General features: G+C 39.9%; 2 protein-coding genes across 3 annotated transcripts; one reads left to right on the forward strand and one right to left on the reverse strand.

Annotated features, from left to right (window-relative positions):
• Nucleotides 1-19,745: 19,745 nt before the first annotated feature.
• LOC140773472 (probable BOI-related E3 ubiquitin-protein ligase 3) lies at nucleotides 19,746-53,975 on the reverse strand. Of its 2 annotated transcripts, none has more exons than XM_073116056.1 (4): nucleotides 53,819-53,975; nucleotides 53,641-53,726; nucleotides 53,231-53,535; nucleotides 19,746-20,513 (listed from the first exon to the last, which is right to left on the reverse strand). In XM_073116056.1, the coding sequence occupies exons 1-4, from the start codon at nucleotides 53,881-53,883 to the stop codon at nucleotides 19,986-19,988; spliced, it is 984 nt and encodes a 327-aa protein (XP_072972157.1). In that variant the 5' UTR covers nucleotides 53,884-53,975; the 3' UTR covers nucleotides 19,746-19,985. The 2 variants fall into 2 exon arrangements, with proteins under 2 accessions (XP_072972157.1, XP_072972156.1); XM_073116055.1 differs by having other exon boundaries at nucleotides 53,641-53,732.
• LOC140773471 (uncharacterized) lies at nucleotides 20,520-51,482 on the forward strand. Its single transcript, XM_073116054.1, has 3 exons — nucleotides 20,520-42,951; nucleotides 43,042-43,172; nucleotides 43,276-51,482. Exons 1-3 carry the CDS (start codon nucleotides 41,391-41,393, stop codon nucleotides 44,218-44,220), a joined length of 2,637 nt encoding a protein of 878 aa, XP_072972155.1. The 5' UTR covers nucleotides 20,520-41,390; the 3' UTR covers nucleotides 44,221-51,482.
• Nucleotides 53,976-72,089: the final 18,114 nt, after the last annotated feature.

Here is a 72,089-nt window from a genome sequence, read left to right on the forward strand (position 1 = left end):
ACTATCGATAAGCATCACAATCCCGGTCGCTTATATCTCCTCTCGTAGCCCTGAAATAAATGTACTCATCAATTTACGTTTGGGCCACAATGGCTCACAACGACTACTAACTATTTCAAACTCAGCTTAGTACTCTAATACAGTATTCCTCTGAACCATCTTACTTAATGTGGCAGCAAAATCTTCATATGCCGCTGTCCCAAATCTACGTATAATCCTCCTACAAAAATCAGCCCATCCGATAAATCCACCACCACGAATAATCGATCTATACTAATGCAATGCCGTTCCTTGGAGGTGAAAGCTTGCCATATGGACTTTTGCATCTTCCGCTGTACCTTGACAATCAAAATATTATTCAACTTGAAATACCCAATCCATTGGATCACCGCATTGGAATTTTAGATAATACCAATCCTCCTCATCGACGAAGTGCACCGGTGTCGCACGCCTCTCGGGTTCCACCACCGCTAGTCTTGGGTTTTGTAACGGAGGTGGAGGATGATGTGTAGGCATAGGTAGGAGGGGATCATTGATACTCATATGATGCACCTAGACCTGTGGGGTATCGGTTCGATGAGGTCCCACCGTTGGTCCTTCTTAAAACTCTGTTCGTCGTCGAGGAGATGACGAACCTAATTGATTCACAACATATTCCTTGAATTCATTGTGATCCTTTTAAATTGTGTCAACTCTATGGCAATATTTGGAACGTGCCCCTATGTTCATCCGCCAAGCCCATTCACACCCATGGACGTTGGTTGACTCGGTCCTGTCGTAGTCGCTCCAAAGGAATCGGCCTCACGGTTAAGGTCGTCGTGGATTGAGTCTTCCCTTATCAATGTGCTCTCGAGAGGGGTGGCTTGATAGTCGAGGGAGATTAGAAGTTAGGAGAAATCTTGCCAACGGTAGAGGTGGAAGGATGGTGAAGAGGGAAGAGGGAGAGAATCTAGAGAGAAGATAGAAGGCAAAAAATCAATAATCCAATAGCATAATGAATTTGGCTGCCATTCACATATTTATAGAGGCTAGCCAATAAGTCCTAAAACAATAAGTAACTCTAATTCTAGAGGATTCCCGTCGATCGCGTTCGAACGTGCCGGATCGTGTTCGAACGCACAAAAGACGTGCTCTATATGTGCGAATGCAATGTAGGCATTCGAACGTGGGCATTTGAACACGCTCGACCGTGTTCGAACACGCATTACGCGTTCTCTAAATTTGCGAATCTGATGTAGGCGTTCGCAAGGGCGTTCTAACGCGACCCCTTCTGCGTTCGAACGTGACCTACTAGAATTTTATTTTAATAAAAGTAAACAACTAATGCAATAAGAAAAGATTCTTCCTAAGTGTATCATACGCATGACTTGTTATAGTACTAGATAAATGCATATGATCTGTCATGTATTAGGAAATCATGAAAATATATGTATATGTGATGTCATAGCTAGAATAATATCTTGTCCAAACTAGTACTAGACATACTTTTAGCATATGACAGAGTATGGTGATGACTGATGGTTGAACTCTTAGCGTATGATAGGGTACAACTATTATTGATATACCCTTAACGTTTGGTAGGGTTTGGTTATTTACTAAGATACCTTTAGCATATGGTAGGGTATGATTATCTTTAGAGAAACCTTTAGCATATGGCAGGGTATAATTATCTTCAGAGATACCATTAGCGTATGACAAAGTATGCTTTGGGCTTGTGGCATGACTTGTATTGAGTTTGAGGCTAGGTACCATAGTCCAGCATAGTGGATGATATTCATAGTTGAGACGGATGATTATGATAGTGAGAGATATATAGATTATATATGACTATGAATATATGATTATCTAGTGACTGACATGCATTATGCATCATTACAGATGTGACTAGTATCACATATGTTGTTATATTCGGTGATGTTATATTATAATTTCATCATGAGATATATTTTTAGTTGAGGATATAATATGTCGATTATGAGATAATATTGATTTTATTTATATATATGTTATCGAGGATACATATATACATGCTCATATATGAAATCATGCTTCTTTCTGATTCATATTATCTAGTACATGATTTATATTTTATAATAAAGATAAGGTGAGCTATAAACGTGAGATTGTATAGAAGATAGTTTATATAGATACTAAGTTGTACCATTATTAGATATTTGTTATACTCCATTATATCAGACGGTGAATTGTATAATGCATGTTGGATTATAGTGCACTTACGTATCAATTATTTTAGTTTATATTTTGATGGTTTGTCATAGCCTGTGTGGACCCTGCCAAATTATGACCTAACAGATTATGTAGTTGTCTAGTATGGTGGTTGTTGTAGATATAGATATGGATATGTTAACATGTTTAATTTGATGATGTCATAATTTATTTTATGATGGATTATGTGAGCACATGAGTGAATCTATAAATGGCGGCCCCGCCCATACTATCGTGTGCGCCGCACATGCCATGTGGTCACGTGGGCGTCTAACCTAGCAGTTATGTACACAAAATATGACGTGTGCCACTCTCTTGCAATTTGCCTCATGGCAACCTTCCATTGTTCACTCTAGCAGCAAGGCCATCTCTTTGGATCAAAGAAGACTACAAGTGGGTGATTAGCTCTTCCTAAAGTCAAAAAGGTTATTGGTCAGTTGCAAGTGGTTCTTTCGTGAACTATCTAGCAGTCCAACAGCCAATCAACTTACAAACTTGAGTATCCCATTGGTCAAGAAAGGTTGCAAGCCTCTCAAGCTGCAAGCCTAAAAGTTCCACACATGGTGTTGAAGGGTTGGTGTAACTCCAATTTTCAGTCACTCTCATACTTTACTCTAGAGCACCTCAGCCCTCAATCGACGCAAAGAACTTGGTGTCACTCCATTTACCTAAGTATCCCTCAATGCTAGGGTAGGACATGGCTTAACAAAAGTTTTAGTACTTAACCGATAGAGTTACATAAGTGATACATTTAGTTAGGATCTTTTCTAATTGCATTAGTTGTTTATTTTCATTAAATAAAATTCCTATAGATCGCGTTCGAACATAGGAGGGGTTGTGTTCGAATGCCCTTGAGAACACCTGCATTAGGTTTGCAAATATAGATAACACGAAAAGTACGTTCGAACTCCTGCATTGCGTTTGCACATACAAAGAACGTCTTTTGTGCGTTCGAACGTGATCGGGCGCATTTGAATGTGATCGACGGGAATCCTCTAGAATTAGCTTTACTTATTGTTTTATTACTTGTTGGCTAGCTTCTATAAATATGTGGATAGCAGCCAAATTCATTATGCTATTGGATTATTGATTTCTTGTCTCCTATCTTCTCTCTAGACTCTCTCCCTCCTCTCTCTTCACCATCCTTCCATCTCTACCGTTGACAAGGTTTCTTCTAACTTCTAATCTCCCTTATCTGTCGAGTCACCTCTCTTCTTTGGGATCTCGACCACTTTGTTCCCTTTGTCTATATCCCTTAATCACATCCACCATCCACCTTCATCTCCATACCCATCCATAATCCTAACATCCACTCCACCCGTCACCACCACCATAACCCACGTTATTTCATATTTTAGTCCTAGTTGCAGTTCAAATCTGTGAAGGGCGTAATACAAAAGTTGTAGATCAGGAAGTTAAGAATCTAATCCAGTTAGTTTCAAAATTTTCTGACTATAGAAAAATATTTGACGAATATTTTCCCACGATTGCATGGACTGCTTCCTACAATAAATTCAGATCTTAAGAAAATCGTTCTATAGCCGACCTTTTGGCACAAGAACCTATCAATTTGTTATCAAACCTTCATTAGTGGTTGAAATAAGGAAGATGACATCAACAAGGAGACCAATAGAGAGCACACCGATAAGGGAAGACTCAATCCACAATAATCCACAATAACGTCCATAGGTGTGAATATGGGCTTGACGGATGAACTTAGGGGCATGTTCCAAACATTACTACATAGAGTTGATGCAATATAAAAGGATCACAATGACCTAAACGAATATGTCATGAACCGATCGGCATCGTCTTCTCCTCGACGACGATCGTACCTCAAGAAGGACCAGCGATGGAACCTCATCGATCCGATACCCTACATATCTAGGTGCGACATGTGAGTGTAAATGATCCCCTCTTACACATGCCTACATATCATCCACCACTTACGTTACAAAATCTAAGACCGGCGGTGGTAGAACCCGAGAGGCGTGCGACACCGGTGCGCTTCGTCGATGAGGAGGATTGGCACTTTGAGGATAAGATTGATCCCTTTGGAGATGGTGATGGACGTGCTCGAGGATTTAGGAAAGGTGATCAACATACACAAAGGTTTAGACTTGAACTAAGAATATTCGCGAACCCGACAATGCTATTCGGGGGAGAATTGTGAGGAGGCCTTTGAGAAGGCCGTGAGGATAGAGCAAAAACATAAGGCTCTCAAGATGGCAACAAAAATAAGTTGGGGCAACCAAGATGGACGATTTGGACCTAGAACACTGGCTGAAAATTCTACGGGTTCAAAAATAGTGGTTGCAAGCACTAGATCACGACCACCTTTTAGACCTTCTTCTGATGTAAGAGGAAGCACAAGACCCCCCGTTCGAACTCTCACACCTACCTAGGTGGAGGAGCAAAGAGCGAATGGCCTTTGCTTTCGATGCGATGAACATTTCACCCCCAGTCATCGGTGTTCCAAACCGATTGGAAGTGTGATGCTCATCGACGGTATCGAGGAGGATGATGAGGTTGTTGATGATGGACAGTATCCAGATGAGGTCCATGAGGAGAGTACGGAGGAAGATATCGAAGCTGAAATTTCGATGCATGCATATTCAGGTACTTCTGCACTGAGGACGTTATGGGTAGACAGACTTGTTAGGAAGCATTGTATGCACATCCTCATTGATTTGGAGAGTACACACAACTTCTTAGATGAGAAGTTAGTGACGAGCTTGGGTTTGGATGCCGAATCGACCATGGGATTTGACGTTGCCATTGGAGACGGCACGAATCTTAAGGCAAAGAGCTTGTGTCACCGGATTGGATACGACATCATTGTGGACTTGTATCCGTTGGCACTGCGAGGAGCGGACATTGTCCTTGGCATTTAGTGGTTACAGAGTTTGGGACTCGTCACATTTGATTTCCAGAGCATGTGGATGAAATTTAAACAAGGAAACAAATATGTGCGATTTGATGGCGTTCGATCTTCGCTGATTTCTGCGATGTAGCCTATGGTGGGGCTGCCTTGTGCGTATGATTTGGCCTATCTTCAGTTAAGACCAGTAGGAGATGAGCCTCAAATAAGTTCAAGTACTACCATTAAATTATCTAATTTATTAGATAACTTTTTTGGACTATTTGAGGAGCCACAAGAGTTGCCACCGAGACGAACGGCGGACCATCGCATAGAGATTGTACCCAAGGCTGCACTGGCGAACGTGAGGCCATATCAGTATCTACATGTGCAAAAAGGAGTTATCTCAAAAATGGTAGCCAAGATGTTAGAGTAAGGCCTCATACAACTAAGTCATAGCTTATACTCATCCCCCATGCTATTGGTGCAAAAAAAAATGATGGTACATGACATTTTTGTGTCGACTATTGGGCACTAAATGCTATTACCATCAAGGACTCGTATCCTATTTTAGTTATAGAGGAGCTGCTAGACGAGCTTGCAAGGGTGACCATATTCAACAAGCTTGACTTGAAGGTCAGGTATCATCAAATTAGAGTTCACCCGGCGGATGTGCACAAAACTACATTTCGGACTCCGGATGGGCATTACGAGTTCCGGTGATGCCTTTTGGTCTCACAAATGCTCTAGCTACTTTTCAAGGCCTCATGAATGATATATTTCAGCCTCTCTTGCGAAGGTATGTCTTGGTATTTTTTGACGACATTTTGGTGTATTATAGGACTGAATTGGAGCATTGGCGGTATTTGAAGATGTGCTGAATTTGTTGAAGCAAAATCAATTAAAGATTAAGAAGTCCAAGTGTCTTTGGAGAGTACCACAAGTGGAGTATTTAGGCCACATCATTTCAGCGGATGGTGTAGCGACGGATGCTCAAAAGGTTAAATGCATGACCGCTTGGCCTATTCCTACTACTACCACCAGATTGCGAGGATTTTTAGGGCTAACCGAATATTATCACCACTTCATCGCCGGATATGGCAAGATCGCTGCTCCTCTCACTTATTTGTTAAAGAATGACTCTTTTAGATGGACGGATGAAGCCACTATAGCCTTTGAAAAACTAAAATCAGCAATAACAACGACACCCGTTTTAGCACTACCGGATTTCACCAAAAAGTTCATTATGGAATGTGATGCATCGGGTGTTGGCATAGGAGCTGTACTAATACAAGGAGGATGTCCCATAGCCTTTCTTAGTAAGGCTTTGTCACAAAAATCTCAGCAATTATCAACTTATGAGAGAGAGATGTTGGCAATTCTGCATGCGGTGATAAAGTGGATGCCTTATTTGATTGATAGACGATTCAATATACGAACCAATTAAAGGAGCCTTCCATACTTTATGGGATAGCGTATACACACTCCGACACAACGAAGATGGGTCACAAAATTGCTGGGGTATGATTATGAAATACAATACAAGAAAGGAATAGAAAATATAGCAGTGGATGCACTATTGCGCCAACCCAATACTCCCGAGCTTGCAGCCTATTCTTCTTCTACCTTTTCCTTCCTTGACGAGCTGAGGTATGCACGTACATCTGATCCAGATGTTTTGAGATTGTCATAGGAGGTGATGGATGATCCAGAGCGTCATCTAGAGTTGGAGAATCGAGACGGTTTGCTGCTGGACCGCGGATGCATTTGAGTGCCCGCAAATGATGGATTGCGGCAAAAATTGTTGAACCACATCCACCAAACTTCAGAGGCTGGTCATGAGAGTGTCTTGAGGACTTATAGGAGGATATCTCAGAGTTGCACGTGGCTAGGATTGAGGCGAGATGTGAGGAGTTTTGCCTGTGCTTACAAAGTCTCTAAAAAGCCTAAGGCAACCACATTGAAACCAGTCAGATTACTTAAGCCTTTACCTATACTGGATCATGTTTGGGAAGACATTTTTATGGATTTCATAAAGAGTCTTTTGCTGGTACGTGGTTATTTCGTTATCTTTGTGGTGGTTGACATATTGAGCAAGTATATGCACTTTTCGGCATTGTCACATTCGTTTTCAGCCAAGTCGGTGGTTGAAATTTTTGTGAGAGATGTTGCTCGGTTACATGGACATGCCACGCACGATTGTCTCGTATCGTGATCGTGCATTTATAAGCGAGTTTTGGATGGAGTTTTTCAGATTGCAGGGAACTCAATTGAAGTTCAGTTCAAGCTACCATCCACAGACGGACAGCCAAACCAAGTTCGTTAATCGAGGCATTGAGCAGTAATTGAGATGCTTTGTTGGAGAGATGCCGAGATGATGGTTGGAGTTCCTACCGTAGACGGAGTGGTCTTAGAACAACGCCTACCATAGCAGCATTTGTATGACTCCATTTGAGGTAGTGTATGGACGCACGGCTCTGACATTATGTGCTTATAATCTAGTGGCATCGGTAAATCGAACAAAGGTGGACTTAGCTTTGATGGATAGAGACGCCACATTGAGTCCTGGTTGCGTGCTCATCTTAAACTTGCTCAGAACCACATGAAGCAAGTTTATGATCACAGCCAAGGGAGCAGGAGTTCGACATTGATAGTTGGGTGTTTGTGAGGGTGCAACCGTATCGATAGGTGACTTTGCGTCCGATGTGAAACCAAAAGTTAGCACATCGCTATTTTGGTCCATTTCGTGTGTTGGAGCGTATTGGTCCGGTTGCATATCGTTTGGAGCTGCTAGAGGGATCGAGAGTGCATCCTGTCTTTCCATGTTTCATTGCTAAGGGAATATATTGGAGATCATGAGGTCGTTGGATCAGTTCTACTGGAGCTATTGGAAGAGATAGAGATCATAGAGCCAGTTAGTGTACTTGCTAGGCGCTAACGATGATAGGGTACTAGATTGGAGATGAAGATTCTAGTTGAGTGGCTTGGCAAGCCATCCCATGGGGCGACATGGGAGTTGGAGACTGACATTTTGGAGCGTTTTCCCGACTTTTCACCTTGAGGGCAAAGTGGAGGAAGTGTGGCGGGCTAATAAACTTAGTTAGGATTTTTTTCTTGTTGCATTAGTTGTTTATTTTTATTAAAATAAAATTTCTGTAGGCCGCGTTCGAATATAGGAGGGGTCGCGTTCGAATGCTCTTGCGAACGCCTACATCAGGTTTGCAAATACAAAGAACGCAATAATTGCGTTCAAACGCCTGCATCGCATTCGCACATACAGAGAACGTCTTTTGTGCGTTCGAAATCAATCAGACGCGTTCGAACGCGATCGGCGGGAATCCTCTAGAATTATGGTTACTTATTATTTTAGGACTTGTTCGCTAGCCTCTATAAATATGTGGATGGCAGCAAAATTCATTATGCTATTGGAATATTGATTTCTTGCCTCCTATCTTCTCTACACTCTTTCCCTCCTCCCTCTTCACCATCCTTCCACCTTTACCATTAGCAAGGTTTCTCCTAACTTCTAATCTCTCTCATCTGTCAAGTCACCCCTCTTCTTTGGGATTTCGATCACTTCATTCCTTTCGTCTATATCCCTTAATCACATCCAGCATCCACCTTCATCTCCATAACTATCTATAACCCTAACATCCACTCCACCCGTCACCACCATCATCACCCATGTTATTTCGTATTTTCGTCTCAGTTAAAGTTTGAATCTGCTAAGGGCGTAAATACAAAAATTGCAGATCAGGTAGTTACGAATCTAATCCACTTAGTTTCGTAATTTTTTGACTACAGGAGAATATTTGACGAATATTTTTCCACAATTACGTGGACTGCTTCCTCCAATAAATTCAGACCGACCTTTTGGTACAAGAACCCATCAATAAGCCATTAACTAGAGTTAATGTTAGTTATTCAAAGTACCAGTAGAGTATCATATACAAATTATAAGAAAAAGTAATATTGAAATGATAGTGTTATTTGAAAATTCCCATTATATGTAAAGCTCTCGGTACAGTGCTTACTTATACAACATATAATATCATTCTAATAGCATAAATTCTGCTATATTTTTTTGTTAATGTGATTTTAAAGTGGAATTATGTAAAATCGTTCTAATGCCAACTTATTGCAGCATTATATGGAAACACATGGATTCAACAAATAGAGGAACTCAGGATGTAGAGGAAAGGATTGCAGCATAGAATAGTTTATGTTTACAACTATCATATACCGTCTAACTATAAGAAAGAAAAAAAAAGGAAGCTTCACCTATTTGCAGCTTATACCCTGTAATTTTAAGCGAGCCCTCATTGTACTAAATATATGCAGAAAATACCCTGAATTTGATTAACATTAGCATCGTTTAAATAGATCGGAATGTTCTATCTATCGCAGATATTAAAAATATCTCTATCTTCTTTTTGTTTCTTCTATCTCCGCACAATAAGTTTCACCTCTCCTCCTAAGCACAAATCTCAAAACAAAAAATAACAACTTAGAGTTATCAGAAAAATAAAAGTGAGTTATTTTCCTCTAACATCCTTCTTCCTCTAGTATTTTAGATTGTATAAAATTTCCTAGGTAAGATACTTTGGCAAAGGTGTTCTGGGTTAGATTTAGTTTAGTATTTTAGACTACATATAGTATTTTAGGTTAAATATGGTATTTTGGGTTGGATTTTCGGTAATCTTTTTAGTATCGTTAAGTGATACGACTAGGGCAACCCAATCGTCTCGAGCAAACATGATTAGGGCCAAAAACCATTTAGTTTAATTAGATTTATTTCTTTTTGAAATTTAGTCATTGTATTTAGGTTAATTTGCTTTTAGCTTTACTTTTAGTTAATTTGAGTTGATGAGGTCAGGCTAGCTAGACATAGTGTATGGTGGCCACCTATAAATTTTTAGGTGCTACCACATTTGGATTATCAAATGAATATTAAAAAATTAGCTTCGCCGCAAAACTCTTCTCCCTCGCTCTCTCTCTCTCGTGTGACCTCCCTCTCTCTTACCGAGCTTCATCTTCGTCAGTGATTAGCGCTGCTGCCGCCCTCCCCTTACGTCAGATCATGCCCTCTCATCCCTAAGAGTACAATCCCCTTCTCCCCTCTTGTCTAGATTTATGCTTTATCTCCACTATCGCTGCCATATCTATCTTCTATTACCCTAACCCTAAACATTTACAATATCTTCCACCTTCCATGTCCATCCCGCCACCTTTTGACCTTAGGTCCATCCCACCACCTTTCTTAGATATTTCGAATCTATACCACTAATCATGGTGATTCTTGTTGCGTTGGACTCCTGACTTCCAGGGGAACAACCAATCAGAGTTTCAGGCCTTTTGGACGATTAGATCAGTCAGCATTGGCCTCCAAAGTTCTGGTCCTAGATTTGACCAGAGCTAGGTCTTGTTGCAATCACAACCACCCCGAGGGTGATCGTAACAACTTGGTATCAGAGCAGGTAATTTCTCGGACTGTTAGCAATGATGACTACAAAATCCATGGCGTCGAGTCGCGTGATAGAGTAGGACGTAATAGAGTCATCAATGTGCATGGAAGAGCGGATGGGTACCACCCCCGAAACACCTCATGCTGGAGATGATAAGGATGACGAATCGCAACTACGAGCAACTAGTTTAGCTCCTTACGCCTAGGGCTGTGAATGAAGTAGGGACGACGAACATGCGAAATCAAACCCCAGCATGGCAACCATGGCTAGGGTTTGCTAGGGTTGCATAAGGAGAACAAGTACCATTAGGTGAACTAGGAGGCTAACCCGTGCTGGACTTGAGTTCGAGTCTGAGCACGAGTCAGTCGAGCCACGAAGGCCTGCACCAATTCGAAGACCACTTAACCAGCCACATGTGGTTTGACCCAAACTGAGAGAACGCACTCAAGGCTTGACTTTCCTAAGTACAATGAAGGTGATCCACTTGAGTGGATCTTCAAGGCGGAGCAATTCTTCCAATACCAAGGCACGTCTGAGGAATACAAGGTAACCATGGCCTCATTCCATATAGAGGGCACCGCGCTACGATTGTCTCGCCTGATGAGTTCATATCGCCCACTATGATTGTCCCGCTCGATGAGTTCATATCGCCAATTGTAGACCAAGTACATCGATGTCTTGTGCAAGCGATTTAGTCCAACTAGGTATGACAATTTCCATGCAATGCTCAGCAAAGTATGCCAAAAGATGATGGTGAAGGTGTACGTGGAAGAGTTGGAGTGCATCAACAATCGATGGTCCGATCTCCACCAACAAAGCGCCTTCCTCTCAGGACTTCACAGCAACATCCAAACCGATGTCAAGGCCCTAAGGCCGAGTACCATGGAGGAGATGGTGGAGGATGTGCTAACTTATGGAGGAGAAGCACCACGAGTTAAGGTTACACTAGCGAGCACCATGAACCGGGCGAGACACTATCCGTGCCAAGCTAGTCAGCCAAGCGCAACTACTAGCAATGTCGCAACTGATTGGAGAACACCGACGACTACTACTATGTTACGATCCTTCCTCGGCTATAGGCTCTGATACCAGATTGATACGAACCCTCTTTTGGTGCTATGGCTCTGATACCAGATTGTTACGATCTTGCACGGAACTTTGAGATAAGATCCCTAAATATCCCGCCGTTGGATCGCTGTGAAATTTTGATATGTTGTAGGCCCGGAAAAGAGCTTTCCAACGGATCTAGTTTGAGGCGAATCGGAGTTGGGGATCTCGAGATATCGTTCGTTTAGTGGACGAACGTCAGGATACTCTGTTTTTGGATTCCGTGGATGAAGGCACAGGGAGATTAGAAGCGGCGTCGCCGGGGAGATTGAGGGAACGAGAGCGAAGAAGATGAAGGAGGCAAGGCAAACTCAATTCTCAATAATCAATAATAATTTTGGTTGCCCTACACATACTTTTATAGGCTAACCAACAACTCAATCTTATCCTAAAACACAATCTTATCCTAAAACTCAATCTTATCCTAAAACTCAATCTTATCCTAAAACTCAATCTTATCCTAAGGTAAATCCAAACTTGAGACGATGTCGGTGAAGTCCGAATCGTATCATACTAGACCAAGGGCTTCATTGAAGTTCTCTAATGACGTGAAGCATCCACTTGGATCACCTAGATGGACTCTTACACCTATTCAAGTGGAAGATCGACACTCCAAGGGGCTATGCTTCCATTTTGATGAGAAGTATGTGCCCAGACACCGCTGTTCACAACTGAGGGGCATCGTCTTGCTATTCAACGGCCCAAAAGTTGAAAATGATGACAATGCTGTGGTGTAGAGTCTAGTGGAGCTATTGGGGGAAGAGAAGGAGGGGGATCAAGAAGAGATGGTGGTGAAAATCTCGCTATACACGTACATGGGCGCGATGGCGCTACAAACACTAGAAATGGATGGTGCGATCAAAAGGACCACTATCTAGATCTTGGTGGATACAGGCACTGATAGTGTCCTAAACAAGAGGTTGATGAGGAAGATAGAGTTGAAGGTAGAGCCGACAATGGAGTTCAATGTGACAATCGAAGATGGCACGGCTCTCTTAGCCAATAGTGTTTGCCAACGGATGCCATTGTAGGCACAAGGGTTCACCTTCATCCTTGACCTATACCCTTGGCACTGAAGGGAGCTAACTTGGTACTGGGCATTCACTAGTTGCAGAGTTTTGGGTTCGTCACCTTTAATTTTTTAGACTTAAATCTTACATTTCAACGAGGCGAAGAGATTGTGTGGCTTGAAGGCCAGGAGCGGTGCCAGGGGCCAGCTCTTCAACCGCTGGTGGGACGCCCTTATTCGAGTGATTATGGCCTACTGCTGTAGCTAGCACCCATCGCACCTAAACTCATGACCCACACAAGTATACCAGCTGATCTAGGTCGATTGTTGTAGGAGTTTTAGGAGGTGTTCGAGGAGCAGACAGGATTACCCACCCTCGCTCAAGGGCATGATAACCGCATCTAGATTGTGCCGGGGGCCGAACTAGCAAATGTATGACCTTACTGCTATCCCCACATAGAGTAAGGAGTCATCTAATTAAGTAGAAGTGCCTATTCATCACCCGTGTTGCTCGTGAGAGAGAAAGTTTGGAGTTGGCACTTCAATGTAGATTACCAAGCCTTGAATGCCATCATGGTAAAGGACCGCTACCTGATTCTAGTAATAGAGGAGCTTTTGGATGAACTCATGGGGTTTGCCTACTTCAGTGAAACTTGAGGTCAAGATACCACCAATTCCATGTTGATCTAGCAGACGTGAAAAAAATAGCATTCCGAACTCATGATGGCCACTATGAGTTTCAGGTGATGTTCGGACTAAGTAATGCATCGACAACATTCCAAGGGCTCATGAATGATATATTCCGTCATCTTCTTTGCAGGTATGTATTTGTTTTCTTTGACGATATATTAGTGTACGGTCGGACATGGGAAGAACACTTATTGCATGTCGAAGAAGTTCTGTAATCCTAAAGGACCACCAACTGAAGATGAAGATGAATAACTACCTGTGGGAGAAGCAAGGGTTGAGTACTTGGGGCACATTATCTCAGCCTCAGGCATGGAAGCTGATCCCTCAAAAATATGATGCATGGTAGGCTGGCACAACCAACTACACCGCGTGAGCTGAGAGGGTTCTTAGGGCTAACAGGTTATTACGGATGTTTCATCATCGGCTACAGTAAGATCGTTACTCCACTATTTGCCTTACTCAAGAAAGGAGGATTCCAACAGATAGAGAAGGCAACAAATGCATTTGAAGCCTTGAAGAACGCAATGGTGTTGGCGCTAGTGTTGGCTTTAGCAAACTTCATTAAGCCATATGTTGTAGATTATGATGCCTTGATAGGGATTAGAGCCGTTCTGATGCATGAGGGGAAGCTGGTGGCATACCTCAACAAGGCACTATCTAGGAGGTCACAACAACTCTCCACATATGAGCGTGAAATGCTCGCTATACTGCATGCACTCTTGAAAAGGTGACTATATCTTATTAGGTGGAAATTCACCATCTAGACCAATCAGCAGAGTTTGCCTTTCTTCCTAAAGCAGCGTGTACACACTTCAGCTCACAAAAATGGGTCACTAAGTTACTAGGTTATGGCTATAAGCTAATCTACAAAAGGGTCACTAAGAATCGAACAGTCGACACACTATCACGCCTACCAACTTTGACCAAGCCGGTTTCCACGTCAAACCACACAGATTTCCAATTTTATATCAAGGAAAAGTTGGAGGAGCTAAGACAGAGGTGGATCATTTAGGTGGAGAGCTATAGCTGTCTTTTTAACCGGCTCCCTAGAGTGATTTGTGAAGACCAACGAATCAGTTGTCTTTTTAACCGGCTCTTCTTCTTTGTCAAAAACCGGGTCGACGTTAAGAGGCTGAACCATGTTCTAGACGGACACTTTGAGGTCAAGGTGATGGAAGCGTGGTGGAATGATATGAGTTGGGCCAAACCAGATGTCTCGGGCTAACCTAATAAGGGCCGAAACTCTTTAGTTTAATTAAATTTATTTGTTTTTGCAATTTAGTCCTTATATTAGGTTAATTTGCTTTTAGCTTTAGTTGATTTCAGTTAACGAGGTTGGGCTAGTTAGACCTAGTGTACAATAGCCACCTATAAATATTTAGGTGCTGATCACATTTGAATTATTGAATGAATATAAAAAATTTGGCTTTACTGTAACAACCCAACAAAAAAAAAAAAAAATTAATTTTCCATGGGCACGACGTGTGACCGGCCTCGTGCCCATGCAGTGGGGCTGCGTGGGGGAGGTGCCACGCACCCCCCCCCCCCTCGCGTCGCCGCAGCCAACCGGCTGCGGCCATCTGGCAGCGGCGGGCCCCAGCGCCGCCGCAGCCACCGCCAACCTCCCACCGCCTTCCCTCTCTCTCTTTAAATCTCTCTCTCTCTCTCTCTCTCTCTCTCTCTCTCTCTCTCTCTCTCTCTGGATGCTCTCTCTCTATCTCTCTCTCTCTCTCGCCGAGGCCGGTCGTCGCCGTCGCTACCTCCTCGAGCGCCGGTGAGCTCCTCTCTCTCTCTCTCCCTCTCTCTCTCTCTCTCTCTTTCTTGCCCGAGGGTGGGCTCGTCGGAGCCGAGCCACCGGCGAGAGGCCTGCCGCTGGCTGGCCAGCAGCGGCCGGTGCCCTCCCCGCCGGCCCGGGTCCGCAACCTCCTCCCTCACCTCCTCTCTTTCTTCTCTTCCTCTTCTCTTCTTCTTCTTCTTCTTCTTCTTTCTTCTTTCTTTCTTTCTTTCTTTCTTTCTTTTTCTCCTTCTTCCTCAGCTCCTCTTTTCTCTTTCTGCACAGTGTTGGGCTCGGCCCAGCACTGTAGCAGACAGTGCTGGACCGAGCCCAGCACTGTAGCAGACAGTGCTGGGCCGAGCCCAGCACTGATGGCAGTTGTAATTAAATTATTAATTAATTAGTTTATTCATGTTATTTATTTAAGTATTTTGCTTCTTAATTAATGCAAATAGATTATTTAGACATTAACTATTTTAATAATATTATATATCCTTCAATGTAATTTTATTAATGATAATTTTTATAATTAATGATTAATTAGGCATAAATATAGGTAATACTTATATTTATTTATTTACTTACTTATATGTATATTAGATTAATAGATAAATTTGTAAATTATAATTATTAGATTTATATTCTAATATTCTTATGATATACATTTTTTAAGTAATTCTATTAATTTATTATACATTATTATTTTGTAACAAAGAAGATAATGGCTACATAGTCCCTAATTAATCAAGATATAATTTAATTATAATTAGGTTTTTATCTATATTTATATTTTATTTATAATAAAAATCTAGCCAATTATAAAAATAAGTAGAAATTCTAAAATCTAATAAATCATCATATTTTACTCGAACGGATTATAATGGGATAAACAACTAACTTTATGTTACTTAAACATTTTCAGACGATCCCGAACCCCTTATTTGAGACCTCTTGGACCTTGCTAGCGATGAGTGTCACTCGGTTACCTGACGGACGTGAGAGATGCGTGGTTTGTATCTTCTGATCAGACGGTGAGTAGTCTTATCCCCTAGATCCCTTTCTCAAATTAGGATTCATTATATATTATGTACATGCATGTTTTGGCCTCCAGCATGATTATATGACTTTATATAGAGATGATTTCAGTCAAGCATATATTTTATCATGCATTTGATTAGACTGATCTGGGATATGAGTACATTGGTGATATATAGAGATGATTGGAGATGATTATGCTATTATGGTTTTATGTCGGGATGATCTCTATCATGAGTATGCATGTGATAGATTAGCATGAGTATGCATGTGTTAGATACATGGTTGGAGTTTGCATTACATCATTTTTCTCTCGGCTTCTTTACCACCTAAATTCCTGAGTTGTATGATCTGTTGTCGTACTGGATATATGCATATGATTTATCATGTATAGGAAATCATAAAAGTATATGTGTATGTGATGTGATGACCAGTATGATAAATTATGTTTGCAAGATACTTGTGTAGTAGGTATGACATTGTGATTGTATCAATAAGGTGGGTGATTTAGTAGGAATATATGTTTAATAATATTGTTAGAGGATTAATGTCTCGTTTAAACCTTTGAGTTGATTACCAAATAGGGTAATGGGTATAAGAAATATGACACAGATACAGTTATTGGTTTGTGAGTGATGTCAGTAATTGAGATGTAATATATATCTTTCTGGATGACATGATAGTAGGTTTAGTTTAGAAGTTGCTGACTGTGTGAATTTGATTAGATAGAAAGAATGATAATGAAAGGAATTATATAGAGTGATGATAGTTGCTAAAGTTGATAGTCTCAGGATATATCTTGTATGACAGTAAAAATATATTATGGTTATTAGTTTAGTTTTGAAAATTGATTTAGAGAATAAGAATGTTATAGCCTGAAGATCGTGTATGTTGGGTGATGAATTTTAATTACAAGTATACAGACTTATTTTTTTATGATTATTAGGTGATATTAATGATGTTGTAGAAGGATGTTGATGATACTATACGATTAAATTATGCAGTATATATAGTGGACTTTGTATAGAGGATGTGATAGAATATTAAATTGAGACTCTTGAAGAAATATGAGGTTTAATTGATCTAATTAGGAATGAGATATGTTGGTATAGATGTTAAATTGAGATATTATGTGTTTTGACTTGTTAGTTGTTTCGATGATACTAATTGGTGAGATAATTTGATAGCGTTATTCGTAGAGCCTATAGACTTGATTATTTGTTATGACTGAGAGATGGTTTGGAAGTTAAACTAATTGCTTCATAGGACGATAATGAAAGGAATATAGAGGACTATGATATTTCATGTACAATGTATCGATGGATGTTTATTATACTGCTAGATGATAAATAGATAATGATGTATAGGAAAGTGATTATATTAGCAATTGTTTAACCATTGACTTGCATGCTCGATTATTACTAGAGGTTATTGAGCAAGCCTTTTTGAATGATTAGATTGATTTAATGATTGTAAAGACTTACAGGTTTACATTTAAGTCTTAAGGTAAAGATATTTGATTGTGAGATAATGATTTCATGATTGGTTCTATTATGGTTTGTAGAAATTTGATCGTTTAATGAATTGCAAAGTTAAGGATGTGAGAAAGTTGTTATCTATAGGAAATCATAAAAGTACATGTGTATGTGATGTGATGTGATGTGATGTGATGTGATGTGATGGCTGGAACGGTATCTGGTCCGGACTGGTACTGGACATACTCTTAGCGTATGGCAGAGTATGGTGATGGCTGATAGTTGTACTCTTAGCGTATGACAGGGTACAACTATCATTGATATACCCTTAGCGTATGGCAGGGTATGATTACTTTCTTCAGAGATACCCTTAGCGTATGGCAGGGTATGATTTATCTACAGAGATACTCTTAGCGTATGACAGGGTATGCTCTGAGCTTGTGACATGATGTGTATCGAGTTTGGGGCCGGGTACCGTAGTCCAGCATAGTGGATGATATTCAGAGTTGAGACGGATGATTGTGATAGTGAGAGATATGTGAATTATATCTGGCTCTGACATATATGATTATCTAGTAGTTGGCATGCATCATGCATCATCATTGTTGTGACTAGTATCATTGGATCATAATTGTTATACATGATATGGTGTTATATTCGGTGATGTTATATGGTAATTTCATCATGTTATATAATTTCGGTTGAGGATATAATATGGTCATTCATGAGAACTGATTTCATTCATATATATGTCATTGAGGATACATATATATATATGTTCATACATGACATCATACTGCTTTCTGATTCATATTATCCAGTACATGATTTACTCTCTGTTTGGCATCACTGATTCGGGGTAAGGTCTATTCACTGAGCCTTTTGCTCATGACTCTCTTTATTTCTTTTCTAACCCCCTCAGATATGTGGTACGTGATAGCGACTTGAGAAGATATTTTAGAGCGATGATGAGGTGAGCTATAGATACGAGATGGTATAGATGATAGTTTATATAGAAATCGAGTTGTACCAATATTTGATATTTGTACTCTTTTGTATTAGACAATGATTTGTATAATACAGGTCGAATCATAGTGTACCCTTGTATTAGTTATTTTAGTTATATCTTGATGGTTTGTTGTGGCCTGTGTGGATCCTGCCAGATTATGTAGCGGTCTAGTGTATATTATTGTGGACTTTGATATTCATATGTTAACAGGTTTATTTGGTTAAGAGTATGATTTATTTGGTGATGGATTATGTGATCATGGATATGTTAGCAGGTGTTATTTGATGATGTCATGAACGTATGTGCACAGGAGTGTATATGTGCGTGACGGGCCCCGCCCGACCTGTCGCGTGCGCCGCGCGTGCCGTGTGGGCGCGTGTGCGTGCACGTGCCCGTGCCGGGCGGGGGCGTTACATTTACTGCAAGACTCTTCTCCCCCACTCTCCCTCTCTCTCGCTGAGCTTCATCCTCGGCCATGGTTAACGCCACAGCTGCCCTTCCCTTATGTCAAATAGTCCCTTTCGTCTACCTTTATATTTTATCTCCCCACTACTATTGTCATATTCCATTTTCCACCTTCCACCTTCCATGTCCATCCGGCTACCTTTTTAACCTTCGATCAATATTTCTTAGATATCTTCAGATATATATCTCTAATCGTTGTGATTCGAATTGCATTGGTGGACCCCTAACTTCCAAGGGAATAAATCAGGCTTTCAAGCCTTTTGACTGTTAGATCAATCGGCATTGGCCTCTAAAGTTCCGATCTTGGACTAATCAGAGCTAAGTCTTATTGTGATCACAACCACCCCGAGGGTAATTGTAACATTAAGCTAACCTAGAGATTTTAGTTAAGTTTAATTAACAATAACAAACATTTAGATATTTTTCTGCACATATTTGAGAAAAGGAGGGTTCAAATTGCAAATATTAAAATTACAGGGTGACACTGATAGGTCAAAATGCAAGGTGTTAAATGCAAATTTCTCTAGAAACATCCAGAATGGCATCCATAAAAGCATACAAAGCTCAAAACATAAATACACATCAGAAATACGTCAGGTCATGTTGTTTGGCAAGATTATCTGGTAATAGTAAAGTTTAACTCAGGTCAGCTCATTCGAACAGATATAATGAACTGTACCAATTTGAAATAAGTTCCAAATCAGTAGCAGTCTCGACTCAATACATACTGCGCAAGTCAACCTACAAATAGCCATTAATGTCAAGTTCAATGACATCGCCAACAAATTCTCCAGTATATTCACAACATTAAGTACTAATGTTTCAAAATAGACAGATGGATTAACCAGTTCCCATCAGACAAGTGTCGCATTACATATAGATCTCCATGCCAATGAACTTTGAGGACTGACAAAGAGGGCAGAAACTCAGCTTATTCTCGCAATCCTTGCACAAGCAAAGATGTCGACAGGGCAACAAAAGCATACATGCTTCATTTACTTTGCAAACTTTACAGGCCATTGAGCCCTTCAAATCCTTGTTCTCCTTGGAGAGAAGCTGTAACTTGATGGCCCCACCATTGCAGCAAGAAGCTGTATCATCTACCTCACTGTCACCGCATCCTTCTTTGTTGTCCCTGCTCTGAGCATACACTTGCTCAAGATTATACTTGAGGGCATTTATCATGCTTTCGTTGTACTTGGCACGTTGTTGCCATGTACCAACTTCCATAGCCATCTGTTTCATCTGCTCCTCAAGCTGCAAGTTCTTTTTGTTGATACTATCTACTTCTGTTTCTTTCTCCCGTATCTTTCTGAGAATCCTGTCCTCCACTGAAGCCAATGTCTGGAGTTGCTTTTCCTGAACCTTCTCCAGTATAGATCGCCTTAATTGTTCACCCTGGTAACAGTGAAATTTTTGTGATAGATTATTCACAATAAAACTGTGGATGTAGGGAATAATATTGAAAGCAATGCGTTTAAACCTCAGCAGATATTGCAGTGCTGGAAATGAAGTAGAAATAAATCAAAGATAACATCTCCATACGTAGAAGTCAAATATACTTGTGTTGTCAAGTGTGTAAAAAACATAAGTTAGCAGGTTTATTAGAAAGATGAGCAAATCATGCTTAACACAGAATACTTCTGGACATTTGACTGCACACGGAATCTCAACAATTACTTGCCCGAGATTGCAAAAGTAACTGAACCATTACAAAGTCCCAATGATTGGAACTTTATTTGCATTTACCAAAAAAGACTGTCAAATGATTGTCTTTATAATGGCAAATTCATGGACATAAAACACTAGTAAATCTGAAGTGCAATCTAGATTTTATGTATAATGAAATCACACTATTTATGGAAGACTTATATGTGCAAAAAAATGGATGAACGGAATCAAAGCAAGCCCAAATTCAGCATTACTGCAGAAACATTTCAAACTATTCCTGGTCAGTTTGAACCACGACATTAGTTCTGTGAAAGAAGAAATAAGGAACGCAAGTTCGGTGCAAAACGATCATGCAGGATAGCAAAGGAAATTTCAGAAAAACAATAAATCTTTATTTTGGTGAGTCTCCTAGTACAAACCAAATATGTTCCTCCACCATTATAAAAGGATACCATAGGTTAGAACAACTAATCGAGAGATTAAAGTTCATTAAATTGAAAGTTCTACTTTCCTTAAGGAGCTTTATTTTCTACAAGTGTGAGGAGAGTTCATTAGTCTATGTGCTTAGAATTCATCTACCATATATTGAAATAGAAACACCAAGGAGGAGCTTAAACGTCAATGAAATTGTCTACTCGTCGAATTCCTTTAAAGAGCGAGAAAGTGTGATTCATGTCAAGTTAAGGACAATCAACGAGGATGCAATCTATGTTCACGGAGTAGTCCATTGAAAAAAAGTTTAAACAAGAGAAAGACTTCAATCAATGGCTATTTAGGGAACATTGAATGTTGCTTCAATCAATATGCGGTGAATGATAGGAAAGATTGTAACTGAATCTTGTTACGATTGTTAGAAACATTAATGGCCATGTAGGTCCGTACGCCCAGTGCCGATAATGGCACGGCACTTGGCACAGAATGTGCCAGTGGCACACCCCCATACTGAGCCGTGTTGGTCCGGCACGGCTGTGTGCCGTCCGGCATGACCTCATACCAATCATTATGCAATGTGAAGCCCTTTTTTAAAAAATTCTTTATTTTTATTGATTATTATCAAATCAACTGACCAGTTGATAATTTAGAAGACAGAGATAAAATTGATGATAATAAGACTAGAGATGATGATGGTGATGGTGATAATAACAAGATTTAGTCTAGTGACAGTGATGATGGAGATGAGACATACATTTCTATTACACAACCTTCTCAGAAATGTATTATTTTTACAAAGGACTTGAGTCTGTTGATAGCAGAACATCAAGAGAAGTGCACTCACAGAATAATATGAGTTCATCATAATTACCATCATATCAATCACATTCATCATAGCTAGAATACCCTTATTATACTTTATATCCACAATCTGCATATGCTTATGATGTGTCTGTGTCTATCCAGTAACGTTTATTCCTGTGCATGTTCAGTATCCATATTATATCATAAGAAAAATTATAAATTTTTTATTTGTATGAAAACTATATGAGACATTATAACGAGCAATACTATCAGTGAATGGGTTTTGAAAAATATTGATAGTATTTAATGCAATATTCTCGTATTATTCTTGTGTTGGCAAATGAAGTCTTTAATCCTAGGGGTGGCAAAATTTGACCCGACCAGATAACCCGACTTTTAATCAAGTTTGGGTTTAGTCTAATCGGGTCAACCCGTTTAATAATCGGGTCATGTTCAGGTTTATACTACTGGCCCATTTGATCTGTTTAAGTAAACGAGTCGAGTTGGATCGGGTCGGGTCAACCCGCCAACCTATTATGTATGTATATATACATATAAAGTGTCTAAAAGCCCTAAGTTCCCAAACCTAACCCACTCTCTCAAATCTCAATCTCTCCAGCTACCTCATCCTTTTGGGGAAAAAAAAATTTCGCTCCCATCTCTCCAATCTCTCCAATCGCAACTGGCTATCTATAGCCTACCCCAGTTCTTCCATCCTCGTCTCGCTTGTTGCAATACCTCCGTCACTATCTCCACCTGCGGCACCCACGGTGCCTCCATTAAATCCCTCACCGCCATCAGATCTCCTCACTATCTGCCCTCACCCTCACCGTCATTGCCTGTTGAGCCCTCATCGTCGCTGTCGTCGCTGCCTGCCAATCCCTCATCGTCGTAGCCATCGTCGCCAAGCCCGTGGTCTTCAAATGTCTATGTTTGCAATAGAATGGTCTTCTAGCTTTTGTGCAAAAAGAGGCAAATTTTGTGAATTTCCTCATGCTACGAAAGGGGGCTCTCAGATATGTCAGTTGGTAATATTCTTTCTTTGTAAATTGTTGTTCTTGAAGTTAACTAGGAGGAAGTTATCTTTGCTATGATACTTGTGACAAAAATATTGCTCGAATACGAAGATTGGGTTATATTTTTAATCCTGTCATGAAAGAGGCTTTGATTAACTCATGTGCAATGATTTAGCAGGCTTTCCTCAGTGGTTATTATATTGTTTTCACAACCTTGAAGCATTGACTAAAACTTCAAGTTCCATGTGCCTGTTAACTGTCTTCTCTTTAGTGATAGTACTAACTGACTTTAGTAATCTTCTCCTACTCCTTGTGCTAACTCATCATGTGAAAGACATTGATAATCGCCAAAGAGTAGACGCAAGCAAAGAGGTTGATATCATGCTTGTTAGCCTACTGATAAATTTCTCTATAATCAGATAGTGTACACTAGAAAATACAAACTGCATCATCTACTCCTAGAACTGTTTCTGTATTTAAAGTACAAAAGCTATCGCTAATTGTTCAAGGACTTTAATAGTTCAATATTAGCTGAAGTATCTTTCTTCTCATTCTGTTAAGCTTTGCTGTTAACAGGAACTGTCTTTAAGATGCCCATATCACTCTAATAAGCTCTGGTTTTGTCCATGCTAGCAGCAATGCTAACAGAGAAGATGTTTCTTTTTTTTTTTTGCAGTATACTACATCTGATTTAAGTATGGCATTTGTTTGTAGAATATCGACATCTCTGTGGTACAAGGGATTGAATCCCATGTCAAGTTGGACTTCCACTCATCAGAAATATTTGCTGGAAGATTGAAGGGCAAGCTGGCCATTCTCTCAGTTCCAACCCATTGTTTGTGTTTACACTGAAAGAATATACATGCTTCCTAAGGGATGTCACGACCTGAAAATAAGAATCATAACCAGCCATGCACATCAATATGCTTGAGATACACAAAGCCTTATAAATACTTCCTAAGTGTACGATGACAAAAATAAATAAACGAAGAAGATCTGCTTTATTAAATTTAAAACTAATTACAATTATTATAAAACAATGTCATTGTTTTTGAGTCTCTAAACAAAATAAATTTAATTTTTAATCTAAAGCATAAAAGTCAAAAAAGCGGAAAAATAAACAGATGGATCCACGGAGATGGAGTCCGGGTACATCTCGCTCAGTCGCCACATTGACTATTACCTGAGATAGATAAATAAATAAAAAAACAAACAATTCCATGATCCAACAACTATAGCTCAGTGAGTGGAATCCACTCGAAAACCAAATAAATTCTAAATTATATTAATGTTGAATAAAATTAAACTAAAATCAACAATATCTATAACAAATTTGTAATAGGCATGCTCTTTAAATAATGACAATGATAACAATAAAGAGTTATAACTTGTAACCTTGCACAGTTTCAACATATTAACATCTTTCCAATATTCATACTGTCATGTCTCAATGGGTCTATACCCTGTGGATCCACATCAACTAGAAGTCACCTCAAAATAACGCTCGGGACTTTTCTTCATAGCTGATCTGGTTAGGGTCATCAGATAGTATCACTATGTGATCAAGACACTCTGTCTTTCCACTAACCATTAGAGAAGTTAGAGTCACCTAGGAAATTTCTCATTCATCCTAGAACTGTTCCCTAACCCCGCCAGAGTCACCTAAGAAAATCACCGCAGTAATCTGATTTAGGACTTTCCCCTAGACTTCCAAATAGACTTGAGTCACAATGAAAAACCGGAAGTGATTTATACCGGGACTGTTCTCTAAGTTGTACCAATACTAGTCTTATTTTTCTTTTCACTAAAATTTAATATTTGCACAAGGTATGGTGATGCACTGAGTATAATGATTAAATGCACATAGAAAATGTAACAATTAAATTTTGCACATAAAGATGAAATAAATAAATTTGCACATAGAAAATTTACATGGTCTGACAAGGTACGAAATGTAATAAAAATAAATATGTGAGTGAACCCACTCACCTGAGTCTAGGCAAAACAATCAAAATCTCAAATCTTTAGCTCACGTGCTAAAAATCACCACCTTTAATAATAAATAACATTAACATTTTTTAAAAAAATATTAAAAATCTTTCAACAATTTAACTCAAAATTTAATAAATTAGGCCAAAATAAGCCCAAAACAGCTGGGCTGGGCTGCAGTTGTCCCGCAACCTACCCAACCAATTCTTAAATGGATTGGGCCCAAAGCCCAATCCAATTAAACTAATGGAACCGGGTCGGGTCCCTTGGATTCGGATCCAACCCGACCCGAATCCAAAAACTTAAAAGGGAGAAGGCTAGACTCGGGCTGCCCGAGTCTGCCTCCTCCAAATCGAAAAAGAACAGAGAGGCGAGAAAGAGAGAAAGAGAGAAAAAGAGAAAAAGAGAAAGAGAGAAACACCGGCGGCCACCGCGGACGACGGTTCGTCGATCGCGCCCTAAGCAACTCGACACCCACACGATGCCGTCGTCCTCGCGAGGTGGAGGAGAACCCGCGTACGGTGATCGACTTCATGGCCGACGGCGACCGAAGCCACGAGGGCTCCAAAGGTGAACGCCCACGGCACAAGGCTAACGGCAAGACGCTTCCAGTGATAGAGCGATAGCAACCTGAAGCCACCGGCCAGTGTGACTCGCCGACGAAGTCAAAATCTCACGAATTAGGTATTTTCATTTTACCTTATTAAACTAAAATTAAATTTGAGGGGTGGGAGACGGCTTACCAAGGAGTCACGTGGTGATCTCCGATGGCTACGACGGCACTCTGGTAGGCCGATTCCACGACATAACTCCGATGGTGAGAAAGAAAAAAGCAAAGAAGAGGAAAAAGAGAGGAGGCTGAGGGGGATTAAGAAGAGAAAAAAAAATTAGGGTTTAATTTATAGAGCAAAAATTCAAATCTAAATTAGATTTGGATTCGACGAGATTTCAGCGATTGGCTCGTCGCGTGCCGGAGAGGGAGAGGGGAGGGGGCTGCACGTGCAAAGCACGTGTACCCTCCTCTCTCAACCCCTTTTTTTTAATTATTATTATTTTCGGTTCTTACAAGGGTCATCTCTTCCTCTCCATTTCCCAGGCTTCCATTAGCTTGAACTGGTAAATAAACTACCAAACCATTATACTAATGGGGCTGTCCGAAGTCGATGCGCGCTGAGGCTTTCTCAACATTGCCAAGGCCGGTGATATGTTAATAAGCATCAAAGCGGCATCCATCATGCACTTTGATTGTGGCTGCAATTCAAAAGGCGTAAACATCAAATTGGTAGGTGTTTCTAAACTTGGTACATGAAGAATTAATGGCCTGCTATTAATCAGGTTGATGGATTCGTAGGACAAAGCATCAAATGAAGGATGAGTGGTATTATTGAGCTGCTGCTGATGCTGCATGTTGTTATTGTAGAACTACATACCAGACCTGACTTCTCTTGTGCATGAGACATTCTCTGAGCTGAACTGGCTCCTTGGTGCAGTCTTTGAGACAGAGAAGATGCCTTGTTCACTGGTCTCGAGTAAGGGAGATACCTATGAACGAGACAGTGCTCTTTGTGGCTTTTCCTCACCCTTGGCTTTCCTAAAAAGTCTTAATGCTATTAGTGTTTACTCATTTCAAAGTATTTGTTATTGATTGTTACATATGAGAGTTGAAACTAAAACTTGTTGTAAAGATTTGTTCTAAATTTTAATCCATATAATTCATTGTATGGATTTGGGCTTAAGAGTTAAAATTTTGTTCTAAATTCTAAATTTTATTATATGAACTTTTGTTATGTTGAATTATTAGAATTGTAATTTTGATATTGTATGAGTTTTGAGTTGAAAATAGGTTATCTTGTTTGTACGATAAATCAATAAACATTGAATTTTATATAGGATTTATTAAACGGGTTAGACGGGTTGTCTTAAACATGTCGTGTTAACCCGACCCATTTAATTTAAACGGGTTAGATGGGTCGTATTAATGTGTCGTATTAACACGATCCGTTTATTAAATGGGTTAGGCGGATCGTGTCGTGTTACCCGTTTAATAATCGGGTTGTGTTCGTATTTACCAAATACAACCCGTTTATTAATCGGGTCGTGTTCATGTCAGGGTAAAGTTAACCCGACCCGAACGCGCTTAACCTGACCCGATTGCCACGCCTATTTAATCCTCCTCGTCATTTTACGTTCAACTAGATATTAATTTTAATTATTAAACTATTATCAATTAATATTATGTATTCAATTATATTATGGAGTATTCAATTATATTATGGAGTGTCCAATTATTAATATTAGTTTTAATGTCTTCAATCATAGTATATGTTAAATAATATTTATATTTAATTGTTGCTTTATTTTAAGGATAAGGGTAACCCTACCATTAACTAGTTCATTTTTATTTATTAATTTTATAGCAATAGAAATACATGTCCTACTAAGATAGAATTTGTAATTTACTATCCTTTTGCCTAGCAGGCAAAGATCTACCTCTGATCTACTCACATTGGACCTGGTGTTCAGGTAGTTTAGCTAATAGTAAGTCAAGAAATATTGAACGGTGATGTTGGCGGAGATTTCCGAGGAATACAAATAACCTCCAAATTTTTTCTTTTAAATAGATCATTTACAAAAGTAATCTAAAGATAAAGCATTATAATGTAGATTTTGAACTTTTAATACATATATTTAAACTAAAAACTAAAGATTGACATATCGAAGACCGAAATTTTTTTTTAAATATCCTAAAAAATTTATTAAAAAACAAAGATACGCAGAGGTGTGCTATTGACACGGTGGGGCATGCTGCTCAACACGTTCCGTGTCGATAATGGCACGACCATCATTGGTTAGAAAAATAGATTGATCCAAGAGATTAATCAAATCCGTAAATTTTCCTTTTGTTGAGGAAGGCTTTTCCACATTAAAAATATTGTCTCAAATTTGACATGGTACCTATTCTTTTTTGGATTTGGTTTTATGTTCCCTACTTGGTTTCGATTTTCTAAATTCGACTCAGATCGGTCTTCTAAACCAAGTTTCGACCTTTTCAGTTTAACAAAAATTTGACTTTCTATATCTTCTGCACCTACTCGATCTAGGATTCCTATATCATTCTCAAAATTTCAATTAGTATTTGAATAGATTTCTCCTATCTTAAAGAGATCCTTGTGATATAGATTTACCAAGAGAAGGTCAATTATCCATATTAGAAAATTAGTAAGAGTTAAGTCTATTATTGATAAGCATGGATGGCCATGCCGACTAGCACAGCGCATGCCAACCGGCACTTGCTGTGCCGGCGGCGTACCGGCACATGGCACGAGGGATGCCACATGGCGCCCCTCCTAATAGCTTCGCCCCTTGCCATCGACCTCGTCGTCAAGCTACCCGTCGCCGATCACTGCTCGCTGTCGCTTTGTCAGATGCCTTAGCCTAAGAGAAAAGAGAGATCTAGATCCGCAACTTAAATTTTTAACCTCTCTCTCGCTAGAGCACCCGACAAAGCGACGGCGACGGCAAAGGCAAGCAATGGCGATGGCCACTGTGAAGACAAAAATGAGTATCTCTTACTTTTTTCTCTCCTTCTCTTACGGCACAATAGGCAAGTGCCGCAGCACGTGCCATGCTGGCCGGTGGTCAGCACCGTCCGTGCCTGCGGCACGACCATCATTATTGATAAGCATGTTTAGATTTCAATTGTTGATAGTTATTCTCCTCTTCTTGAAAAAACAGGAGAATTTGTTATACCAAAACCTATAAAAAAATGAGATAAAAATGAACTCAAGAACTTAGGATAAAATAGAACAACCATTAAAATTATTTTTAGAGGCGTCTCCCAAGATGAATTCCAAAAGATATGTGCATATGAAATTGCAAAAGTATGGGATGTACACGAAGGTACATATTCTGTTAAATTATCTTAACTTCAAAGTTTGACTACATTTTAGACTTTCAAGATGCATCTAAAACGTTTGACAAGTTCTATCAGAAATTAAGCGACAATGCAACACGAGCTTCAAACCGGAGAGCCGAATTGTTAGGAAAATCCTCCGATCCCACTCTAAAATTTCACCGAAGGTAACAACTATAGAAGAAAGCAAGGACGTCAACATCGAATAGGTAGAATAACTGGTAGGTAATTCGCAAACTTATAAGTTTATCCTACGATTTCCTAAAAAAGTAAAAGGAATCTCTTTTTTCTCCCAAAAAGAAAAGAAAAAAATTATGATGATGAAATTGATCCTGATTTAAATCTGAAAAAGCATCTCTTTTGGATAAAATTCAATTTCTAAAAGTGAATATTCATGAAAAATCAATTTCTAGAGATAGCTTGCTTGAGAAAATAAAAAGTTTAGAATCTGAGTAATATGAGTCTACTTGCATTTTAAAAAGTTTCATATAACTTAACTTGAACAATCTTCTTGGAGCTCAAAAAGGAAACTGTAAGAAAAAACTTGGATAAACCAGAAGCACCTCCACGCATGTACCATCTACATCGAAAGATAAAGATGACGTGTATCCTACCACTTTATTTGTTAGACCTTCGCACATGACAATGTAATATATATGACAAATAGGAAGTATGTAAATCATATATTTTATGTTCATATATCCCATAGATGCAGGATAAAAGGTCATATCATGGTTAGCTGTTTTGTTCACCCACTACTTGTGACATATATAGGATTTGATAGATTAATGCATGGGGATCGTTCAAATTGAATCATCAATCATATGGTTGGAAAAAAAAACATAGGAAGGGTAGAAAAAGCATAAAGCATGCAAAATTGGTCACCTGTCAGAATGTCAGCTATAGAAAACAACGGTTAAAGCTACAAGGTCAGAACAATTTGGGTCAGAAAAGGAAGTTACGTTGCACCTCAGTGGGGTAATTGTTCAGAGTAATTCATATGGGATAAGCTGGTTAGGGAGAGCTTTCTGAAAATATTTAAATCCCTAGCCATGTGTTTTGGCCAAAGTTTATCGTCGTATTCTTTTTGGCCTTATCTGATTTTGCTGATATATTGTATTCTTTGGATGAACTGTTGTTGCCTTCCATTTAGACGGATTTCATGTTTTCATGTGAGATTGACAATTTTGATCGAGTTTTACTCATCAGATTTTCATTGATTTATCTTGGGTCTTTGGGTATATGTCATTATTTACATGTTTGCTCTATTGTTGGTCTTCCTTGATCTTATAAGCATGAATTCATTGAATATGATGACTTGACATGGAGCTTTAATATGCTCAGATAGGATTGTTTTGTGATTTAAAGTTTTGGACCTTGTTGCAAAACTCGACAAGACTCAAACATAAACTGAAACTTCTTGGATTTTATGAAAATCTCAATAAGATTGTTGCCGGATATTACTGAAAAACTTTGTTTGGGAAATACTAAAGTTGGAAAATTGGTTTTAGAGCTTATTGAAAATTGAAAATTATAAGCATGAAGTCAATAAAATCCATGGTATTGTTGGTCTTCCTTGATCTTATAAGCATTAGATACAGGCGGATGTTCGTGCTCTTTGTCCTTTTACTCTTGAGGAGGCCTTTGAGAAGACCGTGAGGATAGAGCAAAAATATAAAGCTCTAAAAATGGCAACGAAAATCAATTGTAGCAATCAAGATGGGCAGTTTGCACCTGGAACGCCGGCTGAAAATTTTACGGGTTCAAAAACAGCGGCTGCGAGTACTAGACTACGACCACCTTTGAGACTTTCTTTCAATGTTAGAGGAGGCACAAGACCCCTTGTTCGAACTCTCACATCTGCCCAGGTGGAGGAGAGAAAAGCGAAGGACTTTTGCTTTCGATATGATTAGCGTTTCACCCTCGGTCATCGGTGTTCTAAACCGATCGGGAGTGTGATGCCTATCGACGGTTTTGAGGAGGATGATGAGGTTGTTGATGATGGAGAGTGTCCAGAGGGGTCCATGAGAAAGTGTTGTGGAGAGTGCGGAGGAAGATATCCAAGCTGAAATATCGATGCATGCATATTCGGATACTTCCGCGCCGAGGATATTACGAGTAGACGGACTCGTTAGAAAGCATTGTGTGGACATCCTCATTGATTCGGGGAGTACATACAACTTTCTAGACGAGAGGTTAGTGAGGAGATTGGGTTTGGATGCCGAACCGACCACGGAATTTGATGTTGCTATTGGAGATGGCATAAAGCTTAAGGTGGAGAGCTTGTGTCGCCGGATCGATATACAGGTATAAGGACACGACATCATTGTGGTTACAAAGTTTGAGATCCGTCACATTTAATTTTCAGAGCATGTGGATGAAATTTAAATAGGAAAACAAAGATGTGCAGCTTGATGGTGTTCGGTCTTTGCCAATTCCTGTGATGCAACCTATGATGGGGCTACCTTGTGCATATGATTTGGCCTATCTTCTTCAGTTAGGTCCAGCAGGAGATGAGCCTCAAACGAGTTTAGGTACTACCATTGAATTGTCTAATTTATTAGATAACTTTTCTGGACTGTTTGAGGAGCTACAGGAGTTGCTACCGAAGAGAGTAGCAGACCATCGTATAGAGATTATACATGGGGCTGCACCAACGAACGTGAGGCCATATCGGTATTCATGTGCAAAAAGAAGTTATCTCAAAGATGGTAGTCGAGATGTTAGAGCAAGGCCTTATACAACCAAGTTATAGCTCATACTCATCTCCCGTGCTATTGGTGCGAAAAAAGGACGGGACATGACATTTTTGTATCGACTATTGGACACTAAACGCTATTACTGTTAAAGATTAGTATCCCATTTCGGTTATAGAGGAGCTGTTGGACGAGCTAGCAGGGGCGATCATATTCAGCAAGCTTGACTTGAGGGCCAGGTATCATCAAATCAGAGTTCACCTGGCGGATGTGCACAAAACTGTATTTCGGACTCTGGACGGATATTACGAGTTTCGGGTGATGCCTTTTGGTCTCACCAATGCTCTAGCTACCTTTTAAGGCCTTATGAATGATATATTTTGGTCTCTCTTGCGAAGGTATGTCTTAATATTTTTTGACGACATTTTGGTGTATAGCAGGATTGAATTGGAGTATTGGCGGCATTTGAAAGATGTACTGAATTTGTTGAAGCAAAACCAATTGAAGATCAAGAAGTCCAAGTGCCTATGGAGAGTACCACAAGTGGAGTATTTAGGTCACATCATTTCAACAAATGGTGTAGCGGCGAATCCTCAAAAGATTGCATGTATAACCGCTTGGCCTATTCCTACTACTACTACCGGATTGAGAGCATTTTTGGGGCTGATAGGATATTATCGTTGATTCGTCACCGGATATTATCGTTGATTCATCACCGGATATTATCGTTGATTAATCGCCGGATATGGCAAGATCGCTGCTCTCACTGTTTTATTGAAGAAAGACTCTTTTAGATGGACGGATGAAGCCACTTCAGCAATTGAAAAACTAAAAACAGCAATAACGACGACACCTATTTTAGCACTACCGGACTTTACCAAAGAATTTATTGTGGAATGTGATACGTCGGGTGTTGGCATAAGAGCTATACTAATACAAGGAGGACGTCCCATAGCATTTCTTAGTAAGGCTTTGTCACAAAAATCTCAGCAATTTTCGACTTATTAGAGAGAGATCTTGGCAATTTTGCATACGGTGACAAAATGGAGACCTTATTTGATTGGTAGGCGATTCATTATTTAAACCGAACAAAGGAGCTTTCCATACTTCATGGGACAGCGCATACACACTCCGACATAGCAAAGATGGGTCATAAAATTGCTGGGGTATGATAATGAAATTCAATACAAGAAGGGAACGAAAAATAGAGCGGCGGATGCACTATCGTGCCAACGTGATACCGCCGAGCTTGCAGCCTATTCTTTCTCCTACCTTTCCCTTTTTTGACGAGCTGAGGTATGCATGTACATCTGACCTAGATATTTTGAGATTGTTGCAGGAGGTGATGGATGATCCGGAGTGCCATCAAGAGTTGAAAAATCAAGACGGGGTTTGCTGCTGCACCGCGGATGCATTCAAGTGCCCGCAAATGATAGATTGTGGTAGAAATTATTGGAGCACTTCCACCAAACTCTAGAGGCTGGTCATGAGGTCGTTGGATCAGTTCTATCGGAGCCATTGGAGGAGATAGAGATCATAGAGCCAGTTCGTGTACTTGCTAGGCTCCGCCGATGACATGGTATCAAATTAGAGATGGAGATTCTAGTTAAGTGGCTTGGCAAGCCATCCGATGAGGCGACATGGGAGTTGAGACTGACATTTTAGAGCTTTTCCTGACTTTTCACCTTGAGGGCAAGGTAGGGGAAGTGTGGTGCACTTAGTTAAAATTTTTTCTTATTGCATTAGGTGTTTATTTTCATTAAAATAAAATTTCTGTTGGTCGCGTTTGAACGCAGGAGGGGTTGTGTTCGAACGCCCTTGCGAACGCCTGCATTAGGTTCGCAAATACAGAGAATTCATATTGTGCGTTCGAACGCGGTCTGGTGAGTTCGAACGCTCGCGTTCGAACGCCTGCATCGCGTTCGCATATACAGAGATGGAGCTTTTAGTGTGTTCGAACGCGATCTGGCGCGTTGGAACGTGATCGACGGGAATCCTTTAGAATTAGGGTTATATATTATTTTAGGACTTGTTGGCTAGCCTCTATAAATATGTGGATGGCAGCCAACTTCAGAATGCAATTGGATTATTGATTTCTTGCCTTCTATCTTCTCCCTAGACTCTCTCCCTCCCTTTTTACTATCTTTCCACCTCTACCGTAGGCAAGGTTTTTCATAACTTCTAATCTCCCTCGACTGTCGAGTCACCCATCTTCTTTGGGATCTCGACCACTTCGTTCCCTTCGTTTATATCCTTTAATCACATCCACCATCCACCTTCGTCTCTATACCCATCTATAACCTTAACATCCACTCCATCCGTCACCACTACCATCACCCATGTTATTCCGTGTTTTCGTCCTTGCTATAGTTCGAATCTGCGAATGGCGTAAATACGAAAGTTGTAGATCAGGAAGTTACGGATCTAACCTAATTAGTTTCGTAATTTTCTAACTACTGGAAAATATCTGACGAATATTTTTTCACGATCGCGCGAACTGATTCTTGTAATACATCTAGATCTTGAAGGAATCGTTGTGTAACCTATCTTTGCTCATCAAAGAGGAAAAAAATCACAAATTCATTTAACCTATTGAATCAAACTATTTCAATAACAATCTTAGAAACCAATAATCATCTATAATGTTTCGTACCGCCACTAGTTGTTGATTGATTTACTTCTCAATCTTGCTTACTGCATGACATTCGTTGATTGAAGTCTTTCTCTTGCTTGAGCTCCTTAATGAACTACTCCATGACCATAGATTGCATTCTCGTTGATTGTCCTTAACTCGATTTGAATTACACTCGCTCTTGCTTTTTTAAAGGCAGTAGACATGTCCACTAATGTTTAAGTTGTGTTTTAATCATGAAATCTAGTTTCAGCCGACCCTAATCCCATTTCTGTCGGGTATCGGCCGGATCGAGTATCCCGATATAAGAGAGAGAGAGAGAGAGAGAGAGGTGGGCTGCGGCATTAAGGAGAAGGAAGAAGAGAAAAAGAGATTGAGGAAGAGAATGGAGAGAGAAGAAATAATGGAAAGAAAATAGAGGTGGGCTGCGGTAGTAAGAGGGAGAGGGAAGAAGTGAAGGAAAGAGAGAGGGGAAGAGAAGAGAGAAAAATGGAGGAAAAACGGAGAGGTGGGCTGTGATAGTAAAAGGGAGAGGGAAGAAGAGGAGAAAAAGAGAGGGGAAGAGAAGGAAGAGAGAAGAAATGGAGAGGGGGGGGGGGGGGGGGAGAAGAGGGATAGGGTTTTATTTTTTTTAAAGTTAATTCATTTTTTAAAATTTTTAGACTTTATATATTTTTCTTATCTTTTTTTTCTAAATATTTTGAAATATTTCTATATTTTACCAACCAACTCTAGTAGAGTTGACTACAGATGTCATGGGTTCGACTCCAACGACAAACAATATTATGGCTAAATTGTTTGGTGGTTTGGTAGCTTAGTTTGACTCGGTTGATAGCTTGGCAGTACGATTGGCTTAGAGAAGCAGCTTAACAGCGCGATAGCTTGGAGTAGATCTCGGCGACGTTTGGTTTGGAGCAATTGTTCAGCGGCACACATGATTTGAAACCTAGATTAGGCAGCTTACTATATTGGCTAAAAACTTGATAGGATCTAAGTGTCTCTGTATCTAGAAAGGGTTAGCCTTTTGTCTAGCTTAATACGGGCCTTCGAGCTTATGGATGATAAAAAAAAGAAAATTTCTGTATTTTTATATAATATATAGAATTTTACTTAGTTAAAAAAAATGTCGATCCCATAGGAGTAATCGGTACGGTTGATATGTATTGTTTTTCGGATGGTGGATCTCGATCCTGATACCGAGTTTCGAAACGTTGGTTTTAATACATGGTAGATGATTTCTAAACACAGACTAGTGAACTCTCCTCACACTTGTAAAATTAAAACAGTAATTAATAAGACAGTTACTACTAACTAAAATTAAAACAGTAATCAGTAGTTAGTTAAATAGTTAATCACTAAACAGTAATTCACATTTCAAATTCCTCTAGTTAAATTCCTCTAATCAGCAATTGTTTACTTAATTAGCAACCAATTCCTCCAAAGCTCCGATTATAATGCAAGACAGTGGAAAAAAATTTAGTAATCTTAATTCACAGTCTAATTAGCATGTAGCAAATAATTTCTCTAGCTACCTAAATAAGAGTGGGAGAGACTGAGAAGTGGGGAAAAAAGATCAAGAGTAATTAACAATCAATAGTTTGAGACTGTGAAAAAAAAATGTCATCGGTGGGAAGAAGTAAGAGAGATTGATAGAGATTGAAAGAAAGTGGGAGAGAGTGGGAGAGAGTGAGAGAGAGAAGAAAGATCAAAGACATTCTGTCGCTTGCTGTTGTCGATTGTCATTCCTCATTGTCCACAATAACTCACTGCCGCTAACTGTCGCCTTAGCTCCCTAGTTGCCGGTCATTGGTTGTCGCTTGCTGCCGTAGGAGAAGATGACTGAAATTCGAAAGAGGGGGTTTAGGGTTTTGATTGTATAACAGAGGGAGGGGGAGAGGGAGAGGGAGAGGGAGAGGGAGAGAGAGAGTTTTACTATTTTTTTCTTTATATATAACGATTATTGGTTAGTTAGATAGATTTGATCCATTAAACTGAACTTGATCCATTTCCAACCTAATAAAATTTATTAAGTGGCCCGAACTGCCAGCCTGCATTGGCGGGTCGCTCGGCCCGCTAGATTGCATTTTAGCAACGATGGTCATGCCACAGGCACGGACCGTGCCGACTACCGGTCTGCATGGCACGGCTGTGTTGCAGCACTTGCCAGCCGTGCTATAAGAGAGGGAGAGAAAAGGTAAATGACTACTTATCTTTGTCGTCACCACTTGCGTCGTCGTCGTTCACTAGATCTAGATCCGCAACTTAAGTTTTTAATCTCTCTCTTTTTCTCGACCTTTCTTCCTCCCTCCCTCAGACTAGGCCACCTGACGGGGGTGTGAGCTAGGGCGAGTGGTGACGGTGACTCGGCGAGATGTGATCGACGACGGCAAGCTCGACAACGAGGTCGATGGGGAGCGGCGAAGCTACTAAAAAGGGTGCAATGGAAAACATAGATTGTAAGAACTATTTTTTGCATTAGATTTGACCATGCACAAATTTATTTACACAGGTCAAAAATTGATCAACATTAGAAGTCAAATCAACCTGACAAATGCAAGAAGATGCTTTTGAAGTTTTGGTATGTTATGGTGGCTTTCATATTTTATGAGGTAAGGTAGTTATTTAGTTGAATTTTTTCAAATCATGCTTCATGTAAATTGCACTTTCAATCCTACGTGCAATGCTGAAACATTACAACCTCTATCCAGAAGATCGATATATAATATATTTGAGACAAGTACAATGATCAAAGATGTGAATATGCAATAGAATCAGATATTTCCAAATCCAAGTCCTTTTGATATTTTCTATTTTCCAGAGATTTTTTTTTTGAAACCAAAGTTTAAAAGCACATCATAAAGAAATCAACAAATGCAAAAAAAGTAGCAAAATAACAATAAGAACCTCATCATAAGATATGTTAATGAAAACCTTCGAGTCATAAGGTGACTAACTAAAATCCAATTAATAAAATCCGTGACATACACAAGAAATGAGATATTTTCAGATTATGCACATTTACAATTCAGGATGTAAATTTTTCAGCAAAATGCAATTGCAGTTTTCAATTTTCTGTGATTAGCCAATTTCACTTTTAGATTTTCATAAATTCAGCATGATCAAAACAGAAATTTCAGATCTGTTAATTTTCAGCATTTTGAAACATATTTCAGTTTTTCAGAACTTCAGCAATTAACAAATTCAGAAAATTGTTTTTCAGATTTTCATAAATTTCAGCAATTTACAGTTTCAGTTTTCTAATTTTCAATTTTCAATAAGCTCTAAAACCAATTTTCCAACTTTAGTATTTCCCAAACAAAGTTTTCAGTAATATCCGGCAACAATCTTATTGATATTTTCAATAAAATCTAAGACAATTTCAGTTTATGTTCGAATGTTGTCGAGTTTTGCAACAAGGTCCAAAACTTTAAATCACAAAACAATCCTATCCGAACATATTAAAGCTCCACGTCACCCGTAGCCCTAAAATAAATGTGTTCATCAATATCTGTTCGGACCAAGATGGCTCACAACAACTACTAACTCTTTCAAACTCAGCTTGGTACTCCAATACGGTCGTCCTCTGAACCATCTTGCTTAATGTGGCAGCAAAATCTTCATATGCCGCTGTCCCAAATCTACGTGTAATCCTCCTACAAAAATCAACACATCCGGTAAATCCACCACCACGAATAATCGATCTATACCAATGCAATGCCGTTCCTTGGAGGTGAAAGCTTGCCATCTGGACCTTTGCATTTTCTGTTGTACCTTGACAATCAAAATATTGTTCAACTTGAAACACCCAATTCGTTGGATCACCGCCTTAGAATTTTGGAAAGTCCAAGAGTACGGTTCTCCCCCGAATAGCATTGTCGAGTTCGCGAAAGGTCCTTGATGGTCTAAACCTTTGGGCATGTTGATCACCTTTTCTAAATCCTCGAGTACGTCCATCACCGTCTCCATAGGGATCAACCTCATCCTCAAAGTGCCAATCCTTCTCATCGACGAAGCGCACCGGTACCACACGCCTCTCAGATTCCACCACCGCCGGACTTGGGTTTTGTAACGGAGGTGGGGGATGATGTGAAGGCATAGGTAAGAGGGGATCATTGACACTCACATGACGCACTTAGACCTTCGAGGTATCGGTTCGATAAGGTCCCACCGCTGGTCCTTGAAACTCCGATCGTCGTCGAGGAAATAACGAACCCAATCGATTCACGACATATTCCTTGAATTCATTGTGATCCTTTTGCATTGTGTCAACTCTATGTAACAATGTTTGGAACATGCCTAAGTTCATCCATATTTGCACCCATAGACGTTAGTTGACTCGGTCCTGCAGTGGTCGCTCCAAAGGAATCGACCTCATGGTTAGGGTCATCGTGGATTGAGTCTTCCCTTGTCGGTGTGCGCTCCATAGGTCTTCTTGTTGATGTCATCTTCCTTGTTTCAACCATTAATGGAGGTCTGAGATTCGCCTGCTCTAATACCAATTGATAGGCTCTGATACCAAATGATAAGGTCTGAGATCAATTTGATAGGTTCTTGTACCAAAGATAGGTTACACAACGATTCTTTCAAGATCTGGATGCATTATAGGAATTAGTCCGTATAACCGTGAAAAAATATTCGTCAAATATTCTCCGATAGTCAGAAAATTACGAAACCAATTGGGTTAGATCCGCAACTTCCTGATCTATAACTTTTGTGTTTACGCCTTTCGCTGATTCAAACTGTAGTAGGGACGAAAATACGGAATAACGTGGGTAATGGTGGTGGTGACGGATGGAGTGGATGTTAGGGTTATGGATGGGTATAGAGATGAAGGTGGATGGTGGATGTGATTAAAGGATATAAACGAAGGGAACGAAGTGGTTGAGATCCCAAAGAAGATGGGTGACTCGACAGTCGAGGGAGATTAGAAGTTATGAAAAACCTTGCCTACAGTAGAGGTGGAAAGATAGTAAAAAGGGAGGGAGAGAGTCTAGGGAGAAGATAGAAGGCAAGAAATCAATAATCCAATTGCATTCTGAAGTTGGCTGCCATCCACATATTTATAGAGGCTAGCCAACAAGTCCTAAAATAATATATAACCCTAATTCTAAAGGATTCCCGCCGATCACGTTCCAATGCGCCAGATCGCGTTCGAACGCACCAAAAGCTCCATCTCTGTATATGCGAACGCAATACAAGCGTTCAAACGCGGGCGTTCGGTCCGACTACGTTCGAACGCACAATATGCGTTCTCTATATTTGCGAACCTGATGCAGGCGTTCGCAAGAACATTCGAACGTGACCCCTCCTGCGTTCGAACGTGACCTATAGAACTTTAAATTTAATGAAAATAAACATTTAATGCAATAAGAAAAGATCCTAACTAAGTGTATCATTCTCTCACTCTCCCTGCCACGTCTCCCTTCCATCTTTTTCTCTCTATCACTCTCTCTCTATTCTCCTCCCCTCCTCTCTTTCTTCCTCCCTTTCTTTTCCTCCCCTTCTCTCCTACTCTACTATTGTAGCAAAAAGATTGTTACAGGAACAATCAAAAAGAGAGAGGAGGGAGTTAGATAATAAGAGAGAAGGAAAAAAAATAGAAAATAGAATGAAAAAAAACATACCTGAGCTCGTCGGAGGTTGAGAGAGTCGGATCTTCGTCAGAGGAGCTCGTCGGATGTCGATCGAGGCCGCATCTGCATTGGATGGCTTGGGAGAGAAAAAAAGAAAGAAGAGGAAACTTTCTCTCTCATGCTACACCTTGGGTTCAGATCAGGATTAGGATCGGCTATGGTTGATTCTGATACATATCAGCTGATCCATCATGGGATCAGCCGATACTTAGATCCATGATCCAAACAAAAGAAAGCTCAGAATGGCCAATTGTTCTATGGCTTACATTCAGGAGTATTCAAACTTTATGGAACATCTCTGGTGATGCAAAGAAACTCCCTCAAAGAATAAAAAAATACCAAAGGGATGAAAATGAAAAGCAAGCCATCTCTTTAATAAAAAACACCATACATTTTTGTTTTATTATCATTAACACTCTATCATATGGGTATTTATCGTTTGCCCCTTGGATTTTACTTTTATTACCTCAAAACACCATATTGTTAGTACACTTAACAATTACCATATAAATGAGTTAAATTAACTATATTTGTAATGACTGCTGTGTAGTTTAGCCTAGCCCATTCACTTTGGGACCGCATTGTAATCAACTCTAGTAAACAAATTTACCGAGGGGTATTTTAAAAAAAAATTAGTTTGTTTTTTTTAATGGAATATTCTCTATTCATCCAACGACTAATAGCTTAGGGTCTTTTTGAGGCAATAAAAGCAAAATCATAGTTCTCAGTTTCGGCCGATCCCGAGTGGGATCGGCCGAAACGGATCGGGATCGGCCAAGGCCGATCCCGATCCCAGCCGAAACCAATCGGTTGATTGGTTTCGGTTGGGGTTTCGGCCGTTTCGGCCGAAACGGGTGGGAACGGGTCGGATCCGACCCGGGGGACATCAATAATTGATGTCCCCATCCCCACCTGCCTCTCTCCCTTTTCTCTCTCTCTCTTTCTCTCTTTTCCTCTCTTAGTCTCTTTCTCTCTTTTCTTTATTTCTTTCTTTCTCTCTTTCTCACCGATTTCTTACTCTCTTTCTCCCCGGCGACTGAGTAGATCTCCGTCTCTCCGGTGACCTCGACCTCCGGCGACGTTCTCCGACGACCTCGATCTCCGACGACCTTCGGTAAGTTTTTTTTTCAGTTTTTTAATTTTTTCTCCCCTGCTGCTGCTCACTGCTGCTGCAGCAAGGTGCTGGCTGCTGCAGCAGCAGGTGCTGCAGCACGGTGCTGCCGCAGCACCTGCTGCATAAAGCTACTGCACCTGCTGCCGCAGCAGCAAGCTGCAGGTGCTGCTTATGGCTTTATGCAATTATGCCTTATTTTAAATTATTTTATATTTTATTTTGATTTTTGTTTATGTTTTTTAGTTGCAGTCTTGCAGAGCTAAAATATCAATAGCTCCAAAAGAGAAGTCATATGATACCGATATTGGGTGGCAACATTGTAGCATTATTGGGCAAGATAAAAGGCGCGTTAAATGTAACTGGTGTGGAAAGGAAATGAGTGGTGGTGTCAGTCGTTTGAAAGAACATTTAGCTGGAAGACAAGGAAATGTAGCAGCTTGCACTGAAGTGTCTTTGGAAGTTAGAAAACAGATGTTGGCTCATTTAATTGGCAAAAAGAAGGATAAACAATCTGCACAACAAAGAGAGTCAATGATTCGTGAAGAATTGATGAATAATCCTGTACAGATTGATAATGATAGCAGTGAGCAAAGTGAGGAGGATGAGGAGGAGAGACAAATGAGGAGGGCAATAAAAGAGAGCAGAAATATGCATAGAGAAGAGGAAGAGATGAGAAGAAGCACTGGTAGTAATTTTCAGAGATCTAGATCAGTTAATATACGAGGAGAGAGAGAATATGGGGGCAGCAGTTCTACCCATAGGACTCCTGGTGTTACAGCAGAGTCTGAAAATATTGGACCAATGGATACATATCTTCAGAAAAAAAAGGGTCGTACACAAACTTCAATCAAGACAGCTCTCAAAGGAATTAAAAATGCAAAGAAACACATTGGTAGAGCTATCTCTAAATTTTTCTTCTACAATCATATTCCTTTCAATGTAGCTGATAGCCCTTACTATCACACTATGGTGGATGCTATACAATCAGTAGGGCCTGGTGTTCCCCCTCCTAGTTCAAATGATATTGCTACTAAATATCTTGACTCAGAGGTAGATGAACTTCATACTTATATTGAGACATTTAAACGGTATTGGGATGAATTTGGTTGTACACTGATGTGTGATGGGTGGAGTACACAAAACAGAAGAAATATAATTAATTTCTTAGTGTACTCTGGCATGGGGACAATATTTTTGAAGTCTGTAGATGCTACTGCTCATTTTAAAAGTGCAGATTATATTTGTCAGTTGATGGATGAGGTAGTACAAGAAATTGGTGAAAAAAGAGTAGTCCAAGTGGTTACTGATAATGGGGCAAATTATAAAGCTGCTGGAAATTTACTGATGATTAAAAGACCTCATTTATATTGGACGCCATGTGCTGCACATTGTATTGATCTGATGTTAGAGGATATTGCAAAAGAGCCTGAAATTGACATGGTCATATGTGAAGGTCAGAGGTTAACAAATTTTATATATAACCATGGTTGGGTTCTTCATTTACTCAGGCAGATGACTGGTGGTAGGGAGATCATCAGACCCAGCGTCACTAGATTTGCCACTCACTTTTTAGCCTTGGAGAGCATCATGCGCTACAAGGATGATATTATACGGATGTTTACATCACAGGAGTGGTCTATGAAAATTAAGAATATGAAACCTAAAGATAAATCTTTAGGTGAAACTTTGAAAAATATGGCTCTTGCAAATACATTTTGGGATAATATTACAATTGCCACCGCAGTATTTGAGCCTCTTGTCAAAGTATTAAGACTTGTAGACAGTGATGACAAGTCTAAGATGGGTTTCTTATATGAGGCAATGGACATAGCTAAAGAATCAATAAAAAAAAATGTGGGCCAAAGTAATAAGAAGTGGTGGAAGATGATTGATTCTAGATGGAACAAACAACTACATAGAGATATACACGCTGCTGGTAAGCATGCTTTTAAGTTTTAAGTTTTAATTTACTTTTATTTATGAATATTTAAAAATTTGAATACTTACAATTTTTAAATTTTTACAGGGTATTTTCTTAATCCAAGATTTCAATTCTCTAAAAATGTCAATAATGATAGTGAAGTCTTGTTGGGGGTTAGAAAGGTAATCAGCAAGCTTGAGCCCGATATTCATAAACAAATCCTGTGCGATAAAGAAGTAAGTTATGATTCAATTAAATAATTTTATTATTATTTGTTTCAAGTTTTAACTTTCAATAATCAATATAATCAATAAGCTAATAATATATTTCTGATTTCAGATGGAGAGATATAGATTGAGAGCTGGGCAATTCAGTACTGCTAAAGTTGCTGCAGCTATATCTCATAACACTCCAGCTGAATGGTGGTCTATTTATGGATGGGAGGAGGCACCAAATTTGACGCCAATAGAAAAGAAGATTTTAAGTCAAACTGTGTCTTCATCACAGTGTGAAAGAAATTGGACTACTTTTTCCTTAATCCACACAAAAACACGCAACCGATTGACAATGGAAAGATTGGAGAAGTTAGTTTTTTGTCATTATAATATAAGATTGAGGGAGAGAAATTTAAGAAGAAAGGCAGAAAATGAACAACTGATTGATTTAAATCATGTTTTTGATGAAGAAGACCCCTTGACTCCATGGATCAGAGAAATGGAGGACAAGTTATTAGATGACAGAGATAACCCATGGTTAGATAAAATATTGGGAGAGACCACGACGAAGGCAGAGGCTGGTACGAGTCATAGTCCTGATGATACATATGGTGGTGAGATCGTTCCATCTAAATTTGTTGAGGAAAGTCAAGGAGGCATAAAGAGTGAAGACAGAGAAACTGAGGATATATATACATATCAGCGACGTCGTCATGAGATGCATTTTGGTTCCTATGATTATGGTACATCGAGTATTTATTGTTTGGAGCCATCACAAGATCCATATGCTAGTTATTATCCTCAGTATACTCAGTATTCTCAGACACAAGATCCAAATGCTGGTTATTATCCTCCTCAAACGCAAGTCACACAACAAGATCCAAATGCTGGTTATTATCCTCCTCAAACGCAAGTCACACAACAAGATCCATACAATATGACTAGTATGATGGAATCACTTTTTGGAGCATCAGGTCCCAGACATCAATATTTACAAACTTATGGTGATTATGATGATGAAGACTATAGAAATTTACGAGAACCAGCTCGGTATTCAACAAAGTTTTAAATTTTGAGTAAGTTAATACATTTTTTTAAGTTTTTACACTTCATATGTGAGTAATTTTTGTTTTCTTATTTTTTGTCATTTTTCTAAATTTTTCTGCATTTTTAAATAATATTTAGAATTTTATATAATTAAAAAATAGTCCAATCCGATACGAACGGCCGATACGGCCGATACGTATCGTTTTTCTGGACGGCCGATACCGATCCCGATCCCGATACTGGGAACCTTGAGCAAAATACAAGGATAAAATGATAGATAGCACATATGGTAAGGTGCTAATGATAATAAAAGCAAACACTAGGGTTCTTTCAATAAATTCCACTTATTTATAATCAAAGCTAATATTCAAAGAAGGAGCACTCCAAAGAGTCGAGCCATTTGGAACAAGAATAAGTTCTAGTTGAGCCAAGAAACAACATAGGACATTGAATTTCTGACAATCAATAGGGCAACTAAATTGAATAAAGGATGTCTCGGAAGAAGCAGCACCACCGAGCAATCAAAGAATGGGCCTCCAATGATTTCTTATTGTAGGATATGCTAAAATGTTCCAGAAAGACAGCAACAAATATAACAAATAACAAGAAATAAAATAAGAAATAATGAGACGAAATAGACAAAAAGGGAAGGTCAAAGCCCTTCAAGGAGGAAAGACGTACAAACAAACCCTAAAGGAAAAGGAAATTGCAGTAAAATGAAAAAGGGAGAAACAAGGCCCTACACTCAGAGAAGAAGAGGAAAAACATAAGGTTTGAGGTCTATTATTGGTAAGAGATATATTGTAATTTAAAACATGACTAGGATCTTCTGGATTCCTTTTAGAACACAAATAGTTGTTCTCTATCAACTACATAGATCATAGCAATGTCATTCCTATTTAGAAAACGAAAATAGTGTCCAACCATCAAATGATGAATTAATAATGTCCATCCCTGTATAATAAGGAATAAGCGGTTAGCTAGAAGTACTGTTCCAAAACAAGGTTTGGTAATCTTATTCTAAGAAAACAAAGGTCGCGTTTGGTTGTGGTCCATGTTTACTCCAAATTGGACTGACTTTATTCTAAAATTACAACAAACGCACAATTATACTAATTTTGGACAAACTTAGAATATGTGAGTTCATGTGATACTTTATTCCCTTTTTTCTATCTCAGTTCATGCTAGAATAAGGAAAGGGATATGCCCATTTTCCATCTTATGGAATCGACCCTGCTTTCTCTTGTTGCTGGACACAGGATATCACCTTTCCCCTTAAGCAGTGATAACCACATCCTCTAGTTTGTTAAAACTTCAAATAATTCAGATTATTTATTTCCTCGAATTTTAATAAAGAAATCCATGTTTTGGTCTAGGTTTACGAATTGATCAATCTAGGTTCCTGGATGGCAACACCTAGTTGCTCTAGTGCCAAACTGCACTAATAAGATCTAATAAAAATATATGCCTACAAAAATTAGTACTTCAATCTTATCGATTGCATGAAAAATTGTCACTAGACAAATCTAATATACTGTCAATTAAAGCTCAAGATTTGATAAAGAAGACCTTTCGACATGGATTCTACAAGACCAGGTAAGACCAACTATAAAAGTGTGACCACATTAGCTTGATGATCCTTTGTAGCAGATCACAAAATCTCCTATGGACTTAAAGACCATCAAGACACTACTTGTTAAACAAGAACATAGCTTTCTAGTCAAATTGGAAAAAGAGATTTCAAAGTGTTCTTAGATTCTTCTTATAAACAAAATACATCAAAAAGAGATTGAATATGGCAAGTAATAATAGCATTCACTTTTTTTTACTTTGCAGATGTCCACATTGATATATAACTTTCCTACAAGGAGACAAAAAGAAAGCAATATTTGGAACAAAGAATGTGCTGCCAGGAACTATAAGTATCATGCAGAACATCTTGTGCCAATGGCCTGCTGACACAAGAATGGAGATAGAAAACAAGAACAAAGTAATTGTATGAACTATAGTTGTTGATTTCACCTCTTCTCCACGAAATGCTGCCTCTATATTTGTTCGCTGCCTCTCTGGCATTGCCATCCCTCTCCACCTCTCATTCTAAAGTTATCAATTTAGGGTTTTCTTTACTTTTCTCTCCTTCTGGCACACTATTGAAAGAGAGGATTATAAGTTAGTTGTTGTGTTGGGTAAGAGAAGCTTTTTTTGGTTCAAACCCAACCAATACTTCGAATAGGTCACTTTTAAGTTAAAAGGGTAGGGGGGTTAGACTAAGATACTAGTTCTTTACTCACCTAGATCTGACTCAATACCATAAAATAAATTTAAAAAACAAATCAAAACTAAATCTTCTTTGTTATCCCTCCACTCATCACTCACTATCTCATTGTATGCCATCTCCACTCTTCCTCCATTCTCTCCAGCCCTACCACATCAATGTTGTCAGTTCACCCTCAATTGTGACTTCACGCCTCTCTTTTCCCTCATTTTCTCCCTCTCTCTCTTCCTCCTCCATCAGCACCATAACATATGTAGCACGTAAAGGTGTCAAAAAAGCTCGCCAACTTGCGAGCCGCTCAAGCTTGGCTCAAGCTTGCTCAAATGATTAAATGAGCCGAGCTCAAGCTGCCCTCAGCCGCGTGAGCTCAATTCTATTTAACTTGGCCATATACATAGATTAGTAACATATAACATCTAAGCTGACTTGTATCATATATTGAATTTAGGAGAGTTGGCAATGGTGCAAAACATTCAATTAATCCACCTAGGTTCTAACCCTCACCTTTACTAGAAAGTTGTGCTTTTTTATTCGAAAAACTCTAGTTTTCTCAACTTTTAGTCCTGCATCAAAAACATATAAAACAATTTGAAGACATACGTTTCCTAAATCAATAATAGTTTGTTTTATCATCCATTAGGTTTGTTAGCTTTGAGACTTTATGTTACGAACCGGCTTAATCCGATTCGTAGCAGTTCTACATGAGATTTGTGATCTGCGGGTGAAGGCATGAATTCCTAGGTATAGGCTGGAGGTGATGATGGAGTGGAGGTCGCATAGTTGATGGAGGTGGCTCGACAATAGATGATGATGGTAGTGGTTTGCGGATGCGATAGATGGTTGAAGGCTATGATTAGTCTACAACTGTAGTAAAAATCATACGGGAGGTAGAGACGACTAAGAAAAAAAGACAAAGGGGAGAAGTAGGCCTGCCCTACGGGACTAAGGGGATCGGTGGCAGAGGGAGATTAGAAGTTAGATGAGACCGCGCCTACAGAAGAGATAGCGTTGGTTGGTGAAGAGGGAGGAGGGAGATGCAGAGGCTGACGGCCTAGTTGAGAGAGATGCCAGGGTAAAAGTTAATTAATCTTTTATTCCAAGCATGCCTAAGATATAAGACATAAGGCCCTATTTATAGAGATTAAATCAAAAGGTCTAAAATAAATTTAGTTAAACCAATCTTCCTTATCTTCTTGGATTAACCCTTCGTTTTTCTGCAGATAGATTTCCAACCTGGATAAGTTATAAATACCAAAGTTGTATCTGGAGGTTGGCGATCTTATCCAACTGGTTTGATATTATTCGGATATATATAGAATATTCTGTGAATATTTTCCTAAAATTGCACAGAGCTGGATTTAGCTAATTAAATAAAAATTTTAACATACTAAAATTTTGACTAAACCACATAAAAATAATAAATAAGATAATTAAACTTAATCTATCAAGCCCAATGTCTTTTAAGGTGATCCGATCTAGTCCGAATCACATCATTTTAAGTTAAGTTATAACATATATTTTGATATGACGTGGATTTAAATCAAGCCAATGGAATCAAGCTTGCCAGCTCAGTTTTGGTACAAGTCAAGCTTGAGCCAACAATGACCTAGCTCGACTCAAGCTTGAGCCAGGCTCAAGCTTGCCTTTCAGTGCTTTTACACCTAGTTCATATGACATATTAATCCTTGACTAAGAGTCTTAAGAAAACTTCCAATTTTAGACAAACATGTGTTCCTTGCTATAGTAGTTAGTAGCATTTGGAACAGCCAAGTTCATACATTTATAGCTCAAAGTATAGAAGATTCCATGTTAAAATCTTGTCAAATGGATTCTCACTAATTCTCTATACTATATCGCAACTGATGTTGGATACACTCATTCCCACTCCCTTTTTCTTCAAACTCCACTCATCCATCTTAATACTCTCGTCTCGCTACACCTAATTTTTTAATACAATCTAATTCATAAAGCATGGATACTCTTATAATCATCTTATAAACTATTTATGTTAACTTAAGAGATGCATGTAAATCGCCAATCAGCCATCGAATTCCCACTCCCCACCTTCTTCTTGATCTTTCCCACTATCGTTAATTGTTTCTTCTTGAGAAAAAGAGGGAGAAGAGAAAGATGAGGAGAGAAAGAGTGGAGTTGAAGCGGATCAAGACATGACAAACAGGCATGTGTCATAGCGAAGTAAAGTAATAGGTTGCTGAAGAAGGCATACAAGCTTCCATGCTTTGTGATGTGGAGGTGGCGCTCATTATTTTCTCCAGCACCTCTGGGTGATAATTTACAACACGAGTTCAAACTAGACTTGGCTAGAATATAGCTAAGCGGAGCCTGAACAAAAATTCTAGGCTCAAAAAGAATTTCAAGCTGAGTCTGAGCAGAAGCCAGCTCGCTAAAACATTGCTCACTAACCTAGTAATTCCCTCAAATAGTGTAACTCACACAAATGTGATAATCATCGATATATTTGCTAAAGATCCTTTCTTCCACTAGACAACCAAATAATTACAAAAGGACATGCTATATAACCAATCTAGTGGCTAGTTTCAACCAAGTATCAACCGGATCAATCGATACCCGATCTATATCAAGTCGGGATCAGCCGATCCCGCTCGATACAGGCTCTCCCTCTCTCTTCTATCACTCCATCTCTCTTCTCTCTCTAATTTTTTTCCATTTCTTCTCTCACCGGTGCCTCATCTCTTATATTTCTCTTTACTCTCTCCCTCTAGAGTCTCTCTCTCTCTTCTTCTTCCTCTCTTTCTTTTCTCCAATCTTTCTATGTCTGTCTCTCTCTCCTTCAATCTCTGTTACTACAGTAGAAGATCTGCTACAGTAACAGAGAGTAAGATAGAGAGACGAGAGAGAGTGGAGAGTGAGAGAAAGAGGCAAGAGAGAGTGAAGAGTGAGAGAAAGAAACGAGAGAGAGTGGAGAGTGAGAGAGAGAGAGGAAGAGATTAAGAGGAAAAGATAAGGGAGAAAGAAGAAATGAAAGAGAAATTAGAGAAACAAAGTTACCTTGCGATAATAAGAGAGGAAAGAAGAGAGATTGAGAGAGAAAGAGAAAGAAAGAGGAGGGAGAGTAAAGAAATAAAAAAACTAAATTTGCCTTGTGGTGTGGTAATACGAAAGAGAAGGTAGAGAGAAGAAAGGAAAGAAAATTTAAAAAAAAAATGTCTTAGCAGTAAAAAAGAAAGGAAAGAAAAGAGAGAGAAGGGAGAGCCAACTCAGTATTCATCAAAATTTTGAATAAATTAACGTAATTTTAATTTTAGACTTCATATGTAAAAAATTATTATTTTCTTATCATTTTTCTAAATATTTAGAAATATTTCATATTTTTAAATAATATTTAGAATTTATATGATTAAAAAATAGTCTGATTCGATATCAGCAGCCAATATAGCTAATACAACCGATACAGTCAACACGTATCATTTTTTCGGACAGCTGATCTCGATCCCGATACCGAGTTTTGGAACCTTGGTCTTAATTACTCTATATGATTGGGGCCATATGATGTAATGAAGATAAGGACACTAGCATATTATAAGGATAAATGTGTGTAAATATTGATATCCAACTAATATGCACATCATGATTCAAAGTTTTGGCCAATCCCACTCTGCCCATATGACAGAATAGAAGATAAGGACACTAGCATATAATTTTATATGTTCAAGGATAAATGTGTAAATATTGATATCCAACTTATATGCACATTATGGTTCCAAGTTTCGACCGATCCCGAGTGGGATCGACCGAAAAGGATCGGGATCAACCCATAGCCAAAACCAATCTAGCAACTGGTTTTGAAGCCAGATCAACCGATCCGCGCCTGATACAAGTTCACATGTATGGATTAGGGTCGTATCCTGGAAGGATCCAACCATCCTCCTATTTCACTCTCTTCTCCTTCTCTCCCTCCTGACCGGTAGCACCCATCATAGATCCCGGTGACCTCAACGTCTGGCGACATCATCCAACCAAGATCAGCAACATCAAATTAGTTTTTTTTCATTTTTCTTTCTCCCTTCGATGCCCTATCTCTCTCTCTCTCTCTACTCTCTCCGACAAGCCCCCCTCTCTATCAATCATGATGAGCCCACTCCTCTCTATCTCTTCATCCCTCTTCCTTCCTTCTCTCTCTCCGACCTCTATCTCACTCGACAAGAGAGAATGGAGACTGAAAGGTAAGAAAAGAGAGAAACAAAGAGATCGAGAGAAAGAAAGACAAAAAGAAAAAGGGAAAAAGAAAGGAGAGAGAAGAAATAAAAAAATTGCCTTGCAGTAGTAAGACAAAGATCAAGAAAGGGAGAAAGAGAAAGAGAGGGAAAGAAAAGGGTGAGAAGAAATTTAAAAAAAATGAAAAAATAAATTGCCTTGCTAAGAGAAAGATGTTGGAAAAAAGGGAGAGAAAGAAAGAGGACAAGAGAAGAGAGAGAAGAAATTAAAAAATATATATTACCTTGCGAGTAGCAAGAGTGATCAAGAGGAAAAGAGAGAGAAAGAGATAGAAAGAGAAGAAAGAGAAGAAATAAAAGGGAGAAAAAATTAAAAATAAATAAATTGCCTTGCGTAAGTAGGAAGGGAGAGAGGGAAAGAGAATACATAGTTTTCACAGAGGCCCCTTAAACAATGTCCTTCCCAAACTTCGAAAGAAATTTCAATGTCACTCTTCAGTTAGTATGCCTTTAGATAAATTGGATAAGTCAGCTTACGTGACAGTCATGCCAAATGTGAAATAACCTAAATTAGGATAATAAGCTCATTAGATTGGTCTTCCTTCACTTCACCGTCGAGAAATGAAAGAAGACTTCCCATATCCAAGCTTAGCTCGGACGTTCCTTATTGAAGGGAAGGGGACTTAATTTTATCTTTGTCCAACAATAATGGACTACCATACCCTCATCTTCATTCTTTCCTCCCCCATTCTCTCCTTTCCCCTTATCTACATTCTTCCCTCTTATCTACATTTTTCCCTCCCTTCTATTCTCTCCCTCCCCGACATTTTTCCCTCCCTTCTATTCTCTCCCTCCCCGACAACAATACTACCCACGGCTTGCCCTTGCCTGCCGGCGAGATACACGGGGAGGGCCTCCACCACAACAAAATCTCCCTCCCTCCCTCCTTCCCCCTACCCTACCCTTTCCCCGCACCTCGACTACACCTCCTTCCCTCCCTCCTATTCTCTCCTTCCCCGATGACTCTACCGCCCACAACTTGCCCTTGTCCATCCGTGAGGTACACCACAAGGGCCTCCACCGCGATAGGATCTCCCTCCCTCTTTCCGCCCTGCCTTACCCTCTCCCGCCACCTCGACTTCACCATCGAACTCCTCAATGCCTACAACACCACCTCAAAGGCGATCGAGGGAATTTGGCTGTGGGTACTTCGTCTCTATTGTTCTTGCTCGTGTTCGCCGGACACTTGGCGCCTATTGAGTATAAATAAAACTAGTATGGCAACCTCACTCCTTGCTCTCTCTATATATAGTTGCAATTTGCAAATCCACCACTCTCTCTCTCTCTCAGCTTCGATTGATTGATGGCTAATCTTGCTTCATTCTTTCTCCTCTTTCTCTCCTTCACCATTCCCTTCTCTTCATCCTCCTCATCCGCATCCTTCTGCTTCTTGATCCAAGGCTTCGATGACAAGTAGTAATAATCTCTCTGGCCTCCAATGCCCCCTCTCTACTAGTGCACCCTTGCCTCTGAAGCAAAAACTTCTCCTCCACTGCCAGTAGCAGTCGTAGCCATTCCCACATCCCGCTTCATGGCGCAGGTCTTCGACGACGATTGTTTGCTTATCAACACCGTTGACTGTGTTGCCATGCCATATTGCTCCGTCATCTACCTCCGCCCTCCATCGATCCTCCCATCTACCTCCGCCCTCTTTCATTCTACCTTCGCTTCCTAGTCCTCAATAATTCCTGTATTACATTCTCCCAGAATATGTTTTTATACCCGACTTTGACACACAGAAAAAAGAAAATATTTTGTATGAGTTGATCTATCTAACAATCTTTCTTAAAAATTTGGTTTACTCACTGTAACATCTTTATGTTTCCTTGAGTTTTGAGGGAAAATAGATAACACACCTAGTATTGTTCTTAGAAGGTAGAAATCAAACACAAAGCTAAGAGTAGGATATATTCATTAAACCAATGAGTTGTTCACAAGAAATCCTTGTTTACGAAACGTTTGCCAAGGGAAATTACATATTGCAAATGAAAAGCAGATGCAATGCCTTCTATAGGAATCTTTTATGGGGACTATAAATTTCATAGTTCAGAAGCACCACTTCAATGACTTCAATTACTAAGTATACTCTTTTAACTTATCTTGAAGAGTAACACATTGAGGAAGGAAACATAGTGCCTTTTTCTTCTTCATCTTACTTTCCAGTGAGAAGAATATCCTCCGTTTTTTCCTTCATCTCATCCCCTTTGTGCAGAAACCTCCCCAAGCACAAGCAAACTATGCCAAACAAACATGGAAGGGAAATAATAATCGACTATCAAAACAAGCAAAGAGACATTCTTTTTCATAAAACTCAGATGTGTGACGATATGTGGGAACATGGTAACAGGATATAGAGAGATCCAAGGTACTTTGCCCCAAAATCCCTCAGTCATACGCCATAAATAACAAGCATTCAAAGCATATAAAAGGAAAGCTACCAAAAGAAAACGAGTACACAATTTAACTAAAATCAAAGGAAAAAGGAAGAGATTTATGGTGACCTGGGTCTTAATGAATCTATCCATCTCAGCGTCCATCCGCTGCACTTCTCTATCAATGTCCTCGTCAATCATGGGAAGGAGCAGAAGAGGCGATTCACCCGAAGAGGTGACGACACGCCGGTCATCCAACGACAGCCCCAGCCCCGTGGAGACCGACCCCGTCTGTAGGAAATCGATGGACGTGATCTGCGAGTTCTCCAAAAGCTCCTGCTCCTTGGGGCGCTTCCTGCTCGGCTCCCAGCCGTTCGATCCGGCATCCGCCGCTCCAGGAATGGGCACCGGGGCGAGCCCCATGACATTAACCACTACCAGATCGGCAAATTAAGGAAAGGGTTGGTCAAAGTGAGATTGCAGCAATTGAAAGAAACCCTAGAAATTGGAAAGATGAAGGAAGAGGAAATTGAGAGTACATGAAGGGTGTGATTGATCTGGGTAGTTTGCGGGGTTGAAATAAGCGATTGGAGCGGAGATCTGGCCATCGATAGGCACAAAATTCCTGCTTCTTTTATAGGATAAATTAGAATTTGTTAAAGATGAAATTAAAGGGAAGATGGGAGTTTGGGCTTCAAGGATTGGAAATAGGATTACCTGAAAGGAGTGGTTTGCTGTTCCTGCTGTTGCTGCTGGCAATGGTGCTGAGGAAAGAACGCCATGGTTGAAACAAGAGTAAAGGAAGGAGAAAATTGATACGTTGGTTGTACAAATAAGGTGGGAATCTGAATAAACTGCCTTGTCTCAAACAGCAAACACGGTTTCCTTGTTGACACGTCTAGTTCAAGGATTGTTAACGAGGGAAGACTGCTGACTTTCGTCTCATGCTATCCCATGTTTTCACCACTCTCACTGCTCACGAGTCATGATTTCCCATTATTGGCTCCCCTTCCTAGAAAGGGGCTGGACCCTCCAACGGCAACGCTTGGAAAACGGGGCCGCATGGTCCTGAGGTGAGGACTGCGGCCCTAACTGTTGCCACGTCAAGTGGCTAAGCCCGCCGAGCAGAAGAAGGCAAAGGACGCTTACGACACTCCATCAAATTTTAGTCAAATAAAAATGTCAAAATGTCTCCAAGTGCCTAAGTGATACAATAGGAAAGTCAAACTCAATAAATACTACAGTAGTTAGATAAGATTTGAGCTTTTTCGCTGGACAAATTTTAAGCTTATCATCGGACAAGTCTTAAGCTTACCTATTGGTTGAATAGATAAGGATAAAGGCAGCATCTCTTGATCTTATCTTTAGCCTTTTAAATATTTAGAAAGTTTAGTAACTAAAATTTTCTTTTACATTTATAAGATCTTGAACACATTGTAAAAGGATCTAAAGTTCAGTGAATAAAATAGAAGTGAGAACTTCACAAGAAAAACTTATCTTCTTTAATTTATTGAAGTCTCTTTCCTTTTCTTGTTTCTACACTATTATTATTTTGAGGCTTATTTATTTCATAAAAAAGGTGGAGCTTCACGCAGACTAACAAATTGATCAAAACTGTTAAGCCTATAATAAGTGCTAATCAACAAAGTGCTACTATGATATATTCTTCTAAAGTTGATATCGTCAATGTCATGCCGAAGAAGAAGAAAGCACCCCAAGCGAGACAAAAGCAAGGAGCCTCTAAGGGAGTTTGTGCTCATAAAAGATCACATGTCCGCACTTGAGGGCTCCTTATGGAGCCTTGACAATTGACCAGATATGTGGAGAATTTTAACATCGACTTCGAAAAAAACATGCGAGCAATGGAGGAAAGCATTAAGCTGCAACATATGTTTTCAAGTCTCAATTTCGCAAGTTCAAGACGAAGCTTAATTGACAAAATAATGAGAGAGTTATTGAGGTAACTACCTATGAAGAGCTTCGGTGCAAAGTTGACGAGGTTGATTCTCAAGTTGAGAGTAAATCTTTTTGAGAGACTTATCGCACATGGAGGTGATGTTGCAAATAGCACATCTAGGCTGTGTATACTAGAGCCGCTAGGATTCAATGACATACACGAGGTGAAGGAGGTTGAGAACTTCCTTTAGGGCATGAAACCGTACCTTAAGGCATTGCGACATGAGATAAAGTTGTTACCCAATCTCAGCTACTAACTAAAGCTCGAGCGTAGGAACAAAGTCTACATAGTCGCTAGAGAATTTTTGGTAAATATTCATTCGATGCTGGAAAATTATGAAAACAATTAGGTTCGTTTCATAACCTTCTGCTCTTCAATTATGATATTCTTGCCCTTCCAAGATTTAGACCATAGCTAGGCTTAATATCGGTGGAGTTCTGATAGTGGTGTTGGAGGCAAGTGGAGGTGATCTCTAGTTAGAGGGCTAAAGATGGAGTTGCAAGTCTCTAATGGAGTCCAAAACATGGTGAGGGCTATGGAGGGTGGTCTAGAGGGTGGCTAAGATGTTCTCGAATAAGTAAAGGGTGGTGGAATGAAAAGGAGAGATCAAGAAAGAAGATGGTGGTGTGAGGCGGCTCAATGGTGGCGTTTGACGTGGTACTGATGGTGGTCATGGAGGCCTAGTCATGAGTGCTTCCAAGCAGGATTTGCATGTGATAAAGGGTGAAGGAAGATAGGGGAGTGATAGGCTACGGTACCAAAAGATAGACTCTGATACCAATGATATATTACGGAACGATCCCTTCAAGATCTGAATTTATTGTAGGAAGCAGTCCGCGTAACCGAGAGAAAATATTCACCAATTATTCTCTTGTAGTCAAAAAATTACGAAACTAAGTGGTAACTCCCTACTCTACATTTTTTGTATTTACGCCCTTCACAGATTCGAACTACAACTCAGTCGAAAATACAATATATTGCGAATGATGGTGGTGGTGACGGGTGAAGTGGATGTTAGAGTTATTGTAATAACCTAGAAAAATAAATAAATAAATAAAAATAAAATAAAATAATAATAACAATAATAATAATAATAATGTATAAATTAAATAAAAAAGAGACAAAAAAAATAAAAAAATAAAAAAATAAAAAATTTTGGTGTTGCATGGCATGAGCTCGTGCCATGCAAATTATGGGCACACATTGAGGGCGTCACGTGTGCCCACAACTGCCGGCCCGGCCATTCGGGCCGAGCCAGCTGGCTGCGGCGAGCCCCGCCGCCACCACAGTTGCCGCCCTTCCCCTCCTTCACCGCCTCTCTCTCTCCTTCTAAATCACTCTCCCTCTCTTTCGGTCTCTCTCTCTCGTCGACACCGGCCTACCGCCGCACCCCTCCTTCATCGCCTCTCTCTCTCTCCCTCTCTTTCGAGCTCTCTCTTATTTATTTTCTCTCTCATTTATTCTCTCTCTATCTCTCTTGCCGACGCCGGCCTACCGCCGCCGTCACTGCCATCGCCGCTGCAACCCCCCTCACCGTCTCTCTCTTTTTAGCTCTCTCTCTCTCTAAGACTCGTTCTCTCTCTCTCTCACACACTCTCTTACCCTCCTCTCTTTCTCAATCACCTCTTTCACTCGAGCTCTCTCTTTCTCTCCTGTTATCAACACTGGCCTGTCGTTGTCGCAGTCGCCGTCGTCGCCATTGCCGCCGCCAAGGTGAGCCTCCCTCCTTTCCCTTCTCTCTTCTTCTTTTTCTTTTCCTCTACTTCTTCTTCTTCTCGTAGTTTTACCTCTTCTCTGGCAACACCTATCTAAATTACTTATTCTATTTAACTAATCTAAATAAGATTTTTAGATATTTAAAATTTTCAAGAATATATATATATATATATATATATATATATATATATATATATAGTAACATGGTTATTAGATAAGTGTAAATTGTGTAATTTTAATTAATTATAATTATAGATATTTGTACATAAATATACTTTTAACTTCATATTATTATTATTATTATTATTATTATTATTATTATTATTATTATTATTATTATATACAACTTATTATCCATTATTATGCATGTAATAAAATAGTAGTCTTACTTAATATTTAAATTACATGATTATGATACGATTCGGACTTCACCGATGTCGTCTCGAGTATGGATACACTTTAGGAGTGTCTTTGTTTCTTGTTTTAATATTTAATTTCTAAGAAAATAAGTTTTCTATAAGTCGCGTTCGAACGCACGAACGCGAGTGGAGTGCGTTCGAACGTGGTTGTGAACGCAGTTGTGAACTGGTTGTGAGAGTGTGCATTGTGCGTTCGAACGCCGTGTTCGAATGCACTATGAACGTCTGCATCACGTTTGCAAATCTAGAAAAGTGGGAAATAGGCACGTTGGATCGCGCGTTCGAACGCCCGTATCGCGTTCGAATGCGGTCAGGCGCGTTCAAACGTGATCGACGAAATTGTATTGTTTAGGGTTAATTTTGAGTTGTTTGGTTAGCCTCTAAAAGGGATATGGATGGCAACCAGAGGTCATTATTAAAGAATTGAGTTTTGCCTTGCCTCCGTCGTCTTTTTCACTCCTGTTCTCTCAATCCTCGGCGACGTCGTTTCTAACCCCCCTCGATCGGCCAATCACCCTAGACCCTTAGGGGCGGCCCTCTCCTCCCTCTTCTTCCAATCAATCCAACACTTGCCCTAACTCTTCCATCAACCATAACGTTTCCATCACCACTTTTCACCGGTGCCACCCCACAATCGCGGGTCTACATCCAACCACCATCACATAGGATCTCGTGCCTCCATCCACGGATCCTGAATAGACCGCCCTGACATTCGTCCACTAATCGGACGATATCTCAATATCCCCACATCCTATTTGCCCGAAACTTGATTTGTTGAAAAGCTATTTTCTGAGGCTACAACATATCCAAATTTCACGTCAATCCAATGGCGACATCTTATTACAAAGTTTCATGCCAGATCTAGTCCAGATTTGAGAATTAGAAGAGATCAAACCTTAGCCTAAGGGGAGATCGTATTAGATCAAGTAAAGATTATTTTATATGCAACTCTTAATTGGTTTAGTAAGAGTAGTAGTCACAAAATAATTATAGTATAATTATTTAATATCTGTCCTTGCATTTTAAATTATATTATTGTACATGTAGCTCTTTTACATTTTTTTTACCAAAAGAGATTGACTATTATATACTTAATATATAATTAACAAACTATGGTTTTATAAATAAATCTACAATTAGAATAATAACATATTAATATTATTATAATTAAATATATGATATAGATCAAATCATTTAATAAAAATAAAAGAAGAAATTCTAAACCTAATAAATCATCATATGTTATACAAATGGATCCCAATTAGATAAATAACTAACTTTATATTATTTAAATATTTTTAGATCCCAATCCCCTTATTTGGGACCTCGTGGACCTTGCTAGTGATTTGTGACGATTGATCGTTGGACGGGAAAGATACGTGTATTGGGTCTTCTAATCATACGGTGAGTAGTTTTATCCCCTACTGTAACAACCTATCCTTAAAAAAGACAATATAAAAAAAATCAAAATCTTGTGCCCATGCAAAAGGGTGCAGCATGGGGGTGCCCCTAGCATCGCCGCAACCAATCGGCTGCGGCCAACTAGCCGTGGTGGGCCCCAGCGTCGCCGCCAACCCCCACCGCTTCTCTCTCTATCTTTTTCTCCTCCCCACTCTCTCTCTTTCGGTCTTTCTCTCTCTCCTCCTTCCCTCAAACTCTCTCTCTCTTTCCCACTGCCGACCTGCTGCCACTATCGTCGTGCTACCGCAAGTGGGCCTCCTCCTTCTCTCTCTCTTTCTCTATCTCTCTCTCTTTCTCTGTTTCTTGTCTCGGACTCGGGCTCACCGGAGCTGAGCCGTCGGCGAGAGGCTGGTCGCTGGATGGCCACCAGCGGCCAGTGCTCTCCCCGCCAACCCGGGTCCGTAACCCCCTCCCTCTCCTCTCTTTCTTCTTTTCCTTTTCTCTTCTTCTTCCTCTTCTTCTTATTTCTTATTCCTTCTTCCTTTCTCCTTTCTTCTCCCTCAGCTTCTCCTCCTTTTTTTGCACAGTGCTGGGCTCAGCCTAGCACTGTAGTAGACCATTGGTGGCATTGTTTATTTTTTTATTTATTTGTTTTATTTTAGTTTTGTTTATTTATTTAGTTAAGTATTGCTTTCTTAATTAATATAGATAACTTATTTAGACATTAATTATTTTAGTAATAATGTATATTCTTCAACATGATTATTGTTAATTATAATAATTAATGATTAATTAGATTATAAACTATTACACATAAATATAGGTAATCCTTATATTTATTTATTTATTTACTTATATGTCTATTAGATTAATAGATAGATTTGTAAATTATAATTATTAGATTATATTCTAATATTCCTATGATATACATTTTAAGTAATTCTATTAATTTATTATATATTATTATTATTTTGCAACAAATAAAATACTAGGCTTATTTAGCTATTTATTTATTATTATATCGAGTAAAGACTGTATAGTCCCTAATTAATCAAGAGAGAGTATGAATTATAAAATTAATTATAATTAGACCTTGTCTGTACTTATAGTTATTTAGCCTTTTATTTTATAATTATATATTTAAAAATATTTTTATATAAAAGGAAACAAACCTCTTCTCCTTATACTATAATTAGCATTTTATGATAATAGTATAATTATAGTATTTGAATCGTATCTATAATATAGATTTAGTTATGTAATCAAAACTAAAAAAAAATGATTCTAAACCTAATAAACGTTTATATTTTACTTGAACTAATTCTAATTAGATAAACAACTAACTTCATGCTACTTAAATATTTTCAGATCCCGAACCCCTTATGTGAGGCCCCGTGGACCCTGTTAGGATGAGTTGTCGCTCAGTTGCCGGATGTAAGGGATACGTGAGTTGTGTCTTTTAATCAGATGTGAGTAGTCATATTCCATAAACGCCTTTCTCAAATTAGGTTATATTATATATTATATACATGCATGTTTTGGCCTCCAATATGATTATATGACTTTATCTAGAGATGATTTCAATTGAGCATATTTTTATCATGCATATAATTAGGTTGATCTTGGATATGAGTATGATGATGATAAATAGAGATGATGAGAGATGATTATACTGTTATAATTTTATGTCCACTTGATCTGTAGCATGAGTATACATGTAATAGATTAACATGGTTATGCATATGTTGACTACATGGTTGGAGACTGCATTATTTTTCTCTTAGCTTCTTAACCACATAAATTTTTGAGTTGCATGATCTATTACAATACTGAATATATGCATATGATCTATCATTTAGATGGAAAGCATAAAATGTGATTAATAGAATAGTTGATAGAAAGCGTGAGGATACCCGAGTGGATGCGAGGGTTAGGACGCACTTGGTGGATGATTGATCGCTCGACATAGTCGCGATCCTATTGGCCTTATGTTCGAGGTCGTTAGTCTGTGTGCGCAGCAGACATTCGGACACATGACGTTCGCTAGGGCATATGTGGCGAGTTATCATCACGAGATTTCTATTAGCTAGAAGGGTGCCCGATCTGGATGGATGTTGATACCCTAGAGGAAGGCAGGGCATAGTTATATTTGAGATACTTCTTGTGGATGGCAGAGTATACTCTAAGCCTTCAAACATGATGTTAAGATCGGGTACCAGGTGTTGACTGTGCATAGTGGTCTAGTATGATGATGACATATAGAGCTGACATTGATGACTTAGATATTGAGAAATGCATATGATTTTATTATTATCTGATTACTTGATTATTGAGTGATCAATATACATTATATATGGTTGCATTTGGTACAATAGCATGGTCATGGTCGGCATGCATCATGTGTCATATTTGAGCGAGAGTTATGATGATAGTATGACACGGTGATCTATTTATTCATTGTCGATGATTATATACTTTTATCAGTTATGACATATTATCTACTTTTTATTTATATATTATTAAGGATACATTCATATACTCATTCATGACATTATGTTCTTTCTGATTTATATTATCCAATACATGATTTACTTTTTGTTTGTGTAACGCCCCCACCTAGCACGGGCACGTGCATGCCCACACGCCCACATAGCAAGCACGGCGCATGCGACAGGTCGGGCGGGACCCATCACGCACAGATACACTCCTGTGCACATATAATCTAACACCTACAAATAATACTAGCTAACATATCCATGTTCACATAATCCAACACCAAATAAATCATATTATCAACCAAATAAACTTGTTAACATATGAATATTCAAGTCCATAATAATATACGCTAGATTACTACTTAATCTAACAAGACCCATATAGGCCACGATAAACCATCAAGACACAACTAAACAACCGATACACAAGTACACTATAATCTGACATATACTATACAAATCATCGTTTGATACAATAAAGTACAAATATAACAAACAACGATACAACTCAATTTCTATACAAACTATCATCTATACCGTCTCACACCTATAGCTCACCTTATCAATCTAAATATCTTCTCAGGTTATCTCAAGTCGTTATCACGCACTAATACGATTCGGACTTCACCGACGTCGTCTCGAGTATGGATTCATTTTAGGAGTGTCTTTGTGTCTTGTTTTAGTGTTTAATTTCTATGAAAATAAGTTTTCTGTAAGTCACGTTCGAACGCGGGTGGAGTGAGTTTGAACGCGGTTGTGAACGTGGGTGAAGAGTGTGCATTGTGCGTTCGAACGCACTGTGAACGCCTGCATCGTGTTCACAAATCTAGAGAAGTGGGAAACAGGCACATTCGATCGCCTGCATCGCGTTCGCAAATCCAGAGGAGCGAACTCGGCACGCTCGAACGCGGTCGAGCGCGTTCGAACGCGGTCGACGAAAATTGTATTATTAGGGTTAATTTTGAGTTGTTGGTTAGCCTCTAGAAGGATGTGGATGGCAACCAAAGTCATTATTGAATTGAGAATTGAGTTTTGCCTGGCCTCCTTCGTCTTCTTCGCTCCCATTCTCTCAATCCCCAGCGACGCCGCTTCTAACCTCCCTCGACCGGCCAATCACCCTAGACCCTTAGGGGCGGTCCTCTCCTCTCGCTTCTTCCAATCTATCCATCACTTGCCCTAACCCTTCCATCAACCATAACCTTCCACCACCACTTTTCACCGGTGCCACCCCATTAACGTCGGTCCTCCACCAACCACCATTACCTAGGATCTCGTGCCTCCATCCACGGATCCTAAACAGATCACCTTGATGTTCGTCCACTAATCAGACAATATCTCGAGATCTCCACATCCTATTCACCCGAAACTTGATTTGTTGAAAAGTTATTTTCTGGAGCTACAACATATCAAAATTTCATGTTGATCTGACGGCAGTATCTTTCGGGATCTATTTACAAAGTTTCGTGCCAAAATCAGTCCAGATCTGAGAATTGGAAGATGTTGAACTTTAGCCTAGTGGGAGATTGTATCAAGCTTGGTATCAAAGCCACTGTTTATAGATCGTATCAAGTTGGTATCCGAGCCACCGTTCCTCGGACAAGCGCCTTATGATGACCACCAGAGCCATGGCTGCACGACGAGATGATGAAGAAGAGATTCTCCCAATAGAGGAGGGGGAAACGGTTAGAAGGACTTCCACTTGCGGAATTGCCCGATCTAATCGGAATACGGAAGAACCTAGCGTTCAAGCCATGTTGGGGTCTCTTTTCTAGCAAATGGCCATCAACAACCAGATGATGATGGAGATGATGCGGGAACTACGGGTGACAAAGGAAGCAATGGCGAACGGGAATGCACCATCGACCCCACAATGCGAGTCCACTTGCTTGAACCCACCACCACTGGTTCAGCCTTTGCAACCACAAGAGCCGCTGCTACCACCACCCGATGGGCAGAGGCAAGCAAGGATGGTTACACCAGATCTAGTTGCAGTTGAACCCATCCGACGAGCGAACCACTATGGAGTCCACCTTGGAGATCAAGATCCGTGGTAGGGTCAATACGATCCGGAGCCACGACGAGTTAATCAAAACCGAAGGAGGGATCATCAACCCTTCATGGTGCATCCTCCCTCGGTTAGACAAGGACTTGGACATGATCCGGAACGAGACAACGGCATCCGTGGACAAGTCGTGCGTCTCGAATTCCCCAAGTTCAAAAGTGGCGATCCGATCGATTGGTTGTATAGGGCGGAGCAATTCTTTGCATACTAAGGTACGACGGAAAAATACAAGGTGACGCTTGCGAGCTTCCACCTTGAGGATGTGGCGCTTCATTGGTTTCGAGCAGCCAATGCCATTGAGGCTATCGAAACTTGGGCTGAATTTTGTGCTGATATCACACGTCGATTTGGAGCGTCGGGGTATGAAGATTTTGATGCTCTTCTCTCAAAGACAGTACAAAAGACTACTGTTGGGGCATACCAAGAAGAATTTGAGAGGATTAGTAGCCGATGTCATCCACCATGGACGGATCAGCAACTTCGCAGCACCTTCATCTCCGGGCTGCGGGATGACATATAAGCCGATGTGAGGGCTTTAAGGCCTAGAACCTTAAAGAAGGCCTTCGAAGATGCGGTGCTTATGGAAGACAAACATAGGGCCATGAAGATACACTTGAAACAGAGTTGGACGAGCTAAGGAAGCCGCAATCAATCTCAATCAACCATAGCGGCAGGAAATATCACTGGAGTACCAAGAGTTACTACTGTAGTAGTACCTCCTCGAGCACCCTTGAACTTGAAGCCATCCCAAGATGTGAACTACACACCTAGAGGTCCGAGACGAGCACTCACACCTGCCCAAGTGGAGGAACGAAGGGCCAAGGGCCTATGCTTCCGTTGTGATGAGAAGTTTGTACCCGGGCATCGCTGCGCTAAACCGATGGGATCGGTGATGCTAATTGATGGATTGGAGGAAGCTGAGTTTGCAGCTGAAAATGAAGGTGTGGCTGGACATCAAGGAGAAGAAGCTGGGGAGCAAACTGTGGAGGACATGATAGCCGAAATCTCCCTCCACGCCTATTCGGGGGTAGCTGCGCTAAAAACCTTGTGGGTGAACAGTGTAGTCAAGAAAACCACAGTAAAAATCTTGATTGACACCGGGTCCACCCACAACTTCATTGACAAGAGGCTCTTTAAGAAGATTGGACTAGAGTCGGAACCCACGGAAGGGTTCGATGTGATGATTGGAGATGGCACCACATTGCGAGCCGGTTCTATTTATGGAGGTGTGGAATTGAAGGTGCAAGGCCAAATTTTCATATTGGATCTCTATCCGTTGGCCTTGCAAGGTGCCGATATTGTTTTAGGGACCCAATGGCTTCGAAGCTTGGGGCCTATGACATTTGATTTTACAAACCTCACATTGATATTTTGAAGGAATGACCAGAGAGTGCTACTGGATAGAAGTAAACCGCTGCTTGGACTTCCAAACGAAAGGGACGCAAGGGAGCTCGCTTCTTTCTCAGCACCCACCTTTCCTGACTTCTCAGATCTGCGGAGAGCTAGTGCAGAGGATAGTGATCTGGTCCGACTCATGGAGGAGTTGAGAGAGAACCCCTCAAGCCACCCCGAGCACGAAGAGCGTGATGGGTTAGTACTAGAGCGCGGGCGAATCAAGGTACCCCGGAACGAAGAGCTACGGAGACTATTGATAGCACACTTCCATGATACTCCTATAGCAGGTCATGAAGGGGTATTACGTACCTATAAGTGGCTGGCCCAAAACTGTACATGGATAGCGATGAAGACGGACGTGAAGAAGTATATGCGTGAATGTCAAATCTGCCAACGAGTCAAATCGGAGATACTCAAGCCCAGCGGGTTGCTGCAACCACTGCCTATACCGGAGCGTATTTGGGAGGATATCTCCATGGACTTCATCGAGGGGCTGTTGGAGGTTCGAGGACAATCAATGGTGTTTGTTGTGGTGGATAGACTGAGCAAATATGCTCATTTCATAGCATTGTCTCACCCGTTTTCAGCGAAAAGGGTTGTTGAAATTTTGTTCGGGAAGTGGCACGCTTGCATGGGATGCCTAGGACGATTGTGTCAGATCGGGATCGCATCTTCATCAGTGAGTTTTGGTCCGATTTCTTCAGATTGCAAAGGACTCAAATCAACCTTAGTTCAGCTTATCACCCCGAGACGGATGGCCAAACCGAGGTGGTGAATCGCGGACTAGAGCAATACTTGTAATGCTTTTTGGCAGACCGACCAAAGGATTGGGTCAAATTCTTTCCATAGGCTGAGTGGTCATACAATACCGCTCATCACTCTAGCATCGGCATGACTCCCTTTGAGGCAGTTTATGGGCGCACTTCCCCTATCTTGCATGCCTACGATAGACTCGCGGCGGCGGATAGGACCGAGCTTGACTTGGAGCTTGCTGATCGAGATTAAACATTGAGGCGGCTCAAGACTCACCTCACCACAGCCCAAAACCGCATGAAGCAAACTCATGATAAAGACTGATGTGAGCGAGAATTTGAGGTGGATCAATTGGTGTTCGTTCGAGCTCAACCATATCGACAATCCACATTGAGGCCAGTTTTGAACCAAAAGTTGGGTTACAAGTACTATGGTCCGTACCGAGTACTACAACGAATCGGTCCAGTAGCTTCTCGGATGAAGCGCCGATAATATCCGGTCAGCCCCAAAATTCCTCTTAATCCGATGGTAGTAGTAGCAATAGGCCAAGCGGTCATACATGCAACCTTTTGAGGATCCGCCTCTACACCATCCGCTGTGAAATGATGTGGCCTAAATACTCCACCTTTGGTACTCCCCATAGGCACTTAGACTTCTTGATCTTCAATTGGTTTTGCTCCAACAAATTCAGCACGTTCTCTTAATGCCTCCAATGCTCCAATTCAGTCCTGCTATACGCTAAAATATCGTCAAAAAATTCCAAGACATACCATCGCAATAAATGCCAAAATATATCATTCATGAGGCTTTGAAAGGTAACTGGAGCATTGGCGAGACCAAAAGGCATCCGTCGGGTGAATTCTAATTTGATGATACCCGACCCTCAAGTCAAGCTTACTAAATGTAGTCACCCCTGCAAGCTCCTTCAGCAACTCCTTGATAACCGGAATAGGATACCAGTCCTTAACTGTAATAGCATTTAGTGCTCAATAGTCGACACAAAAATGCCATGTCCCGACCTTTTTTCACACCAATAGCACGGGGGATGAGTATGAACTGTGACTTGGTTGTATGAGGCCTTACTCCAACATCTCGACTACCATCTTTGAGATAACATTTTTTTGCACATATGGATACCGATATGACCTCACATTCGCCAGTGTAGCCCCGAGTACAATCTCTATGCGATGGTCCACCACTCTCCTCGATGGCAACTCCTGCAGCTCCTCAAACAGTCCAAAAAAGTTATCTAATAAATTAGACAATTCAATAGTAGTACCTGAATTCGTTTGAGGCTCATCTCCTACTGGTCCTAACTGAAGAAGATAGGCCAAATCATATGCACCAAGCAGCCCCACTATAGGCTGTATCGCAGGAATCGGCGAAGTCCCACATCTTTATTTTCTTGTTTATATTTCATCCACATGCTCTAGAAATCAAATGTGACGGGTCTCAAACTTTGTAACCACTGAGCACCAAGGACAATGTTTGCTCCTTGCAGCACAAACGGATACAAGTCCACAATGATGTCGTGTCCTTGCACCCGTATACCAACTCGGCGACACAAGCTCTCTGCCCTAAACTTTGTGCCGTCTCCAACAGCAACGTCAAACCCCATAGTCGGTTCGGCATCCAAACCCAATCTCCTCACTAGCCTCTTGTCTAGAATGTTGTGTGTACTCCCCGAATCAATGAAAATGTGCACACAATGCTTTCTAATGAGTCCGTCTACTTGTAACATCCTCGGCGCGGGAAGTACCCGAATATGCATGCATCAATATTTGAGCTTGGATATCTTCCTCCATGCCCTCCTCAACAGTCTCCTCATGGGTCTCCTCTGGACATTCTCCATCATCAACTACCTCATCATCCTCCTTAGGACAATCAATAAGCATCACACTCCCGAACGGTTTAGAACACCGATGACGGAGGGTGAAACGCTCATCACATCGAAAGCAAAGGCCTTTCGCTCTTCACTCCTCCACCTAGGCAGGTGTGAGAGTTTGAACGGGGGGTCTTGTGCCTCTTCTAACGTTGGAAGAAAGTCTCAAAGGTGGTCGAGATCTAGTAGTCGAAGCCCATGTTTTTGAAACCGCAGAATTTCTAGCCAACGTTTCAGATACAAGCCGCCCATCTCGATTACCCCAATTGGTTTTCACTGCCATCTTTAGAGCCCTATGCTTTTGTTCCATCCTCACGACCATCTCAAATGCCTCCTCAAGAGTAGTAGGACATAGAGCACAAACATCCGCTTGTATCTCCTCTCGCAGCCCTGAAATAAATGTACTCATCAATGTATGTTCGGGCCACGGTGGCTCACAACGACTACTAACTCTTTCAAACTCAACTTGGTACTCAAATACGGTAGTTCTTTGAACCATGTTGCTTAACATGGCAGTAAAATCTTCATATGTCGCTGTCCCAAATCTGCGTGTAATCCTCCTACAAAAATCAGCTCATCCGATAAATCCACCACCATGAATAACCGATCTATACCAATGCAATGCCGTTCGTTGGAGGTGAAAGCTTGCCATCTAGACTTTTGCATCTTCCATTGTACCTTGACAATCAAAATATTGTTCAACTTGAAACACCCAATCCGTTGGATTACCGCGTTAGAATTTTGGAAAGTCCAAACGTGTGATTCTCTCTCGAATAGCGTTGTTGGGTTCGCGAAAGATCTTTTGTTCAGGTCGAAACCTTTGTGCATATTGATCACCTTCTCTAAATCCTCGAGTACATCCACCACCAATTCCATAGAGATCAATCTCATCCTTATAGTGCCAATCCTCCTCATCGACGAAGTGCACTGGTGCCGCACGCCTCTCGGGTTCCATCACCGCCGGTCTTGGATTTTGTAATGGAGGTGGGGGATGATATGAAGGCATAGGTAGGAGGGGATCATTGACACTCATATGATTCACCTAGACCTGTGGGGTATTGGTTCTATGGGGTCCCACCGTTGGTCCTTTTTGAAACTCCGTTCGTCATCGAGGAGATGACGAACCTAATCGATTCACGACATATTCTTTGAATTCATTGTGATCCTTTTGTATGTTGTCAACTCTATAAAACAATGTTTGGAACATGCCCCTTAGTTTATCCATTTTCGAACCCATGGACGTTGGTTGACTCGGTTCTGCCATGATCGCTCAAAAGGAATTGGTCTCACGGTTAGGATCATCATGCATTGAGTCCCTTGTCGATGTGCTCTCTATAGGTCTCTTTGTTGATGTCATCTTCCTTGTTTCAATTATTAATGGGAGTCTGAGGTTCGCCTGCTCTGCTACCAATTTGTTAGGCTCTGACACCAAATTAATAGGATCTGGAACCAAAAGATCGGTTACGAAACAATTCCTTAAGATCTAAATTTATTGTAGGAAGTAGTCCGTGCAACCATGGGAAAATATTTGTTAGATATTTTTCGATAGTCAAAAAATTACGAAACTAATTGGATTGGATCTGTAACTTCCTAATCTACAACTTTCGTATTTACACCCTTCATAGATTTGAATTGTAGTAGGGACAAAAATACGGAATAACGTGGATGATGGTGGTAGTGACGGGTGGAGAGGATGTTAGAGTTATGGATGGGTATGGAGATGAGATGGATTGTGGAAGTGATTAAGGGAAGTAGACGAAGGGAACGAAGTGGTCAAGATCCCAAATAAGAGGGGTGGCTCGATAGTCGAGGGAAATTAGAAGCGAAGAGAAACCTTGCTAACGGTAGAGGTGGAAAGATAGTGAAGAGGGAGGAGGGAGGAGTCTAGAGAGAAGATAGGAGGTAAGAAATCAAGAATCTAATAGCATAATGAAGTTGGTTGCCATCCACATATTTATAGAGGCTAGCCAACAAGTCCTAAAACAATATGAAATCCTAATTCTAGAGAATTCTCGTTGATCACGTTCGAACGCACTAAAAAAACCCCTTCTCTGGATTTTCGAACACGACACAGGCGTTCACAAGGCGTTCGAACGTGGGCGTTCAGAAGACGTTCACAAGGCGTTCACAAACGCGGGCGTTCACAAGCGTTCATAAGAGCGTTCGAATGCAACTCCACCTGCGTTCGAACACGACCTATAGGAATTTTATTTTAATAAAAATAAACACCTAATGCAATAAGAAAAGATACTAACTAAGTGTATCAGAGAGCTGACGGAGGAATAAGGGAGGATAGCGGCAGAGTGGTGGCCCTTGTGGTTAGGGATTGAAGGAAGGATGGTGTAACAACCTATCTTTAAAAAAATGGTGCATGGCACGATGTGGCTAGCATGGATACATCATCACATAGGGTTTCACTGATGTGGCCTCGAGCATGGATACATCCCTACTTGTGGTTAGGGATCACCTATCTTCCTTTTGATACAATTCGGGTTTCACCGATGTTGTCTCGAACATGGATACATTTTAGGGGTGTCTTTTATTCTTGTTTTAGTGTTTATTTTAGGAAAAAAAAGTTTTTGTATGTTGCGTTCAAACGCTAGTGGGGTGCGTTTGAACGCGCTTGCGAACACCTACATAAGGTTCGCAAATACAGAGAAAGCAAAATGTTTGTTCAAATGCGTTCGAGCGCGATCGGTGAAAATCCACTGTTTTTAGGGTTAATAATTGCCATTTTTGAATTGTTTGATTAGCCTCTAAAGGTGTGGATGGCAACCAAGGAATCATTATTGAATGAATTGAGTTTTGCCCTAGTTTTCTTCTTCTTCTCTCTTATTCTCCCGTTCCCCGGCGCCGCCGCTTCCAGCCTCCCTCGACCGACCACTCACCCTAGTCCCTTAGGGGCGGCCCACTCCTCCCCCTTCTTCCAATCTATCTATTACCTTGCCCTAACCCTTTCCATCACCTATAATCCTTCCACCACCACTTTCTCACTAGTGCCACCCCATTACCGTTGGTCTACCACCATCCATCATCACTTAGGGTCTCGTGCCTCCATCCATGATATCTCGAGATCCCACCTTTCGATTTTCTTGACATTAGATTTGTTAGAAAGCCCTTTTCTAGGGCTACAACATATCAAAATTTCATGTTGATCCGACGGTTGCATCTTTCAAGATCCATTTTCAAAGTTCCGTGCCAGATTCGGTCCTGGTCTAAAAATGGGATAGATCAAACCTTATCCCAAGGGGAGATCGTATCACCTTTCTTCTTCTTCTCCCTTCTCACTTCCTTCTCCTCTTGCTGCAATAGTGTTGTGACAAGCCTAGCACTGTAGCAAAGAGGATTATTGTGTATTTTTCTTTTCTGTTAATTATTGTGTATTAGATTAGTATATATAGATATATTGATAATAATCTAATATTCATGTTTATATTGTATATAACTATTTAAGCATTTTATTTTATATACTGTTTTGTATAAAATGAAATACTAAGCTATGATACTTATTTTTATATAAACAGATAATAATTATTTTATGTATGACTAGTGACTAGTTAGTAAGAGTAGTAATTTCAAAATAATTGAATTATACTTAGTTATTGTATTTACATATATTTTTAATTATATTATTGTATATCTGATTCTTTCATGCTTTAAGAGATTAATTATTATATGCCTAATATATAATTAGAATAAGGTTATCATAATTATACATACATATATATATATATATATATATATATATATATATATAATGTAAACCCAGTTATTTAATAAAATCTAATAATTTATTATATTTTACACTAATGAATTCTAAATGGGATAAACGGCTAACATCATATTACTTAATTTTTTCAGATCTGGAACCTCTTTATTTGAGACTCCGTGGACCTTGCTAGCGATGAGTTGACTCTCGGTTGACGGATGTAAGGAATACGTAGTTCATGTCCTCTGATTAGACTATGAGTAGTCTTATCCGCTATACGTCTTTCTCAAATTAGGATATATTATATGATTATGTATATCCATGTTTTGACCTCTAGTATGATTATATGATCTTATCTAGATATGATTGCAGTTGAGCATATCTTATTATGCATTTGATTAGGCAGATCTTGGATATGAGTATATTGATAATATATAGAGATGATTAGAGATGATTATATTATTATAACTTTATGTCGAGATGATATGTAGCATGAGTATGCATATAATAGACTAGCATGATTATGCATGTGATACATGTACCATTAGAGATTTCATCGCATCATATACTTATTTTGACTCCTCTTCCACCTAAATTTCTGATATGCATGACTTGTTGTAGCACTGGATAAAATACATATGATCTATCATTTAGAAGAAAAGCATGAATCTGATTAATAGGATAGTTGATAGAAAGCATGAGGATACCTAACTAGGCACTTGGTGGATGATTAATCGCTCGACATAGTCGCAATCCTGCAACATTACGTCCAAGGTTGTTAGTCTGTGTGCGCAGCGGACATTTGGACACATGCCGTTCACTAGTGTAACACCCAAACCCTAAACACGTGCATGGCACGAGCCCACACGGCACGTGCGTGGGACCTGATCATTTGGTTAGTTACTCACCATTAAATAAACTTGTATCAATATCATAATTTTATCCACAACATCTAACCTAAGAATAACTCAAGTCTAACTATCAATAGTATACAGATAACCCTACTTGAGCCTCACACAGGCCACAACACATCATCAAGAGCTTTTCACCTGCTAGAATATAAGACAAGGATAAAGACACACTTCGGAGGATGTCCACTAATACATCAGATAAGATAACTCATCTAGCGTATAACACTAACCACACTCTACTCTTCACCCACTAGCAAGATCTCTAAGGGAGTATTCTACTCCACTCAT

This window comes from Typha angustifolia, chromosome 13, assembly GCF_048772165.1.
Source record: "Typha angustifolia cultivar Huaian chromosome 13, ASM4877216v1, whole genome shotgun sequence".
NCBI lineage: Eukaryota > Viridiplantae > Streptophyta > Magnoliopsida > Poales > Typhaceae > Typha > Typha angustifolia.

Excerpts from the sequence above, each read along its gene's own strand:
- LOC140773471 (XM_073116054.1), top strand. The coding sequence starts at position 41,391 with ATGAGTGGTGGTGTCAGTCGTTTGAAAGAACATTTAGCTGGAAGACAA. Across the intron at positions 42,952-43,041 it reads TAGAGATATACACGCTGCTG|GGTATTTTCTTAATCCAAGA; the intron begins GTAAGCATGCTT and ends AAATTTTTACAG. Across the intron at positions 43,173-43,275 it reads AAATCCTGTGCGATAAAGAA|ATGGAGAGATATAGATTGAG; the intron begins GTAAGTTATGAT and ends TTCTGATTTCAG.
- LOC140773472 (XM_073116055.1), bottom strand. The coding sequence starts at position 53,883 with ATGGCGTTCTTTCCTCAGCACCATTGCCAGCAGCAACAGCAGGAACAG. Across the intron at positions 53,536-53,640 it reads AGATCAATCACACCCTTCAT|TGGTTAATGTCATGGGGCTC; the intron begins GTACTCTCAATT and ends CCGATCTGGTAG. Across the intron at positions 20,514-53,230 it reads ATAGATTCATTAAGACCCAG|GGTGAACAATTAAGGCGATC; the intron begins GTCACCATAAAT and ends CACTGTTACCAG.